This window comes from Corella eumyota, chromosome 1 (assembly GCF_963082875.1).
Source record: "Corella eumyota chromosome 1, kaCorEumy4.1, whole genome shotgun sequence".
In the NCBI taxonomy this organism is placed as follows: Eukaryota; Metazoa; Chordata; class Ascidiacea; order Phlebobranchia; family Corellidae; genus Corella; species Corella eumyota.
In genome coordinates, this window is record NC_137490.1 from 22508065 (window position 1) to 22580153 (window position 72089).

Consider the following 72089-nt stretch of genomic DNA (forward strand, 5'->3'; position numbering starts at 1 on the left):
TTGAGGTAAATGTCCAGTTCTTAAGATCACTCGGTTGGCATCAAATTCCTCCAACCAGGCCTTTGCTGAAAGTCTTCGCTGGACGTTACGAGGATACCGCCCGAACAACTCCAACTTCTGCATGCTCCTCATTATCTGGAACAATCAAAATTGTGACGTCACTAATATGTTAATACTAACACAACATAAAAAAATTGTTTGGTTATAATTTAGTTTTTTTACTAATAGAAAATAAAATACCAAAAATATCATCTAACAACATAGAATTTAAAGGATTTAAAAGTGACGTCATTAAGATAATAAGATTGTTTTTACAATTTTTTTAAAATGCTGTATATACCTACAACTTATACATTTTAGTTTTTAATTATTACCAAACTAGATTAAAATTTAGACAATTTTATTTTTATAATATTTGTCAAAAATTTTAAAAACGAAAACTCTCGTAAAATTAAAATTTGTCGATTGTTAAGTAGAAGTGACGTAGGCTAACCAAAATCCTGTTTTACTCTTTACCGCTCTCAGCAGGCGAAAATAATAACAAATTGTCGACACTAAGGCAACAAAACCCTTTTTTCGTTTTTGCTACAATAAAAGTAAATCAGTCCGGTATAGTGTGGTGAACTGGTGATCGCGTCGAACAACGAGACGGAAGGTTCTAGGTTCAAGCCAAACCAACGCCACACTATTAGGTATTAAGCCCGTCGTTTACAAATAACTTAAACACATCTCAAACCACACACCCCTTAAGGCGCGTTCACACGACAAGGTAACGTTGCGCTCCGTGGCGTTATGTAACTTTACGAGTTCTAGGGATTTCTTTTTAAAATTTTAGTACCTTTATAGTTGCATTTAAACTCCCAGTCGTCTTGAGGCAACAGCTTTTCAGTTAAATTTTTAGTTAATTTTTTATATATTTATTCCAATTTACTATACAACTAAATTAACTAATATTATTTTTATTAAATTGATAAATTACATTTTAAAACATAAGACTTCAGTTTAATTACGAACTAAACTTAAAACTGTTATTACACTAATTATACTGAAACACAAAATTTAAGTTTTAAAGCAAAAAACAGAAAACGCGTCTTTTGAAACCTTGCGCATTCCATATGACGTCACAATCAAAACGCATAGTTAAGAATTCTAGTTTTTAACTTTATTTGTAAAAGGTAGAATTTTCTATTTAAGATTAATTTGATAGACACAAGAAATTATTTAAAAAAAATAAAACATAAACACAGAGTTCTTGTTAGAATGAGTACAAAATATCCTAATAATCAAATATGCATATTAAGTGCAATAAATGTAGGTATATAAAATCAAATATTGACGTCATGGCTTTACTAGAGGGCGATAGAGATGATGTAGAGCGTCATCGATCGTTTTCTTTTTGTAATCTTCCCACTTGAAAGATTGTTTGAGGTTGTTGAGGATGTCATGACGTTTGGGGAAGGGCGGGAACTAAAATTAATTTAAAAAAGTAAAGAAAAGTATAAAAATAAATAAGAAAGGACTTTTATTGGGTAGGGGTGTACTATTGTGACGTGTTTAAGCTATATGTGAACGTCTGTCTTAGCGTGGCATTGGGGCGGCTTAAACCCGAAACCCTTTGGGTTGTAGTACTATGCCATTACTTACAACTACAATATATGGGAAATCGTTGATCCGTGTTAAATTCAAATTAAACTTTTCTGCCTACCTACGTTTATGATTTAAAATTTAAACCATTGAGGGTTTAAACTGTCATTGGGTTCAGTTGACCGACCTTAAGTCTATGTTATGTAAAAATACAATAAAAATATTTGGCCCTTTAACACAATAAGCAAATCACAGCAGAATTTTAATAAAGTTAATAAATAATTGGGTCACCTGAAAATGGGGGAACGAAAATTAAAAGAAAGCGTAAAACAGAGAGGCGGAATCTTAAATTATAACACGCGGAAAACGCGGAAATTTCGTTTGCGGTTTATTTAAGAATGCTGTCATTTAATTAAAAACCAAATAACGACGATATAACATGTTTTATAAACCCTAGCTTACCTTAACCCTCTTTTGGGTAATGCAATATAATTTTTAAAATAATTTTAACCTGAATACAAATAAACATTCAACGCATTTTCCGCGTTTTATTTTTTAAAGATTCCGCCTCTCCTTTTTTTCATTTTTCATTACCTTAAATTCCGCGTCCCCTAATAAATTACCTTCATATTGATGAGACTGTAAACAGTTTCGTCTGCGAATCTTTGGAAGAATTTCTTGTTAATTTGAATGACCTCCGCTCCACAACTAACCAGACTTACACTTGAACCTCTTTGTTCTTTCGGTAACACAGCAAGGAACCCCTGTCCCAAGTATTTAAATATTAAGGTTAAAATTTATTGAAAATTAGACCGAACTAAAGGTTTAGGGTCGAAGCAGAAAGTTGAGTTAAATTAATTCTGGGTTAACGTTAACTCAAGTCGCATTTTCTGGGTAACGTTAACTCAAGTTTTCTTGCTTAACTTATTTATTTGTTTGTCACTCATTAATGAAAGGAACCGAAAAACATACAGTTGGAGTGGCTAGCACACTTGGCTTCACAATATGGCGTCATTGGTACTAGGTTTAATTCCCAATGTTTCCATGCTGTAGTGCAATTTGTAGCTATAACAGTTATAAACTTTATCTGTGCCAAACACTAATCAGCAACTTAAATATCGGGCAATTAAAATCTATAATATCCGAAACTGCCAAAGTCAACTTAAGACTGGGTCAGGGTAACTAATGTTACTCTATGTTTAGGTTTTAAAGTCGGGCTTTTTTATTAAGGGTATTTAATACAAAAAAATATTTAATTTTTAAAAACTTACGAAGCTGTCTCCTTCTGACAAAACCTCTAGAGCAACGTATGCAATTTTATCCAAATTTGTCCCATATAATGAGGATAAGAAGGGAAAGTTTCCCGTTGTAGGAATCACTTGACGTTTAGCAGCCTCCTAAAAAATAACTTCTTTAATAAATTAATTTTACAAACATACAGAAACGATGACTGATTTACACAAAATTTATATCCAAATTTTTTTTAAATATTATAAAAATTAACAAAAAAACAAAAATTTAAAAATAAACCAACTTACTCTTATTGCTGCTTGGACGACTGGGTCTGGGTTGTCAAACGTTTGAGGGCGAGAGAGAGGCGTGGTGAAGAAAGTTGAAGAAGGGGCAAGACCAGACCTGTCTACGTCATCATCTATTCCTGTGACGTAACAATAAAATACTGTACAAGCAAAAAATTAAAAATAACGAATAAATTTATTTATTTGTAATTAAAAGTTTTATTAATTAATTAAGTATCATTAATTATTAATTACCGTTAATTTTAGCTGCTGATTGAACGTTGTTTGTTTCAATTTCTTTAATTAATTTATCCCGGGCATGTTTCGCTAAAATTCTTTTGATTTTTGCCGGGTCGTCTTCCGGTTCCCTCGGTCTCAAACATTTCACGATTTTACATTGTCCAGACCTGATGACGTAAACCCACTCGCACCGGGAACTATCCTCAACGATCAAAGTGCCTGAAAATAATTTAGTGATAAGTCGTTGCTGAGATTTAAACCCCAAACCACTTGGCTCCAAACTGGCAGCGTTGTGTAGTGGTAACAACACTTGCTACACCACCATGAGGTCGTGAGTTCGATCCCCACTGCTCTCATGCTGTAGCGCCCTTGAGTAAGGCGCTATTAACAGTATAAACTCCTACTGAGCCAATATTTAATTTGCAGCATAATTATTGAACAATTAACTAAAATATCCTAAACTGTCAAAAGCGACTCGGTATTTTATGTTTGGGTCGTAAAGTTGACCTTTCCACGTCGAGGATAAAGATATAAATAAAGAAACACAATGTTATATTAAACAATAACTGACGTTTTACCGAACACCACATGCCCTAAATCACATTTTACCGACAATGAGACAATTTTTATGAACCCCTCTCTACCTTAAAACCCCTTCTTAACATGCCCTTTAATCTACAGTAAAACTACTAAGAACAAATACCAACTGTAAGCCATATTGTTAATTAAAATTTATCCTCACCAGCTTTGTAATTCTGCATGGTCCACGATCCAGGGTTGTCAATTAATTTTTGAATCGGCCAATGATTGAAGACCGGGTTCTTTTTACAAATATCCAAGTTCCTGATGTCCTTGTCTCCTTTGGCCAGACAAATATCCTTGTATTCCTGCGTAAAAAAAGTTTTATGATGACGTCATGCATTACGTCATGAGAATGACATCACAAAATTCATAATCACTAAGTTACAATTAACAAAACGTTTTGTTACATTTTAATGACGTCACACTTACTACGTGGTAGTAGGATGACGTCACACTATTATTTTAAAAGGACGTCACTCTTACAACACCATATGACGTCATACTCACGTCAGCATGGACGACGAATAGTTCAACATTATCTTGACTCATGACCGTAGCTGACCTTTTGACCCCGGTTGCGAGTTCATCTTCACCGAACTTGTCGCCACGCTTGAGTAAAGTTGTGACCATGTGACCAACATCTTCCTCCTCATTGGCTACCACTGAAGCGTAAAAATATTTGTTGGATTATTTATTAAACTTTAATTTTTTAAAGTTAAAAAGCGCATTAAAAGTACTAGATTTTGGGTACCCGTCTATTCATTTAAAAATTGTTAGTTACAATAAGTTGTAAGCTTTATACCCAAAAAACAAATTTTTAACGTTTTCTAATTTATTTAACTTTTTGTGTTTTTTAGTTTAAATTTTTTTTATCTAATCAATAAATCAAAAGTATTTAATATTAACTTCTAATTTTTTGCTTTACTTTTATACAAACAACAATATTGTTAACGCTTAGTTTTAATTTATTCATAAACAAATATTAAGATATGTACAATAAACTATTTAACGAGGCACAAATTAAATATTAACAATTATTAATCAAACACATTTTTCATGTTTTAAAACTGTGATTGTCAATAAACATTTCTTCCTTTTGTAGCCTCCCTTCTCATTGTTTCTAAATTTTTAATCTTTTTTTCCTTTTTTTCCAAACCATTTCGTTTCCTTTCCTCCATATTTATACCAAACTTCACGGTAAGATCCTCCGCATACCTATCTATTTTTTGTTCCCAAATATTTTTTAAATTTTTAAGATCCTCGATATGGGTTAAACATGGATATGTTTCAGGGTGTTCAAGATTTTCCTTGTGGAAAGGAAAGTTATTAACCCCGCCACATACTGGTGGATCACAATTACACCCAGGAACCCGACCAGGACGTTGAGGGTGGCCAGTATGAAGAGTTATGTTTAACTCCTTATTTCGGATTTTTTGAAAAAGCCAGTCATAATGTTTAGCTTTTTGTGCTTCTGAAATGTCTGGCCCAAATGTAAGTTCTTCCTTACTAAGTTGTTTAGCCATAATAAATTACGAAATTAGTAAAACCTCTAACTTGAATCTAAAATTTCCGACGTTAAATATAAATTTAAAAGCAACAAGGTAATCTCTGAATTTTCACTTATTTATTGGCCAATCATAATGTTTAGCTTTCTGGTAATCAGATAACACCATAGTAATAGTAATTTTTAAAATTTTCCTTTTAAGTGCCTATAATGCATGAGTTTGTGCTAGTATATTTGAACACTGTTACATAAATTTTATTTTCAACTACACAAAAGAACTGTACCATTAGCGCACGCTATATATAGTTGTGCATTAAAAAAAACCATTGTTTAATAAAATTTAATTTTGCTTACAACAAAGAGATTTAGGACAAAGTATTTTTATTGAATTCATGAAAAACATTTTTGTGCTTTTAGGTCCGCGTTGTTTTATTATTCATCGACTTTGCTTTTTAATTTGATAGGCCTAACAGCAAAATAATAGCATTAACTGATGTAAAATATTTCAATTTTATTACCTTAGCACAAACAACAATGACGTTAAAGCGGAATTATAATGCATTGAAATAATTGACGAGCGATGTAGAATATGTACACGAGATTAAACAAATTTTTAAAAGCCTTGCTTTTAATAGTGTGTACTATATAGCAAAGACAAGTAAAAAATAATTATAAAATACAACAAAAAATCTTGATTAGTAATTATATTATTAAGAAAAAATTTAACAAATAGTACAAAAAATAATATAACATTTTTAAAAATAAAAAATAAAAAACTGAAAAAAGAGTATCAATTGTTAACTTGGTTTAAATTTTCATTTTTTATTACTTTTATACGAACAACAAAGCTGTTAAAACTGGATTGTAATTTATTTTAATTTCATTAGAATTGAATTTGTAAATGAGACAACATGTAACGAAATCTGTTGTACAAAAAAGACTTTTAAACACGCTTAATAATGAAAACAATTAGTAAACATAAATAGTAAATCAGATTTCTTGATCAACTAGTTATTATCTTTTGTGTTATATGTTTGGGTAACTGATCAGGCGTCTTTGATTAGAATTAATTTGATTTCTGATTTTATTCGTTAATTCAGTAATAGTTTTATATGCATTTCTCCATTTAACTACTGTTGTACTTTAACACTATAACGCTTTCTATGTTGTTTGAGATCATCTTTTTATCTATTAGTTGCCAACCCAAGGTCAGCGATAGGAGTTCGACAAGGATTTCCATAAAAAAGTATTTTATTAAGAATCTCACAGCAAGGAATTTTCTATTTTCTGAGTCTTGTCATGGTGATACCATCTTCCAGGGTGTAAAACAATGTTTTTTTGTTTTTTTTTAGTTGTATTAGCTTTATTTTGTTACCAACAGAACCAATTTAAAATTTGTTTTCAACATTTCTATGCAACCATCCACGAATTAAAATCAATTCTAATAAGATTTTTTTGTAAAATTTATTCACAAAAGGTTTTAAGTTTGGAAATTTTAAATTCTAAGGTTGAATGAAAACAAGACTATTTGAAATTTTGCGCGAAAGAAGATTACGATACGTTTAGACTAATAAATTACATTTATATAGTACGGTTTACGGTTGGAACATAAGTCGGGAAATCAAGGTTTAAAATTGAAGGTTGAACAACAACTTGTAGCATAGGAGAAATTCCGGGTTGATAAACGGAATATGGAGGTATTGTACGTTTTTGAAAAACTTTTTTTTGCTTCTCCCGCAAGTCATGGGTGTTTTTATAACATTCAAGGTCACTGATTTCACTCCATTTACTTTTCCAACCGTCGTCTATTCGCTTATTTATATTGATACCAAATCCATTCCATAAGTATATTTTGCATTCTTCTAGATTTTTTCGCCAACCATAAGCAGCCAACTGAAGATCAGCGATAAGGGTGAGACAAGGATTTTTGCCATGATTTTTTTCATCGTAGATACCACCACAGGGAATTAAACAATTACATTTCCCGTGAGTCCTGTTGGGAGAATGATATCTGTTCCCTGAGTGCAAGGTGATGTTAAGTTCTTTTTTGGAAAGCTGGTCTCGCAACCAATTGTAATACAAAATAGATAGATGTTCTGGTGAGTTATAGTTAATGTAGTAACCATTTTCTGACCAGACGTTCGTAACTAGCTTATGAGACATTATTTTCAGCAAAAGTCAGGCTTTTTAAAAAATAAACTTATTTAATTTATATTTTTTGCTCCTGTGACTGAATACAAAAAAACAACATTAAATAGATGATATTAATAACTTATGTTGCTGTAAATATAATATAACGGTCCATATAGTTTTTTTAACTGTACTGCCAAGTTAAAACTAGCTCTCTGAAAGAAATGTTAAAGCTATTGCGTACTATATTTTCACTTTACCGTGATGTAACATCCTTAAATTCAATGTAATAATACATGTATCCATAGCGATGTCATTATCTTTATTGTAACCTTTGTTTTTTAAAACAGTTTCGGAATCAAGTTACACCGAACGTCTCGAGTTTGCGTCGTTAATTACTAACAACTTTCCTTACCCATTGGTCTCATACAAGACCTATTCTTATCCTTAAACGTATATCATATCAACCTAGTGTTTACCACACTATCAAGGTTACCACCTCATCACATGCACAACACATTAGCTTAAACATGAAACCTTTACTTACATCTCCCAGAAATGACGAAATAGAAAGATTGAGGTAAATGTCCTGTTCTTAAGATCACTCGGTTGGCATCAAACTCCTCCAACCAGGCCTTTGCTGAAAGTCTTCGCTGGACGTTGAGAGGATACCGCGCGAACAACTCCAGCTTTTGCATGCTCCTCATTATCTGGAACAATCGAGATTGTGACGTCACTAATATGTTAATACTTACAAAACAAAGATATATTGTTACGTTATAATTTAATATTTTTAAAGATTATTTTTTTTAATAGACCCGGTATGACGTCGTTGGCTATTAAGGATTGTAATTGTGACGTCATTAACAAAATGTTATCAACAACTTGATTTAAAGCTTAATGAAAAGATTAATAAAAAAATGTTTATCTTTTATTTACAATAATTTCAATGTTGTTTAATCATTTAATTTTAATAAAATTTAGTTTAATTAAATTAATTAGTTTTTAATTAACTTAATTTTAAATTCTCACGTTTGCGTTTTCTTCCGGTGTTCTTTTGTTCGGGTTTTTTCTCAACAATTCTTTGATCTTTATCGGCATGACGTCATGGTCTTTCGACGCTCTTCTAAACTTACTGAGGTCAAAGGTCAATTCAGGGTCATCGGTGTTAAGACCTGAGAATTATAACATTGTAAAAAAATGTAAAAAAAAATAAAATAAATAAAATAAAAAATTTAAAAAAAATTATTTTAAAATAGATTTTGTTAAAACCTTTTGATTTTTCTTTGTCTTGTTCTTTGCTGACGTCACTCTCACGTAACAAAGCTTCTTTTAGCGCCACCCAGCTGTTTTGGGATACAGAAAACGACATGCTTCTAAAAATTAAAATTTAATTTTTAATTATTAACAAATTTCATTAACATAAAGTTAAAAAGGTTAAAAAATTATATAATAATGACCGGTTAACCACACTACCTGACTAAAAGCAACGTAGTTCATTGTAAACCTATACTATCTTTACCCTCTACTGCCCTCGGCAGGAGACAAATAACAAAAAAACTTAACACTAAGCGAGGCAAAAAAACACAATATTACTTGTAAGTGAAGTCAGCGTTTAAACCAAAATACATTTTATTTAAACTTACTTTCTACAAGCGATGCAAACCATGCACAACATCTTAATTATCCGACCAGCCCGTCTGAACCTGATGATCGGCTAAAACAAAATTTTAAAATTAATACAAAAAAAAACGAAGTTAAGGGTGTTCAATCTTGACGCATATATAATTTGGTGCCATAGCAAAAATGCAAGACAAAAATATACTCCTAGGTTCGATCCCTACTACTTTCATGCTAGATTGACCTTAAGTAAGGTGCTATAAACGACACAATCTCCTGCTAAGCCAAAACCATTCAGCAGCTTAATTATATATAACAATTAATATTTATAATATCCCAAACTGCTACAGGCAACTCGAGACTGGGTCGGAGTAACTGATGTTACTCTATGTTTAGGCCGCGCATATTCGACTTTCCCACATCGAAGATAAAGATATATACAAAAAGATTATAGTAGTTTACTTACGCAACCCGATTTATAAGTTAAATAATCAGAATAACAAAATATAAACATCTTTTAAAAATGTTTTTTATCTCTAGAATACCTAAATAAAATATTCTTAAATAAAAATGTACCGGAATACAAGTGATGACCGTTTTGTGACCAAGCAAAGCGGGGTTGAAATTACGAGCGAACATGGACTGCCTTCTGCCACCATGGTGAGCGTTAGCCACCACGCGAGGGGGACCAAGAGTTGATCCACTGTGAAGATTCGGAAACGACTTCCTGGGTTCGGTTCCAACTAAAAAAATTATATTTTATAAAATTTGATAATTTTTGTATTTAGTAATCCTCAAGGTTAAAAGGTAACGACCAAAACATAAAGTAACATTTAGTTACTCCGACTCAGTCTCGAGTTGCCTGTGACAGTTTGAGATATTATAGATTATAATTGCCGGATATCTATGCTGCTGATTAAGTGTTGACTCAACAGGAGTTTATACCGTTCATAGCGCCTTACTTAAGGGGGCTACAGCATGAAAGCAGTGGGGATCGAACCCAGAATCTAATGTGGTAAATTGATTTTTTATGGTTACATTATTTTTTAATGTTTAAGTAAATTATAAGTAAATTTTATAAAACCAGCAAGTTAACCAAATATAATTATATTATAATCTAAATTATGTTAGAATATTTTGTGATATAAACCTAAAATACCTAAAAGAAAAAAAAAGAAAAAAAATCATTGTTTTAATATATAGGAATTAAAATATTATTCCATTGTTGTAAGACAATGAAATGACAATCGAAGGTGTTTTAATCCCATGTTACTTCATTGTTGTTTGTTATTTGACAATCAAATCAATTGTTTAACAAAATAATAAACAACTCCTCTATGATGTCATATAAGGACAATGTTTTGAAAGGAAATTTGTTGAGAAAGGTTTTAAAAATCATTTTAAACAATATTTTTATACAAAAAAATTAAATAATTTTGCTTAATTATCAAAAAAATAATTAACATTTGTTTTTGGAATTTAAATATGAAATTCGATAAATTATTTAAAATAAAGCCCATTTATCATTATTACGTCACAATGCGACTAAATAAACGTCAATTAAAACAAAAACTTTCAATTTTGGCGGAATTTCAAAATTCAAACAAAGTTAAACAACAGCGACAGTTGAAGTAAAGGGTCCTGTACACAATAATAAGTAGATATAAGTTGGTAGTTAAGGTATACTGAGGACTCTCAGTAATGAAAGTCGGCGTTGTTGGCTTATTTCAATTGCTTTAAAGCACTTTGCTTAGCTGAATTAATCCTACAATTTTAATTTTAAAATATTATATACACTGGTTGATAACCTGCTTTATAGCATTTCGCATTTTGATTTTTATAATATGGTCGCAACTTTTAACTAATATTTGGTCGTGATAATTTACCTGCGCACCACAAATGGCAGTTTTATTTATTTTGTAGGCCTATAAATTGGACATACTTATACCTTTAGTATACCTTACACGCGGAATACAAACAGCAGTTTTATTTTTGTTAAAGGTTTTTAAATTCATATCCCATAAACGTACGATTTTATTTTGTATTAGAATAGTGCAAAGGGTAGAGGTTATAGCAGCAGACTACGAGTCGAAAGGCTTCGGGTTCAAGTCGCACCAATGCCACACTATTACCCTTGTGCCAAGCGTTTACAGATAGCTTTAACACGTCACAACAGCACACCCATACCCAATTTAATCACAAAAAAACATTACATTAAGGTTTTACAGAAAAAAGAAAAAACATAGGTTATACATCAAAAAATAAAACTTTCAAAAACTAAACATGACAAGCGTTCACTGACACTTAAGCTCTGTGTTTACTAATAGCTTAAAAACACGTCACAAAATTACACCCTTTTTCCAATAAAACATAAAACACCTATCACTTTAAAATGATTCGGAACGAAAAGAATATTCGTCTTTTATCTAAAAAATTAAACTTAAAAAACCGTAAACCACACATGACTTAATTTACCTTTTTCAATAATTTCATTTTCCTCGACTTTAAGTAAATCATTTGAGGATAAAGCGGTTGCAAAACGCACGTGGCGGGGATTTTGGGCGTTTTCGGGGCTAGTCACTTTGACCCTGGGTAGATTGGGGGACGGGGACGAATCCCGCGGGGTTGAGTGTTTGTAATTTCCCGCCAACGAAGCCATTTAACCCCGATGTAATATTTAACTCAAAACGCGATTTAAAAAAAACTGTAAAAATGTGGTTTTATTATTTTAAAGGACAGCAATTTTAATCGATATTTGGTCATATTACCGAAAAAACGTTTTACCGAACCAACATATTCCCGAAAAATTAACTTTAAAAATAATATTTTTACCAATTTTTAAATCAAAATATTGCCAGAAATTAAAAATTATTTTTTTAAGAGGGTTTCCCAAAAGAGTAAGAATAAAAGGGAGTTATTAAGAAATGTTACATTTTCGGTAAAATGGTGATTTAGGGCAAAATATTTTCGGGTAAATGTCTGTTCGGTAATACAACAGTAATCACTTTTAAAATTACTCAAAAAAAACAAAAAAAAATATTCTTTTTTTTGTAATTTTTTTGAATTAAATTTTGTAGCACAAAAGTGTTACAATTTCTCTGTCTATTATATCAATGTTTATTCTACCAAGGTGTTGTATAAATAAACTGAACAAATATTTAATTTGTCGAATTTAAACGATATTAATATGGAAGGTGGTGAATGATGTTCTTAATAATTCCAGGAATAAAACACCTGCGTTTTGCTATCATAATGTTTAGTTTTTTTAATATCACGAAAACCGTGTTTTTACTTCTAAATTTTAAAAAATGAATTTAAAATTGTATCTAATTAAACGTAATAATTAAACATTATGACGTAAGCACCAAAATACTCTGATTTCAGGTTTAAATTTTACCTTAAAAGCTTTAAATTTTAAAATTAAAAGTTTTTATTTAACGTTCCCATGGTTTTAAACTTGACTTGGTTTATGCGAAGATTTATTACCAACAATAGGACTTAACCTTATACTTGTGACGTCATAATAGACGTATTATTAAAACATAGACCGGTTAAAGACACAAATGTCTCGAATAAGACACTGAAAGTCGAAATGTTTATTTGATGAATGTGAGTTAAAATAACTTTAATTTTTATAATCAGTTGTTTAAATAAACATAATTGTTGGAAAACAATTCGGTTTAAGTTTATTTTAACAAAGATTTAATAAAGAAATTATAATTGTTTTCCCGCGTTTGTTTCCCGCATTTGTAGATATGACGTCAACCTTTTTTGTAATTATGACGTCACGCCTTTCCTACGTATGACATAGGTTTTTTTTAAATATGACGTCAATATTTTTGTACTTATTACGTCACGCCTTTTTTACGTATGACATAGGTTTTTTTTAAATATGACGTCAATATTTTTGTACTTATTACGTCAATATTTTTGCAATTATGACGTCACGCCTTTTCTACAAATGACGTAAGTCTATTTAATTATGACGTAATTAAAAAAATATTTTTGTTACCTTTTGACAGAAGGGAATGCCTCCTCGGATCGTTTCTTTTCATCGATTTCATTTTATTTATGACGTACCAACCGTATCTATGAGGTCATGTATTACATGTTTGTTATCTACTAACAAGACTAAAACATCAAAAACCGATTTAACTTTAACTTGTAGATACTTAATAATAAAACTTTCTGAAATATTTAACAGTTCAACTTTACACTAAAAGCTGCTGGAAACTGACGTTAATATCTTTCTTTAATTAAACAAAAAACTATTTAAAACTACTTCTTAATGGCGACCAATATTTAAATACAAATATGTAAATTTTCTTATTTTACTACTGAATGTAGCAGTATAACTATATAATGTTCTGTTTTACTTATTTTACCGTTATCTCCCTAAGGTTTAAGTTAAAACCTATTATAGTATAACCTTTATGTAACTGTTATTGTTCTTTACATTCATTCACTACCTTAACTATAGTAAAAACTCACTTTGCCGGCGTTTTCTCTTACTAGTTTTCTCTATTTGTGACGTCACAAATAAGGTTCTGTTAAATCATAACTAAAGACGTCGCCACTTTAGGCTAAAAACTCAAGCTTCAGCTGTTCTCAAACTAAAGTGGTATAGCAAATAGAGAACTTATGACGATTAAGTATGAAGAGTTATGTTAAATAGGCTTTGAAGGGTGTAAGTATAAGCTAGGAGGGGTTGAAAAAAAAAATTATAAAAAAAAAATGTTTTTGAGGTCATTTTTAGTTTACGGTCCTCTTTAAGAAGAAGGACCGTGAAGGTAAAGGTATGCGAAAACCGTTAAGGTAACAAGAACAATACTCAATAATATTTGCATTTACAAAATAATAATAACCCATCATTATATAAGCACATAGTATTTATAAGTTAAAGGTATATGGGATATATATATATATATATATATATGTATATTGAAAAAAACGTAAAAGTAATAAGAAATTTAGCAAAACCCATAAAGTTAAAGAGATCGAACCCTTGATTCTAAATCTTTATTTTATTTCAGTAACTATCTTTTCAATTGTTTAAAATTTACTCTATCTTCCTTTAAAATAAAAAAATTGCAATAGTAAAAACAAACTCTATTTAAATAAATCTTTGTAGTTAAACTTGACCAGTAAACTAACAAAAAACTAAACCATTTTTGTGGCAAGTTTTTTAAAAAAAAATTCACTGTCATAAAATCTTCACTGTTATATGTTTGTAGTATAAATTAAATACTTTAAATCAATAACAACTCTATGTTAGCACTTTAACTAAGCCTTTACTTTCTCTTATTCTAGGGTAGTTGTGCTACTATACACATCTCTGAATAAAATAGCAAAGCTGGCTAATTAACGAAGTTATTTGGTCTTGTGTCTTTTCATTTAAATCGAAGCGTATCGTTTGTTATTATTTGGCGCGGAAACTCGATCTGCCAAAATATTTTGGATCGGTTTTAATTCTATAGACATCTGGTAAATACAGTTGTGTTATCTTAAATTAAAATAACAAAATAAATAAAATTTTGTGAAGTTATGCTGGCCGTTTTTTTATCGGGTCGCAAAAAACATTTTTTTTTAATTAGTAGTTAAAAATGTCGCAATTTTATTAGAGATAATAATTAATTTACGCACTGTTTTTTGTTCTTATATTTTTACATAGTTTTTGTTAAGTTTTTAGGTAAAAAAATAATTAATGCATATTTAATTCGTTTAATTGCATATTTAACAATATTTTTGTTACTCAATGCTGCCCACTTGCGGTTTAAGATATTTAGGATTTATTATTCTTTCACCACCTTCATATTAATATCGTAATTCAAACGAATTCAAAATATAACAATATAAGATTGCAAAACACAGTCTTGCTAACCAATGTACAGTAGGTTTACATCAAACAAAAAAAAAAAAAAAAAAAAAAATTAAATAAAATTTAAATTATTAAATATAATAAATAAACCTTACATATATATATTTGATTCCCAGGTGAAAAGGTTATAACTAACGTTAAGTAGTGCTAAAACAGAATCGTATGTCAAGTTGCCCTTGCAAGTTTTATATATTATTTATTTAATATATTGCCTGATTATTAACCCGGTAATGGATTATTAGGGATTACAAGATTATATTATGCATCTAGTATATTGCCATTAAGCCACTAATGATAATTATCCATTACAAGATCAAGAACTGATAACATCTTATTTATGGAAAAAAACGGAAGCAGTGGGAATCGAACCAAGAACCTAATGTTGTCCAATAATACATTTACGTCTTGGGCTATCTTTTTAACTTTTTAACTCAATCATAATTTTTGAGCAAAATTAAAATCTTTTTACTTTTAACTGCTCATCTTGCTAAGAATATTATTACTCAATCAATTACTTAATATCTTTATACCAAATATTTTTATATATCTACGTACAAACCAAACTAAATTTAAAAAATCTATTTTATTATAACGTGTTTTTAAAACTTTATATAACAAAGTAATTGTTTCATTTTTTATCACTTAATCTCTAAAACTTGTTCTTCTTGTCCATATCTGCCCTCATCCCATGAACCTTAACGTTAGTTTATTAAATTTACACTTACTCAAAATGTGATCAATGTTATAAACATTTAAAATGTTTCAGTACGAGTGAAAATAGGTCCTAAATTCGTTAAATTTATGTTCTACTCAATGTGATTGGTTTAAAATTACAAATTGAGTATTTTTAAAAGGATAATGTTACGTAACAATGCTTGTTTATTACGCTGGCTTTAACAAAACTACTTTAGTTGATGTTCTAGATTATTAAACAAGAAAAAAACAAAAGAATTTAAGTTATGTAAACACTTAAAAAAAAAACAATAAAAAAGTTATTTTTAAGTTTGTAAATTTAAAAAAAAAATTAAGTTGTAAATTTTTAATTATGTAATATAAAAAAATATTAAAACAATGGTTTAATAAAAATATAGTGATTGTTATTTCGATTGTTAAAAACAAACTTATTGTTTATTTGATTGTCTACTTATTTTTTAATATTTTTAAAATATATTTTTTTAAACCTTAGATACTGCAGAAAATAAGGTCTATTTTTAACCATATACAACCTCTTGGTATTAACAATATAATTTAGTTTAAAAAAATGACATGAATTTGTAATAAAAAAAAAAACTTTTTATTTAAAATAAATTACTGCAAATTTTTTATTGCAACTATAAGCAAACTAGGCAAAACTACAAAAATTAAATTATTATAACAAAAATGGTTAAAAGCTACTGCATCCAATATAATTAAGCAATAAAAAAAAATTAAACAATTTGGCAGGTAATAAGTATCACAGTTTTAATTGCAAAATGTTGGCACAAACATTAAAAATTTAAAAATTTAAAGTACGTCCAATATAAAAGTACTAAAGTATAAAAATTGGATCTTAGTATGACATCACAATGATTAATTGTATGACGTTTTGTGCAAATATTTTCCTATCCCCTATGTAAATAGACTTTCTAAGCATATAATAAGAGAACTTTTAACACTTTGTAAATACATATTTTATATAACTTAAGGCAAATTGCTTGTTTGAGGACTTTTTTTGATGTAAAAAAGCCTTATGTAAAGTTTTTACCACTCTTAAATGTATATGCAAGCTGGTTTAACATATATGTGCAAATTCTTATACAAATACACATGACAATTTAAAGTAGAATATATATTCAATTTTCTACACTTTGGTTTAAATTTTTAGGGTTTTTAATACAAAAAATTACTTAAAATTGCTAGAAATGCAAAAATTATATACCTAAAGCTTAATTGTAGAGATTTCTGATAAATTTTCATAAATGTTTGATGTTGTATTTTGTTTTAAAGTCAAGTCTTGGCAATCCAGCAATTTCAAGAAGTTGGTTAATTGGTGTGTGGTCTAATGGGTTTGAATCACGGTGAAAATAAAGAATTTTGTTATCTGTAATATAACAGTTAGTACTTAAAATACATTGACACTTATGGCATGTTTCAAATTATTATTAAGTTAATTTTGTAATTTTTCTAACGTTTTCATGCACTATTCGTATATACCTAATTATTTTAATAAATACAGGACAAATCTAATCAAAAAAATGTAAGGGATTTATAAGAAAGGTTGTAAAATACAATTAAATCTGTAAAACTAAAAAAAAATAAGTTTAAATAGGGTATTATATGTCTTATCCAATTTAAAAAAAAACAGCCTATAGCATTTAAAAAAAATTGGTTTATTGTAAACAAATAAAAAATTGCATTTCTAAGGCATTTTATTACTCAGACTTTAAAAAATAATAAAAATTGAATATCGCTATAGAAAGCTTCCATATAAAAAGGTGATACCAAACTTAAAGTAAATTAATCATCATTCTCACCTTTGTCTATCACAAGTTGTCCACCCTGTTGAAATGGATCACCCTGTTGGTTGACTTTCATTACTCTCCATACTGTTTGTAGGAAACCAAGAAACGCATTTGTTTTAACATGGGGGCTCCCTGTGTCTGTGGAAAAACATACAAGATGTAATACCATAATATGTGTTAGATATATGTTACTCTATGTTTAAGTCGTGCATTCAACTTTCCTACATCGAGGATAAAGATATACAAAAAAAAATGTGTTATTTAAATGTTGTTGGTTTATCTTACTTTTATCAATAAGCAAAAACCTATAAAAAAAAACTTTTGATATGATCACAACTCTTTATAAATTAATAAGTGGAAGAGTTCCCTACTTCCATAATCATCTGGTAAGGTCAACAATCCCAAAACTCTGTGAATATTACGTTGTGAGTCACAATAGATGGAATGAGGATAATTTGTTTCTTCGCAGAATTGATCGATGTAGCGAGACGGGCCACATCCAATAATTATTATCTTGATATTGTTGTTCTAAAATTTAAAAAAATACAATCACGCACATGGTTTTTAAGTAAAAATTCAAGTTATAAAACTATATAGTATATACTTTATTAAAGGTTTCTAAACAAAAGTTGTAGCCAAATTGTGTAAATTTAAAACCGATCGTAAATTGATTCAAAATAAATTAAAAATCATGACCCAATCTTAAATAAATATTGCCATCTGTCAGTTACAACTTCTGTATAAACTTAAACATACTCACAATAAAATTAAATATTTGAGTGGCTTACCTCTAAATATCTTGGAAAAATTTTTGAGAAATCTTCCACATATTCTCGAGTTACATAATCCAAAAAATGCTAAAAAATTGATAATACTTTAACAGATTACAAATTAAATAAACATAGAGGAACATCAGTTACCCCAACCCAGTCTCGAGTTGCCTTAGGCTGTTGGGGATATTATAAATTATAATTGCCCGATATTTAAACTGCTGATTAAATGCTGGCTCAGCAGGAGTTTATACCGTTTATAGCGCCTTACTCAAGGGCGCTACAGCATGAGATCAGTGTGGTGTAGCAAGTGTTCTTACAACTACACCACCGGCCTAGTTACAACCTTATTTTGATATTTTTAATGCTTATACAATTTTTTTATAAATTTACATTAAATTTGTCGTTTTTATTAAACCAAACTATATACATACCCTTATAAAAACGATGATACAAATGCTGTTCTTTCTAATGTCTTTAAATAGTATCGGTTTGCCCAAACGATCTCTAACCAAACATTGATCCAGCTCGGCCAAGTTAAACAACGTTTCAGGCAATCTTTGTATTTCTAAGTCGGCAGGAACGCTCATAATCGAGATATAAACAAACTAAAAGACGACGAAGTCGGAAAATAAAAATGTGTCATATTTCGTCATAGCGATTAAGCAGTTCACAAAAATCATATAAAAAATAAATTGTTAAAAACATAATTTTTTTATTAGATATTCTAATAAATTTAAATCTTTTTTAAAATAATTTAAATGACATAGAAAATTAAAAAAATTAATTTAAAAATATATTTATATTGAAAAACTTCATATGCTTAATATGCCCGTATTCTCAATATGACCGATAGGGTCAATATGCGCGTTATATTACATATTCCTGCAGTTGGGTAGGGGTACCTCTGAGCATCTATAAAACCTAGCGTAACCGAATCACATAAATTAAATAATCTATCTTTTAAATTGCTTACTAATACACTATGGATTATTAAAGTTACTCAACAGAAATTACGTTCAAAAAAAAAAAATTTTAAATTTTATTTTAAAATAAATTTTTGTTAGGCTATGTAAACTCATAAGCTAAAGCTTTAACCTAACTCAGACTTTTACCAAGGACCACAAATAGCATTATTTTAGGCTTAACCTAGGCTCGGAATTTTGACGTTTAACTTACAGTTAGGGAAGTTTAAATGGGAGGCCTCCCACAGACAAATGGGAGGCCAAGCACTTCTCCGTACGTGGATATTCATTGGTTTTAAAAGCGCGTCTGATCGCTTGTAGTGCCTTTAGGCCGATGGCTTTGATCGACTGTTCGCTTTTTTGAATATCGGATCACCTACGCTATGGCAGGAACTGTTTTCCCCTGAATTTTGACAAAGTTTTATAAAGTCCCTCGCTAGGTTTTTTGGTAGATGTGTTGCGCTTCAGTCTTAGTAGTTAAGTTCCTCGCTAGGTTTTTTGGTAGATGTGTTGCGCTTCAGTCTTAGTAGTTAAGTCGCTTGCTAGGTTTTTATGGTAGATGTGTTGCGCGGCAGTCTAAGTAGTTAGGTTGCTTGCTAGGTTTTTTGGTAGATGTCTTGCGCTTTAGTCGTAGTAGTTAGGTTGCTTGCTAGGTTTCTTGATAGATGTGTTGCACTTCAGCCTTGGTAGTTATGCTGCTTGCTAAGTTTTTTAGTAGATGTGTTACGCTTCAGTTTTAGTAGTTGGGTTGCTTGCTAGGTTTTTTGGTAGATGTCTTGCGTTTCAATCTTAGTAGTTAAGTCGCTTGCTAGGTTTATGGTAGATGTGTTGCGCTTTAGTCCAAGTAGTTAGGTTGCTTGCTAGGTTTTTTTGGTAGATGTCTTGCAATAGTTGTGGGTAAAGTAAGTCCCTAAGTTTTTTGGTAAATGTCTTGCACTAAAGTCTTAGTAGTTTGGTCGCTTGCTAGGTTTTTTGGTAGATGTCTTGCGTCAGTTGTGTAAAGATGGTCGGTCACTAAGTTTTTTGGTAGATGTCTAATTGGTTAGTTGTGTGTAAAGTTTGTTATAGACCATGTAGAGCTGGTTGGTTATAGAGCTTGTCTTGTTGTAGCTTGAATCAGTTAGTATTTTTGTAAGGTTTGCTTATTTTTTTGAATCTTAAAGTTTGTATAATTCTAGATTTTGTATAATTTGTAGATTTTTATTTTTAAACCTAAATGTTGTTAAGTATTAAAATTATAACGTTTGATTTGTATAACAATATGGATATTACTAATAAGACAAGTGTATCAAGTAGCTATTTCTATAATTAACAATTATTAAGATAAGTTTTTAAATATATGTGCAGTTGGGCAATCTAACGTATTTGCCAATAGTATAAATATTGAGCGATTATATTATATAAGTATGTTTTTTAAGTTGTTGTGCAATAGCACAGTTACATCTTTAAAGTATTGGTAGCGGTCAAATGTTTTTTTAATTACTTTACTTTAAATCTAATGAACTATTTTAAATACACAGAATATATATATTTAAAGATCAATTAAGTTGGTATAGAATTTATACGCTAGAATAAAAAATTTATCGACTGCCTGAAAATATATATGCACATGTCGTGCATGGTATTTCGGTCATATATCGGGCATATTACACATAGCGGGCATATAGCGCTTACCGGGCATATACATATTCCATATACAGAATAACGTGTAAAATAATCAACAACTAAAGCAAAGTTCTGGCATTAATTATTGTTAAAAATCAATAGAGTTAACAATTAAATATATTAATAATTTAAAGGCTTATTAATAGTTTTGTAATTAAGAATAAATATCTTTATTTTAATATTTATAATTTTAGCAATAAATGTCAGTTTGGTGTAGTAATAATATTTAATAATTTAGAATGGGGTCAACACTTACAGGATTTTTCACGAATGATGTTTCAAGAATTGCGTTTTTTGTAAGTTAACTTAATTGTGGATTTAATAAATTAAAAAAGTTAATTAATGCATATAAAAACTACTAAAAACAAAGTTGATTTAAAGTTTAAAAATGACGGCAGCGTGGTGTAGTAGTCGGGCTGTCAAAACACTTACTACTACATAAGGTCAAGAGTACGATCCCCACAGCTTTCATGCTGTAACGCTCTTGAATAAGGCACGACGAATAGAATAAAATCTGATTAAGCCAGCACTTAATTAGCAGCTTAATTATCGGGCAATTATAATCTATAATATCCCAAACTGGCAAAGGCAACTCGAGACTGGGTCAGGGTAACAAATGTTATATGTTTTGGAAGTTGACCTTTCCACATCGAGGATAAAGAAATTACTTTTCTTTTGCCTTATATAATTTAACTGAGTTAAATTTATTTTAAAGCTTATTTGGATGGGGTTAAATGGATTCCTGTTTGGATATTTTTACAACTTTTATGCCACGGAGCAAAAGTTTTACTACACCAGAGTTTTGATCGGACCAGCGCTTGCTCTGGCACGTGCCCCTGCTGCTGTTCTTAATTTCAACTGTTTGTTGGTTTTGTTGCCAGTTTGCAGAAATCTTTTATCACTGTTTAGGAAAGCTTGTATGGTAAGACATTTAGTTAATTTGTTAAAAAAAGATTTTCTTAATTGCTTAAAAATATTAAAAAAAAAAAGTTATTGGTTTCAATTTGAAATTTTTGTTTTGTTTTATCCTCGATTGAACCTACAACCTAATCTAGTGAAGCCAAGTGTTTCACCCACTTTATAATGCAATGCAATGTTTGGTATATTGTTTATTTATTTTACATATTCTACTTTTAGTGTTGCCCACTCAGAATTAGACAACTTTTAGATAAAAACATTAAATTTCATCGGATGTGTGCTTACATGATTGTACTAATGACAAGTAAGTTTGATCATCTCTTATTAATTTACATGATAAAAATCAGTTACTATGTGGTTAAAGACTACATTTTAAAAATTTTTAAATGATTTGTTTTGTTATTTTTCAATGAATTTATTTAAAATATAACTGTAAAAGGTGTGTAAAAGTAAATAAAAGAAACAGAAAATAATTTTTTAAAATACCTCTTTCAATATTTTCGTATTTAAAAAAATGTGTATTTTCATTTATGATGAAATTAACTTTTAATTTAAATAAATTTTTATCTTTTATTATGTTTTTTAGTACTTCACTATGCAGCCCATTGCTTTAATGTCGATTTTTTCACTTCAAGTCACAAAATCACTTTACCAGCCGATGCAAGTGCAGAGGAACGACGAGTTATTTTACTAAAGCAATATTTAACTAATTTAGGAGACAGTCCTGGACAAACTTATTTAAATCCAATTAGATCGAACGTTGTAAGTATTCTTACTGTTAAAATTATTTTTTTTTTATTTTGATTTAATTTTTAAAATAATATTTATTAAAAATTTTCTACCAGTGGTCTGTCGGAGCAGTGTTTTTACTGACTGGTGGCTGGACTGGTGTTATCATAACCCTTGCTCTGTTTATGATGGTTACATCTTCTGTTGAGTTCATTCGTCGATCTTATTTTGAGGTGTTTTGGTTTACTCATCATTTGTTTATTGTATTTTATGGATTTCTTGTCGTACATGGAGTATCGTGAGTTCAAAACTTTTGTAATCATATTTTAGTTTAATCTCTTTTACTTTTATTTTTTATTGCTTTTATTTACCATTGTCCTCCCTAATTTGTTAAAAAAGCAATTAATTATCATCAAATTTTTTGCTAGATTTGTTTCATTTTGAAATATTTAATTAAACATGAAACGGTATTAACTAATGTAATATAAAATTAATCAATAAAGATAATAAAAATAACTAGTTTCAAAAAGGTTTAGTAAACAAATTGAAGTTTTAATTTTTTTTTATTTCAAAGGTCCCAGGTTCGAGGCCAGACAACTGCAAGTTTAAATGAGCACAATCCAGAAGTTTGCTCACAGATGCCAATCAATGAATGGACAGCTGAGAATGGATGTCCAACCCCACAGTTTGAGGGAAGTCCCCCCGGGGTGGGTACAAAAAATAAAATTATGTAACAAAAAAAGTAAAGATGTGTCAATAATATTATTACTAGTCGATTGCCTGTTGTAAGAGTTGCATTTTTACTGTTATAATATGGTCGCAACTTTTAACTAATATTTGCTCATGATAATTTACCTGCACACCATAAACTGCAGTTTTATTTATTTTAGGTATATAAATTAATCATATATATCAACCACTAAACTCCATTTAAATATATTTATATACTAGTACGGTTAAAATAGTGGCTAGTTTTTTGTAAGTATTTTTTAAGTATATTTTGTTACTGTTATAGACTTGGAAATGGGTGATTGGGCCGATGATCATCTACTTTTTTGAGCGGGTGATTCGGGCAGTTCGAGCAACCCAGGAAGTTGAAATCGTAAAGGTTTGTGTTTGTTAGAATATAACTCAATTACCTGAGAAATATTTTTTATTAACCCCTTCCATAACCTCTATCTGAGAAAAAATTTCATAAAAAATATGGAAATCTGTTCTTAGTAAAATGTCTTTTTTGGTACTACTGGCTGTTACTATAAAACAGTTATGGTCCTATTGTATCTTAATATATCTTAACAGACATTGAAATTCATATTTTTAAATTTTTTTTACAAATCTTAGGTAATAAAACATCCATCACGAGTTATAGAAATTCAGATGAAAAAAAAAGGATTTTTTGCAGAAGTTGGACAATATGTTTTCGTCAAATGTTCAACGTTGTCTCATCTTGAGTGGCATCCTTTCACTCTCACTTCTGTGAGTTTTAAATAAAGTTTTCTGTTTAACATTTTTTTGTTTTGTCGATATCTTAAAATTTTTAAATATGAAAATCTCTTGAATTTTCACTTGAATTGTTTCAGGAAACAATCAAGGAATAATTTAAATATAAATTTAATATTTTACTATTAAGTAGGGGGCTTTTATTGGTTTTATTAGTTTTAAAACAAACTTAGTGATTTTTAAAAAGTTTTATACAAAACTTAGTCGACTTGTCTAATGCATAACAAGTTGTGTTTTAGCTGTCTTATTGTGGTTGCGATTAAAATTGTTTGCGATTTTTAACTCCCTTACCACAAGTGGCAGATTTTTTATTTTTAAGACCTGTAAATTGAACAATTAAATTCTGTAAAGTCTGTAGTTAACTTTAAGATTATTTTTCCTTCCAGGCTCCAGAGGAAAATTACTTCAGTGTCCATGTTAGAACAGTTGGTGATTGGACGAATGGATTGTGCAAGGCTCTTGGCGCAGACGAGTCAGGAGGAGAGGTAGTGATGTTTTCTAATTTTAATTTTTTTAAGATATTTATGTTTGTAATAGTTTTAAATACAAAATAATTTTTGCATAAAAATTTAAGATCAAATTTTTTTGTAAATTAAATTTATATTATAATTTAAAAATAATTCAATTATCTGTTTAAACTTTGGTATATAAATAATTTAAATAAAAAAAAAACTGGATAAAAAGTTATTATTTAAATAGACTTATCATAAAAAGGAAATTTAAATTTAGCAAAATTTTGCTTCCCCCAATTCTATAGAATATAATTTCCTGTAGGCTTTATTGTATTACTCATAATTACCTGTGTATATTATGATTTATTAACTAGGGTAAAATAAATAACGTTACGTATAAATGTAACTTGTTTAATATAAAAAATATTTGTAATGTCATTGTTACATGGTAAAAACTGAATTTATGTTTTCAAATATGCTAAAATGAATAATAAAATTAGATTTTCATGTTGTATAGACTTAGTTGATATTAAATACTATTTAAATACAGTTTTATTTAACTTGTTTATTACTAAAACCAGAATTTGTTGTTTTCTTTAAAATGACCATATTTTGAACTTTTATTTCCTTAAGGTTTTACCATCTTGGAAAATGCCCTCATTGGGCATAGATGGCCCATTTGGGACAGCAAGTGAGGACGTATTTGAGTACCCAGTAGCTATTTGTGTGGGCTCGGGAATTGGGGTAACCCCCTTTGCTTCATTGCTTAAATCTGTTTGGTTAGTTGAAATAAATAATTATTTTAATCTTAGTTGTAGTAAACAATTTGGTATATTGTATAAAAGCAATGATAATTACCTCTTGAGGTCCTGGGTTTGATTCTCACTGCTTAAATTACCTAATATGTAGTTTATATGCTACATACTTTAACTAAGCTTCACAATCAATAGGTGGTTTATACTAGCTACTTTAATAATAAATCAAACTACCAAAGGGAACTTGAAGGTCAGGGTAACAATGTTTGTCTCTTATTAAGTTTAATAATGTATCTTAAAAATAAATAATGTTATGTAATATATTTTGTTCCTAATACTTTTTTAAAATTTTGAATGTAAGCATTTCATTAAATTTGTGTTTTAACAAAAAGGTACAAAAACCAATCAGGTGAAAACAACCTTACACTCAAGAAAGTTTATTTCTTTTGGATATGTCCCGAAGTTCATGCGTTTGAGTGGTTTGGAGATATGTTAAAACATTTGGAACGACAACTTACAGAGATAGGAAGGACGGATCTGATTGATTATCATATTTATTTAACAAGAGGATGGGATGTAAAACAGGTAACTTAACTTGATGATTAATATTGAATAAATTTTGTTGTTTATGTCATGGTATACTAAAGACAACAGAAAAATTAAAAATAGCTTATGAATTTCACAGAAGTTACAAAATTTTTTCATTACTTTTAAGAGTCTTTAAAAACTGTGTCATGTTTTAAACATGAATATTGTTTTATTGTGTGATAAGTTATTTAAATTGTAACTTACTTGTGTATGGAAATAATGAACTCAAGTACCCATTCAAAGTTAACTTTTAAAACCCCTTTATTTTTATAAATAGCTCATTGTTTATCAGGCATAAAGAAAACTTAAAAATTTACAATAATTTAAAAATAAAAAAATATTTAGAAAAAATAAAACATTTATTCTAAACAATTAGAAAGCAAATTTAGTCCTAATATTTGGTGACAAAAATTTTCCTAAACATTAAAACTTCTTACAGGCACGAGCCATAGCTGTACATGAAGAAGATCAACATGACCTAATCACTGGTTTGGAACAGAAAACCAACTACGGACGTCCAAACTGGGACGAGATATTCACCCAAGTAGCTCGATCACACCCTGATACACATGTTGGGGTTTTCTTCTGTGGGGTAGCTGCTTTATCACATATTGTAAGTTGAAGTTTTTTTTATCATGTTAATATTAAGACCAATTAACCAGCCTTAAAATTGATGCATTGTGTAGTGGTTAGAACACTTGGCTTTTTTGCATAGGTTGTTGGTTAAATATTCACTTCTTTCATACAGTAGCACCCTTGAGGTTAATGGTTTAATCCCTACTGCTTCCATGTTGTTGTGACCTCAAGAAAGGCACTATAACAGTTTATACTCTTACTTAGCTGATTAACTCACACCTTTAAAGTAAAACTGGATAAATTTCAAAATCGAAATATATTTAACCAAGTTACAATTACTTTTTAGTTACATAAGATGAGCAACAAACATTCAGGAAATGGAGTTTATTTTCATTACAACAAAGAAAATTTCTAAACACCAAAAAAAAAATTAAATCAGGTTAAAAATTAACCTAATTTGTTATTATCAAGTTGAACAATGTTAAATTTTTATTATTAGAGTAAGGTTTAAGTCCATTTATCTGGTTTGTAAAATATTCGTTTCCTACCTTTAAAAGCACAAAATATAATCATTTTTAAAGTTGTGCAATAACTTCTTTTTTGTGCCTTTATTAATATATGCCTCTGATTATGTAAACAGCATTTCTCATAGTTTACTGTTACTGATATACCCCATTCATTCAATTTGTATATTACTTGATGCAGCATTTAAGTGTTAGTTTAGAAAAGTGGTTTTTATTTTCCACTATCAAAATTTGTTTATTATTAAATCAAAGTTAATCTTGTATATAAGGTACGAAAAATACAAATCATATTTTAAATAAAAGTGGTACTGTAGCCTTAACTTCATTTTTTTCAAATTTTTAAATGATTACTGTAACTTTTGTACACAGTTTTATAAACATTTTACTATCTGACACACTTTTTTATGTACTTATTATTAGCCATTAAATTAGTTTGATTTTTTACGTACTTAATTTTTATATGCAGTCACCTATTGTGCATTACGTTTTAATTTTTGCTTTAATCAAACAGCCCCTTTCTGTTGGTAATATTTAGTTTTAGTTTTACTGTATCTGTTAGTTTTTGTGGCATATTTCAGTTATAACTTATTTATTTTATTTGTATAAAAAGAATCAAAATTACACTTTTTTGTTAGTAATCAGTTTTGTAAAGTATCTGAGATTACGATTTTTATTTTTTTGTTTTATTAATCTTGCCACTTGTATTATATTTATTTAACTGTATATTATTAATTGTTATTTCTTAAAAAAAGGTATTATATAATTTTTTTATTTTTATTCGGTATTTATAATCCATATGAGAATTAATTTAATTAAAAATAACTTTTTTTTACGAAAAATTATTTGTTACACAATGGTATGTTAATAAAATATATTATTGCACAGATTTTAAAACAACATTTAAATCATTAACTTAAGTTTTTAAGTGTATATTTATTTAATTTCTAATTTACCCCCAGCATTTTTTGCAATGATTTTGATTGTTGCAAAAGATTAAATATTGTAGATTGTCTGTCTAATAGTTTAAACTTATGACTTTTGAGACTTATTAAGTCACTTAAACTTGTTTGTAATTTTAATCACATACTACTCTCTAAATATAAACTTAACAATAATGATGTCATACCAATGTTTTTGTCTTTAAAAGTTCAAGAAATCATAACAGTTTACTAAACTTTTAAACCCATTGTCTTGCTTTTAACTTTCATAGATTTTTTTATATTTAGAAATAAAAATATTTTATTTTGCAAACTTTTAAACCTAATAAATCATATATAACACAATGAACATAAATACATTTATATTTTTCTTTAGCAGTTCAAGAAATCATGACAGTTCACTAAACTTTTAAACTTATTGTTCTGCGTTTAATTAAAGGGATTGTTTTTATATTTAGAAATAAAAAAACTATTATTTTGCAAACTTATAAATCATATAACACAATGAACATAAATACATTTATATTTTTCTTTAACAGTTCAAGAAATCATGACAGTTTACTAAACTTTTAAACTTATTGTTCTGCTTTTGATTGAGGGGGTTGTTTTTATATTTGGAAATAAAAAAATTATTATTTTGTTAATTTCTAAACCCATGTGTTATATAAAAAAATATTAAACACATGCGTAATAAGAAATATAAATACATTTATATTTTTGTTTAACAGTTCAAGAAGTTATAACATTTTTTTATTTTTTTATTTATAATTTTAGGAAAAAGTTTATACGTTTAATATTTTAAAGTTAAAAGCTTTTACTAAGCTTATGTTGTCTTCATTTATTATTTTTATATTACTTTATTTAAGCAACAAAGCGATTAGTTACAAAATGAACAAGTTAGTTTTAAGTTTGATAATTTTAAGTTTTAATGTTGTAAATGGGCAACAATGGTATGCACATGACAATGTAGAATATCATTTCAGTTTACCTAAGGTTAACTACACAGCAGCGGTGGCAAGATGTGCAGAAATGAATGCCAGGTTGGCAATTCTCAAGACATCGGGAATCCGTTATTTTCTTAATCAAACATTAAAATCACTAAAAAGTAAGATTAAAATTTAAAAACGGTAATAAATTAAAATTTAAAAACGGTAATAAATTTATTAAGACTATGTAAAAAGCAGTTTTGTTTTAAAACATTTTCAAGGCGATAAGATTTTGTTTTTGTTAACTATCTTTATTCAATTTGCTGTTATAAAAAATTATTATAACTTTTAGATAGAAGTAACTCAATCTGGATTGGCCTTACAAGAACAAACCCAGCTAATGACAATTCCTCTTTTAAGTGGAACGATGGAACAACTTTGCAGAGCAGTCAAGCTAATTGGGATGCTGGCGAACGTGATGACTGGGAAGGAAATGAGAATTGTGTTGTGTTATATGTTCGCAATTTAAAGTGGAAGGACCGCCAATGTCAACATAACTTTAGTTATATTTGCCAACGAGATTTACCATCATGTAAGTAACTTTTAGTCTTGATCAATTGTTTTTACTTTTAATCTATTTATTTTCACACTGAGCGTTGCTTAATTGTATTTGTTAATTTAATAAAATGTAAAAAGAATTCAACTCTGTTAGATAATAATTTGTTTTTGTTGTACAGCTACAATTACTTCAGTTATGGCAACAACTACCATGGCAACAAATGCCATGACAACAACTACCATGACATCAACTACCATGACTACAAAAATATCTTTAAACAAAACAACAAAATTACACACAGTCCAACAACAATTTAAGGTTACTTTAAATATTATTTTTGTAGTTGACAATTTGTCTAGATTGAGATCAATCATATGTCAAAGGTTGAGTCTGAATCTGTTGATGTTTTAAATTGTTGGCTTACATATTTACTACCATTTGTAATAACTTTTTGTTTAGAACTTTCCGTTGATATTAGGATGTGCAATTGCTGGACCATTCATGCTTATTGCTGTTATTGTCGTTTGCTATCTATATTGTAAAAACGGAGCTACAAGTAAGTATAACGTAAAACATTTTACATGGGTTTGTGTGAAGGTGATACTTACAAATTATCATTAAATAATTTTCGCAATATTTGGACATATGTGAGATGTTAACGTCACAAGAGCGAATAGTATATCATTGTTGAGACTCAAAGACGAAAAAGGTTGACATTAACTCTGTGTTAAAATCAATATAACACGACTAGTGACAATCTGCTAATTTAAGGTTAAGCCAGTGCTTTGTCATCATTTTAACCAATAAGTCATGCCTAATTATTTTGTATACATACAATTTTATATTATTTATTTAAGTCTTAGTTTATTTAATGTTATTTTGCAGCCGAACCAGAGCCTAATCATGTAGAAGTTGTTGCATGTAAGTTTATTTTAAATTTTGCGTTATATTTGTGTTAGCCTTTTTAATACCACTTTAACTTTTAAAGATTCTGGGTTTAAGTTAAGTTCAGTCATTTTTTTGCATCACGACTTTTTTAAGCCCTCTTGACATTTATCTTACCTATTATTTTATTCATACCATACACACACAGAATAGTTCAGCGTTTTCTATAGATTTTGTAATACACTTATTATGACTCTTTTGCATGCTTTTTAAAAATAGATTTAAATAAAATTGTTGACTGTTTAAATTTTTTACAGACAATCGACAAGGAATTAATTAAAAACAATGTAGCTGGAAACAAGTTAAAAAGAAATAAACATTTTAATGATTTCATTAGGAATGCCCAAAAATTGTGTAAAACTTTGATCACTTTGTAAAACGATACTAAATTATTCCTTGATTGACACAATATAAGACGGGCTAATTTCTGTAAATATTTTACATTTTCCATGTTATGTTACCATTTTAAATTCACAGCCTTGTTAAAAGTAATATGTATTACGCTTGAACCTTCAATTGTTTTTGTTACATTTGGTTGACAAACTTTTTAACTAAATTAAGGTAAAAATGGATTTAATATATATCATATGTAATAGCTTTACGTGCGTTAAAAGATATTTTTCTTTTAAATACTTTATTGTTTTAAACGAGTTAATTCAATAGTTTATGCTTATCTTAAAACAAAACAAATAAATATGTAGTTAACTACTTTTTTAACTATGGAATTATTTAAATTTTACAACGCCTTTTAATAACTGATAACCAAATAACACATTTGTTAGCACTAAAAACATGTATATATGTAATGTTATAAAATGTTCTTTTACTTATTTTGTTTTTTTGTTTGTTATTTTTTAAACTTTTAACTTTGGTGTTTTATCGTCTTTAGAGAGAGGTCTCTTTTTAAACCTTCTTTTAACACTCATCATGGGCGCACATTCATGGGCGCACTTCAAAAAAATAGTTTTAACAAAAATTGTATTTTTACAGAGAATCAACAAGAAATTTACATGCTTCCTTTTAACTGAAAACAAGTTATACAAAAATGATTTTTTTAGTAACTTTATTAAGAATCCACATTCAAACTTAAACTGTTAACATTGTTTTACTTTTTCATGATTTTATTATTGTTTTTTCGATATATTTAGTTGTTACCTTTTTTAACTAGATTAGATTAAAATATGGCTTTATTATATCATGTAATAACTTTACATGTGTTAAAATGTATAATTTCTTTTACATACTAAACACACAAATATAAACAAATAGATGGCCAGTATACTACTTTTCAAACTTGAAATCATTTAAATTTTTACCAAGTCTTTTAACAGTGAACAAATGATATATTTGTTATCTCCAAATAAAACATTTATATTTAATGTTTTAAATGTACTTCTACTCTTGTTGTTTCTTAGTTTGTTATTTTGTTAAACGTTAAACAACCGATAACTAGCCAACTTAATCAAAGTAGTTGGGTAATCAATCAGATCGACTTACTCACAGTACTTAAAGTAATGGTCGGAAACGTGGTTTGGTTGTAATATAAAGGTTTACAATATAAGATTATGGTTTAATTTCGACCACTGTGTTAAAAATATAGGGCAACTTGTGACTGGGTTGTGGTAAAAAAAGTTTGCTATTCAATCTGTACTGAGGTCTATATTCGTCCAAGTGTATTCGTACTAAAAATCACTGAAAGTTTAAAACGCAACATAGGTAATTTTGTGTCTCATAGGCAGGTATTTCTTATAACTTATTGGCTATATGTGGTTGACTTTTTAATTACAACAACATGTTAAACTTGCTAATTCATAAATAATTAAATATGTTTAACGTTTATTTCGTGAAAAATTTATTTTTTATTTTATTATAATTTAAATAAAAATAGTTTAATTTAAAATAAGTTTAATTTATTTGTAATAAACAAAAATGCTTTAAATGGTATTTGTTATAAATATAGTTATGTTATTGGAATATAATGTTCAACTCAGGCTTTCAAGTAACCATAAAGTATTTTGTTATTTGTCCTTATTATTATTTTTGCCACAATCACAAAAGATTGCATATTGTAGATTGCAAATGCAGACTGTTCGTTCAATATTTTAAACTTATGACATTTGCGACCTTTTAAATTCCTTAAATTTGTTTGTAATTTTAATGACATACCACTCTCTAAATATAAACATAACAATAATGATGTCATATTAATGTTTTTGTCTTTAACAGTTCAAGAAATAATGACAGTTTAATAAACTTTTAAACTGATTGTCTTGCTTTTAAACAAAATAATTTTTTTTTATTTAGAGTTAAAGAAACCATTTTTTGTAAACTTTCAAACCAAGCATTATATAAAAACAGTGATGATGTCATAACAATGTTTTTGTCTTTAACTGTTTAAGAAATCATGACAGTTTACTAAACTTTTAAACTTATTGTTTTGCCTTTAATTAAAAGAATTGTTTTTATATTTAGAAATAAGAAAATTATTACTTTGTCACTTTTGAAACATGTGCATTATATAACACAAAAAACATAAATACTTTTTGTGCTCAACAGTTCAAGAAACTATGCTTTTTAACCAAGCCTTTTATTAACTTATCAACAAATAACATAGTTGTTATCGCTAAATAAAACATGTATATATGTAATGTTGTAAAAGTATTAACAATACAAACCACTTAATTTAATAACTTAACATTTTGTGGGAATTATTCAATATCGTTTTATGGTTTCGTTAAAACTTGATACTAATCCAATATTGGTATGAATATTCAATGTTTTTTTAAATGCCAAAGGCTGGTATTTTAGTGGACAAACCGTACTTACTTAAGACTTATTTGCTATATACATGGTTGACCTTTCTTTTACAATACCTTGTTAAACTTGCCAATCGTGTTTTTTTTATGTAATTAAATATGTTTAAAAGTTTTTTTTAAATATAATTTATATTTTTTTAAATCAGTATATTTAATTTAAAAAAAATATTTAAAGAAATTTTTTTTTCTTTAAATAAATTATTTGTCTTACAAGTGTTAGTTTTTATATACAAAGTTATTTTATTGAAATATTAGTTTACAAATTTGTAAACATTATCAAAATATTCAACTTAGGTCTTTAAGTTATTATTTATTTAATTTTTAATTGATCCTAAATCATAATTTGGCATCAAATGCATTTTGTAAATTGCAAATAAATATTTGTTCGTCTAATATTTTAAACTTATGACTTTGGCGACCTTTTAAATCCCTTAAATTTGTTTGTAATTTTAATCACGTACCATTCTCTAAATATAAACATAACAATATAGTTGTCATACCAATGTTTTTGTCTTTAACAGTTCAAGAAATCATGACAGTTTACTATACTTTTAAACTCATGTTTTATTAAGAAAATGTTATATATTTTGAAATAAATAAACAAACATTTTTTTAGTTTAAACTCATGCATCATAAAAAACAATGGTTTGTTTTTAAATATGTTTTTGTGTTTAACAGTTCAAGAAATTATGTCAGTTTACTAAACTTTTAAACTTATTGTCTTGCTTTTAATTTTTTTAAATATTTTCATATTTAGAATATAAATAAATAAACATTTTCTCAACTTTTAAACCCATGCATCATATAACACAATGATGATGTCATAACAATGTTTTTTGTCTTTATAACTGTTCAAAAAATCATGACAGTTTACTGAACTTTTAAACTTATTGTTTCGCTTTTAAACAAAATAATTTTTTTATATTTAGAGTTAAAGAAACTATTTTTTGTAAACTTTCAAACCAAGCATCATATAAAAACAATGATGATGTTATAACAATGTTTTTTGTCTTTAACAATTCAAGAAATCAGGATAGTTTACTAAACTTTTAAACTTATTGTTTTGCCTTTAATTAAAGGAATTGTTTTTATATTTAAAAATAAAAAAACTAATATTTTTTTAAATTTTAAACTGATGCATCATATAAAACAATGGTGAAGTCTTAAATCTGTTTTGTAAATTTTATTACATAGCACTCTCTAAATATAAACATAACAATAATGATGTCATACCAATGTTTTTGTTTTTAACAGTTCAAGAAATCATGACAGTTTACCAAACTTTTAAACTTATTGTCTTGCTTTTAACTTTCATAGATTTTTTTATATTTAGAAATAAAAAAAATTATTATTTTGCAAACTTATAAACCCAATAAATTATATAACACAATGAACATAAATACATTTATATTTTTCTTTAACAGTTTAAGAAATCATGACAACTTACTAAACTTTTAAACTTATTGTTTCGCTTTTAAACAAAAGAATTGTTTTTATATTTAAAAAGAAAGAAATTATTATTTTGTTAATTTCTAAACCCATGCGTCATTTAAAAAATTTTTAAACACATGCGTCACAACAAACATAAATACATTTATATTTTGTTTACCAGTTTAAGAAGTTATAACACTTTTTTATTTTTTCATTAAAAATTTTAAGAAAAAGTCTAAAACATTTATTATTTTAAAGTTAAAAGCATTTACTAAGCTTATGTTGTCTTCATTTAGTATTTTTATATTACTTTATTTAAGCAACAAAGCGATTAGATACAAAATGAACAAGTTAGTTTTAAGTTTGATGATTTTAAGTTTAAATGATGTGAATGGGCTACAATATACAGTAAAATTTGAAAATGGGGGTCTATGGTTTGCGTATGAGAATGTAGAATATTATATTGGTTTAACTCGGGTTAACTACGCAACAGCAGCGACAAGATGTGCAGAAATAAACTCAATGTTAGCAACTCTCAAGACATCGGAAATCCGTGATTTAATTAATCAAACAATATATTCAATCGGAGGTATTGATTTGATTTCAAATTTAAATTTTATTGTTAATAGTAGAAAGCTTTATGCTTTATAAAAGGTTTTATGTTATAGGACAAGTAGATTTATACTGGATCGGTCTAACAAGAACAAACTCAGCTAATAAGAATTCCTCTTTTAAGTGGAGCGATAACACAACTTTGCTGAGTAGTCAATCTAACTGGGATCGTTGTGAACCAAATAATGCGCGAGGTGATGAGAACTGTGTTTGGTTATATGGTGATGATACAAAGTGGTGGGATCATCCATGTCATTATTCTAGGCGATATATTTGCCAACGAGAATTACCAGCATGTAAGTGACTTTTATTCCGCACATTTTATTTTTAATTTCTTTTAATTAATACTTTTATATTTTTAGGTGTTTTTCTTAGTATTTTTTTAAATAACATTTAGAATTTAAATAATTGCGTGTTGTTAATACAGCTACAATTACTACTATTTTTAAAACAGCTTTTAGCATAACAACCAAAAGTCTTTCACCCCAACGACTATTCAAGGTTGGTATATAGACATTTTATCCAAATCGTAAATTAATTATTTATTAAAGGTTTAATCTAAATCTGTTAGTGTTGTAAAAATGTTGGCTTACATATTTAATAACATATATAATATTGTTTTTTTTAGAAACTTTCGTTGATAATAGGATGTGCAACTGCTGGAAGTGCACTTCTTCTGATTTCTGTTATTGTCAATCTATACCTCCTACATAAACGAAACAACCGGGAAAGTAAGTGTATTGTGATTTATGGATTCAATGTAAGGTAATATTGATAGGTCATCATAAAATATAATCTCGCATTATTGGGACGTGTGTGGGCTACCTGTTTACGTCACAAGAGCAAATAATATGACATTGCTGAAACCAGTAAGCTACGCCACTGGAAAATCTATCTATAAATGTGTATGCCAGGCCGAGATACTTTAAAGCCGAACTTAACCATTGCAAATAGCCAAGATTTAATATTGTTTATTTACGCCTTAATTTATAAAATGTATGTTAATAAAATTGTTATTTTGCAGTTCAACAAGAACCTCATTACGTAGAAGCTGTTGAACGTAAGTTTATTTCAAATTCTTTTATATTTTCTTTTCCATACAGATTTATTTTTATTTATTTTAAATTATTTAAACTTATTGCATTAAAAGGATTTTGGTTTTAAGTTTAGTATGTTTTTTGCCATTACGACTCTTTGGCGCCTTTTTGACATTTTTTTAACTTCTTTTTTTGATCGAACCACAGTCTCATGAATAGAATTAAACGATTGTTGATTGTTATCTTTAATTATTACATTGTGAGTAATAAAGAGTGACAACATATAAAATTGTGTAAATATCTGTAAGCGATAGTGCGAATTGTAAGGCTGGGAATTAAACTTTTATCCCACTGCCTAACTGATCCACACTAACTTATTATCTATATACAACATTTTTTATTGTTTTTTTAGGACTTGGTTAATGAAAGATTTTTTTATTAAATTAATAATTTATATTACAGACAAACCAAATGCTGTGAATGTAGAATTTAATGCACGTGAGTTACCTTTGGTATCTTGTATTACATTATTAGATTTTTGTGTTTTTAAGTCGGTTTACATGTTTTTTCTTTTACTATATTACTCATTTAATTGTTATTTATTTGCAGTCAGACAAGATTCTGAAAATGTTGCAGCTGTTGCACGTGGGTTTATTTTAAACTTCTTAATTATATTTTATTAAACCGTGACCTGGCATAGCCTAAAATTGTATATAAAATGTAATATTTATTTTTATCTTTTTTAAAATACCCCAAACGAAGCTGATTTTAAGACTATTTTGTTATTGTTAAATCTTTTTGGCCTATTAATCAATTGCAGAAGATTTAAGGTGGCTAACTGTTAATACTTATTACGTTATATGTTTTTTTTGTTTTCTTATTTTGTTTAGTTACAAGTTTTTAACAAATTTACAATTTGATAAATAGTTTCTTGAATTTACAGACAAACCAGATGGAGTATATATCGAATTTGTGGCAGGTAAGTTTATTTAAGTATTTTTTAGCGGAAATTAATGCATTTAAGGCTGCTAATTGTTAATATTTATTAAACGCATTGATATTTTTATATTAATTTTTTTCCCTGTTTAGTTTGACTACAAAATGTTGTAGGTGTTATGCGATTACTACACGTAAATAAAACAATAAAAACTACAATATGGTAACCTGTCATTAAACTTGCTTGACAATAATGTAATTTAATTTGCAGTCAAGCAAGATAGTGGATATGTTGAGTCAGACTATTTTATTGTCTATAACAAAATCTTTATGTTTTTATTTTGGCAAAACAAAAAGTTTATGTTTTTATTGAGGTTTAAAATATAAAAGTGTTAATTATTTTTCAGCCGAACCAAATTCTGAACTTGAAGATTTTGATGAAGGTGAGTTTATTTTAATATTTTTTTATACTATTTTTCTAAACTATGACATGCCAGACCTTTACATTGTATATTTAAACTGTTGTAATGTATTCCTAATTTATATTTTTTGCTTAAAAATTTTGTGTTTTAATAATTAAAGATTTTAAATTTTTTTTTTTGTAAAATATTTTGCCTGTTAATTAAATGTGGTTTAGTAAAAACTAAGGCCAGTTCGTTATTTACATTTACTACATTATCTTAACACATTATTTTACAGCCAGGCAAAATGGTGAATATGTGGAATTTATTGCACGTGAGTTTCTTGTGTTGTGGTATATTTTATCCAACATGGTAGCCTGGTATTATAAACTTGTTTATTCAGTGTTAGAGTATACGTTTTATTACTAATTTTTTTTCTAAAATATATTTTTTTTTGCAGCCAAACCAGATGAGGAAAATTTAGAAGCGGTTCCGCGTAAGTTTATTTTAATATTTTGCCTTATTTATTTTACCTGCGGACGATTAAATATATATATGTTTGCACCGATATGTTCAATTTTAAATATTACCAAATATTATCTTGAATGGGGGCTGGTTTTAGGCTTGGTTCAAACTTGTAAAAGATTTTATCTTCAAATTAGTTTTTTTTTTACAAATTTGTTAATATTTAATAAATTGTAATTTGTTTAGCAGTCGAAGCAAGTGATAAACGTGAGGAAGCTGACGCAAGTAAGCTTATTTTAATATTTTGTGTTATATTTCAACATTGTAACTTGCACTAAAACTAACTTAACCGAGGTTTCAGTGCCAGGTAGTGGGTTTGATGACCATGTCATTACATACTGAAAATATTTATGTAAATATTAATATTTATGGCATGTTTTAAATCATTAAACTGCTTTTGTTATTTTTGTGTCGCTTAAATGTAATATTTAATATATCTTTTTTATCTACTTTTATTAATGCGCGAAAAACCTTAAACTTATTTAACTAATACTACAATATATAGTGTTAAATAATTCTTATTTTGCAGCAACACCAGATAACAAACCTGTAGAAGCTGTTGAATGTGAGTTTATTTTAATATTTTGTGTTATATTTCAGCACTGTAACCGGAATTTAAACTTGTTTAACTAGTACTAGAGTATCTGGTAGTATAACAAATTTTTATTTTGCAGCCAAACTAGATAATGAACTAGTGGAAGAAGTTAAACGTGAGTTTCTTTTAGTTTTCATAAACTTAACTGTCTTGCAAAGGCTTATTTGTATATGTAATTTGTTTTAATTTGTTTGCTATTTTAAAATACTTTAAAATATATTCACTAGATAAAGCTTTTTTTGTTTGCTACCTTTTAACCTTAGTTAACATTTATTTAATCCTCTTTTTATTAGTTTTTGTAGTAAACTGGTTATGATTCTTTGGCGCACATTTTAAAAATAATTTTAAACAAAGATTGCTGATTTTTTGAATTTATTTTTATAGAAAATAAAGAAGGAATTTACATGCTCCCTTTTAACTAAAAGCAATCTAAACAAAAATTATTTTGTGATTTTATTGAGAATAAGCATTTAAACTTGCGTAAAATATTGATCGTTGAAGAAATGCTAAATAATTTCTTAAATAACATAATATAAAACATATATTTTATTTTAAAATATTTTTCCTTTTTCATGTTTTTATGTTTGTAATAATTTTAATTCACAACCTCTTTAAAATTTTTTAAAAATAATTAAATTAAAAATAGTTTTAATATAAATCGTACGTAATTATTTTTACGTGTGTTAAATTGTATCTTTTCTTTAAATACTGGGTTAATTTTTTTTTAAGTTCATGAAATTGTTTTTGTTTATTAGCACACAACCATTAAATAGTTAGTATCGTTGTAAAACCTGAAATTTTTTAAAATTTTTACCGCGCTTTTATTGACTGATGAACTTATATATTATTTCTAAATAAAACATGTATATATGTGTTAAACGTTAAACAGACAGGACAACTAAACAGATTAACCGAAACAGTTGGGCAATCCTTCGGACCGTATAACTTACAGACAGCACTTAATGTAAATGATCGGAAACGTCGTTGGGTTATAATATAAAGGTTTACAATATAAGATTATGGTTTAATTTTGCCCTCTGTGTTGAAAAAATAGGGCAAGTCGTGACTGGGTTGCGGTAAAAAAAAGTTTGCTATTCAATCTGTACTGAGGTCTATATTTGTCCAAGTGTATTCGTACTAAAAATCACTGAAATAAAACGCAACAACGGTAATTTTGTATATCATTGGCAGATATTTGAGTGAACAATTCGTACTTACTTATAACTTATTGGCTATATGTGGCCGACCTTTGAATTACAACAACCTTGTAAACTTGCTAATTCATATGCAATTAAATATGTTTAATGTTTATTTCGTGAAAAATTTATTTTTTATTTTATTATAATTTAAATAAAAATAGTTTAATTTAAAATAAGTTTAATTTATTTGTAATAAATAAAAAGGCTTTAAATGGTATTTGTTATAAATATAGTTATGTTATTAGAATACTATTTCCCAATTTTTAAAAAATAATATTATAATGTCAACTCAGGCTTTCAAGTAACCATAAAGTATTTTGTTATTTGTCTTTATTATTATTTTTGCTACAATCACAAAAGATTGCATATTGTAGATTGCAAATGCAGACTGTTCGTCCAATATTTTAAACTTATGACATTTGCGACCTTTTAAATTCCTTAAATTTGTTTGTAATTTTAATCACGTACCACTCTCTAAATATAAACATAACAATAATGATGTTATACCAATGTTTTTGTCTTTAACAGTTCAAAAAATCATGAAAGTTTACTAAACTTTTAAACTCATTGTCTTGCTTTTAAACAAAAGAATTTTTTTATATTTAGAGTTAAAGAAACCATTTTTTGTAAACTTTCAAACCAAGCATCATATAAAAACAATAATGATGTCATAACAATGTTTTTTGTCTTTACCTGTTCAAAAAATCATGACAGTTTAATAAACTTTTAAACTGATTGTCTTGCTTTTAAACAAAAGAATTTTTTTATATTTAGAGTTAAAAAAACCATTTTTTGTAAACTTTCAAACCATGCATCATATAAAAACAATGATGATGTTATAACAATGTTTTTGTCTTTAACAGTTCAAAAAATTATGACATTTCATTAAACTTTTAAACTCATTACTTTTAATTTTTATAAATGTTTTTATATTTAGAATATAAAAAAATAAACATTTTGTCAACTTTTAAACCCATACATTATTTAACACAATGATGATTTCTCAAATATATTTTTTGTCTTTAACATTTGAGAAAATTTTGACAGTTTACTTAACTTTTAATCTTCAAAAAGAAATTATTTTTGTGAATTTTCAAACCATGCATCCTATAAAAACAATGATGTCATAACAGTGTTTTTGTCTTTAACAGTTCAAGAAATCATGACAGTTTACTAAACTTTTAAACTTTTTGTCTTGCTTTTTAATTTTTATAAATGTTTTTATTTTTAGAAATATAGAAATTATTATTTGGTCAATTTTTTAACTTATGCATCATATAATACAATAGTAAAATCTTAAATATATTTTTTGTCTTAAACAGTCCAAGAAATCATGACAGTTTACTAAACTTTTAATCTTATTGTCTTGCTTTTAACTTTTATATTAAGAAATAAAAAAATTTTTATTTTGTCAACTTTTAAACCTTTTTGTTATTATTTTGTTAACTTTAAAATTTTAAACAACATTAAATCATTCAAGTACTTTATTTCTAATTTACATTTTTTGCAACGATTTCAGATACAAAAGAATAAATTTTGTAAAATTTTCCTCCTATAGTTATTACTTACAACTTTAATAACCTTTTAAATTCCTTAAATTTTTTTGTAATTTTAATCACGTAGCATTCTCTAAATATAAACACAACAATAATGATGTCATACCAATGTTTTGGTCTTTAACAGTTCAAGAAATCATGACAGTTTACTAAACTTTTAAACCTATTGTCTGGCCATTAATTAAAGAAATTGTTTTTATATTTAGAGTTAAAAAAAAAATTTGTGAACTTTTAAACCATACATTCTATAAAAACAATAATAATGTTATAACAGTGTTTTTGTCTTTAACAGTTCAAGAAATCATGACAGTTTACCAAACTGTTAAACTTATTGTCTTGCCTTTAATTAAAGAAATTGTTTTTATATTTAAAAATAAAGAAACTAGTATTTTTTTAAATTTTAAACTGATGCATCATATAAAACAATGGTGAAGTCCTAAATCTGTTTTGTAAATTCAAGCACGTACCACTCTCTAAATATAAACACAACAATGATGATGTCACACCAATGTTTTTGTCTTTAGCAGTTCAAGAAATCATGACACTCTTTTAAACTTTTAAACTCATTGTCTTATTTTTAGATAAAGAGATTGTTTTTATATTAAGAAATAAGAAAACTATTATTTTGTCAATTTTTAAACATATGCCTTATATGACACAAAAAACATAAATAATTTTTGTGCTCAACAGTTCAACAAACTATGCTTTTTAACCAAGCCTTTTATAACTTATCAACAAATAACATAGTTGTTAACGCTAAATAAAACATGTATATATGTAATGTTGTAAAAGTATTAACAATACAAACCACTAAATTTAATAATTTAACATTTGGTGGGAATTATTCAATACCATTTCATGGTTTTGTTAAAACTTGATACTAATCCAATATTGGTATGTATATTCAATGTTTTTTTTAAATGCCACAAGTTGGTATTTTAGTGGACGAACCGTACTTACTTAAGACTTATTTGCTATATACATGGTTGACCTTCCTTTTACAATACCTTGTTAAACTTGCCCATCGTGTTTTTTTATGTAATTAAATATGTTTAAAAGTTTTTTTTAAATATAATTTATATTTTTTTAAATCAGTATATTTAATTTAAAAAAAATATTTAAAGAAATTTTATTTTCTTTAAATAAATTATTTGTCTTACAAATGTTAGTTTTTATACACAAAGTTATTTTATTGAAATATTAGTTTATAAATTTGTAAACATTATCAAAATATTCAACTTAGGTCTTTAAGGTATTATTTATTTGATTTTTAATTGATCCTAAATCATAATTTGGCATCGAATGCATTTTGTAAATTGCAAATAGATATTTGTTCGTCTAATATTTTAAACTTATGACTTTGGCGACCTTTTAAATATCTTTAATTTGTTTGTAATTTTAATCACGTACCACTTTTTTATTATAAACATAACAATAATGATGTCATACCAATGTTTTTGTCTTTAACAGTTTAAGAAATCATGACAGTTTACTAAACTTTTAAACTCATGTTTTATTAAGAAAATGTTATATATTTTGAAATAAATAAACAAACATTTTTTTAGATTAAACTCATGCATCATAAAAAACAATGATTTGTTTTTAAATATGTTATTTGTGTTTAACAGTTCAAGAAATTATAACTGTTTACTAAACTTTTAAACTTATTGTCTTGTTTTTTATTAAATAGATTGTTTTTATATTTAGAATATAAATAAAAAAACATTTTGTCAACTTTTAAACCCATGCGTCATAGAACACAATGATAATTCCTTAAATATATGTTTTTGTCTTTAACAGTTCAAGAAATCATGACAATTTACTAAACTTTTAAACTGATTGTCCTGCTTTTTAATTTTTATAAATGTTTTTATTTTTAGAAATATAATAATTATTATTTGGTCAACTTTTTAACGTATGTATCATATAATACAATAGTAAAATCTTAAATATGTTTTTGTCTTTAACAGTTCAAGAAATCATGACAGTTTACTGCACTTTTAATGTTATTGTTTTGCTTTTAATTTTTATATTTAGAAATAAAAAAAAATTATTTTGTCAACTTTTAAACCTTTTCGTTATTCTTTTGTTAACTTTAAAATTTTTAAAAACATTAAATTATTAAAGTATTTATTTTATTTTCAATTTACATTTTTTGCAACGATTTCAGATACAAAAGATTAAATTTTGTAAAAAGTTTCTCATGTAGTTGTTACTTACAACTTTAATAACCTTTTAAATCTCTTAAATTGTTTGTAATTTTAATCACGTATCTCTAAAATAAACTTAACAATAATTATGTCATACCAATGCTTTTGTTTTTAACAGTTCAAGAAATCATGAAAGTTTACTGCACTATTAAACTTATTGTCTTGCTTTTAAACAAAATAATTTTTTTATATTTAGAGTTAAAGATACCATTTTTTGTAAACTTTTAAACCATGCATCATAAAAAACAATGGTTCTGTCTTAAAAATATTTTTTGTCTTTAAGAGTTGAAGAAATTAAGACAGTTTATTAAACTTTTAAACTTATTGTTTTGATTTTTATTAAGAAAATGTTATATATTTTAAAATAAATAAACAAACATTTTTTTTTTAAATTTTAAATTCATGCACCATAAGAAAACAATGATTCCGTCTTAAATATGTTTTTTTGTCTTTAAAAGTCCAATAAATTATGACAGTTTACTAAATTTTTAATCTTATTGTCTTGCTTTTAATTTTTGTGGATGTTTTATATTTAGAATATAAAAAAATTAATATTTTGTCAACTTTTAAACCTTATGCATTGTATTACACAATAAACATAAATATGTTTTTTTTGTGCTTAAAAGTTCAAGAAATATTCACATTTTTTCTATTTTTTTCTATTACGCTATTAAGAAAAAGTGTATATAGCCTATATATTAAACCTATATTGTCTTCATTTCTCATTTTTTATATTTTATTTAAACAACAAACCAATTAGTTACAAAATGAACAAGTTGGTTTTGAGTTTGATGATTTTAAGTTTAAATGTTGTAAATGGGCGAACATGTTATGTATACAAGAATATAGAATACCACATTAACTTAACTAAGGTCAACTACGCAACAGCAGTGACAAGATGTGCAGAAAGGAACTCAACGTTAGCAACTCTTAGGACTTCAGGAATTCGTGGTTTTATCAACCAAACAGTATATTCAATCGGAGGTATTGATTTTTAATTTTTTTTAATTTCAATTTTATTGTTAGTAGCACAAAACGTTTAGTTTTGTTGTCCTGATCCGATTTTATTTTCAAAACTTTGCAATCTTCAATAAGAAAATGTATTCTAAAATTTTATTATTAGCGAAAAAAGATGTATTTAAATTTATTTTAGTTATTTATTACCTAGTTATTAAACGTTTAAACTTTTAGAACAAAAGCACTTGTTCTGGCTCGGCCTAACAAGAATAAATTCCTCTAATGACAATTCCTCTTTTAAGTGGAGCGATAACACAACTTTGCAGAGTAACCAAGCTAACTGGGATGATGGTGAACCTAATAACGTAGAAGAGGGTGAAAATTGTGTTTACATGCAGGGAAATAATACTAAGTGGCAGGAGTGGGCATGTGGATATGTATTAAATTACATTTGCCAACGAGATATACAAACATGTAAGTAACTTTTAGTTGTAATTATTATGTTTTTCTTGGTAATAGATATTTTTTGTTTTTTGTACTCTATATTTAACTATACATTAATAGCATTTAGATAATGTCGTGTTGTTAATTACTTAATTTTATTCAATGTATATAAACGTTACAGCTCCAATTTTCGTAACATACAAAAATGTAGAATATCATTTGAGCTTAGATAAAGTTGACTACAAAACAGCAAAAGCAAAGTGTGCAGAAATGAACTCAATGTTGGCAACACCCAAGACGTCGGAAATTCGGGGTTTTCTTAATCAAACAATATATGCTAATGAAGGTAATGATTTTAAAATTTAAATTGTATATTATTTGTTTTATTTTATAAATTCAATTGGGACCTGTTATAGTTGGGGCAGTCTGTTTTTTTGCGTTTTTTTTCAATAAACAAACGGTGTTTTCGAGCACATTTTTCAAAAAAATGTTTTTTGGTGATTTAACAGAAATCCTATTTCACCCACCCAAATATTGTTGATCGACAAATAATCAATTAATATTACATCACAATAGTTGAATTTTTGTCTTGCATCTTCAATGATGCAATCTGTTTTTTTTTAATCTGCATACTTTAGCAAAAAAACTTAGTTCAAATATATATTTTATTATTAGTAAAACAAAAACATTTTATACCCTTATTTTAAACATAAATTATTTAATACCGATAAGTTTTATTTTTTATATTTTAGGAGAATCTACTTTAAGGTTTCATATTGGCCTTAAAAGAAAAAAACCATTCAATTTCGATTCCTCTTTTAAGTGGAGCGATAACACAACTTTGCAGAGTAACCAATCTAACTGGGTTGGTGGTGAACCTGATAATGTCAGATGGGGTGAGAATTGTGTTTACATGCAGGCTAATAATACAAAGTGGGGTGATGGATTATGTGAAACAAATTTAAAGTATATTTGCCAACGAGATTTACCTTTAAGTAAGTAATTTTATGTTAGTTATAAATTATTTACTTTGTTTTATTTTTTTACTTTGTTTTAATTAATTTTTTAACAATTAAATCTAAAACAAGTTAAGTATAAATCTTTTTTGCTTTGTAGTCGAAATTTTTAGTTTTTGAACTTATAGTTTTTAAGATGGTAAAAAAAATAATTTACAGTAATTTTACAAAACAGCTTAAGCCCATATTGTTGGGGTTAAAAATTTTGCTGATTTTAATTAACACTAGGCGTCGGTTAACTAAGCTTGTTGATTTAATTAAACGCAAAAAAAATACAAACCCAACTTTTTTTTTAACGTAAAAAATTTTAATTATTGTACAGGAACAATTACTCACATTATGACAACAACTATTATGACTACAAAATCTATAAGAACGAACACTTTTACCACCAAATCCGTAACAACAAAACCCATGACAACAATACTTATGACAATGACTAAGCAACAATGGCCAACATATGAGAACATAGATTATTATATCTGTTCGAATGAGGTAACGTACGCCACAGCAGTGAGAAGATGTGCAGAAATGAACTCAATGTTAGCAACTCCAAAGACATCGAGAATCCGTGATTTTATTAATCAAACAGTATATTCACTTGGAGGTAACGATTTATTTTTTTTAAATGCCTAATAGCAATTTTGTTGTTAGTTGTCTAAATCCTATTTATTATAAGAAAAAAAAAATTACAGACGTCATATTTTAACCAAAGCTTTTTGTTTTTGAAAGGCGACGAATTGACCGGACACAAAATGTTGTTTTTTTGCCTTTAGTAAATGTTTTTATCCACCCTGTCACTGCATAATTTTATCACATTAAATCTTGCTTTAATTCGCATAAAAACAAGCATCGTAATTAGACCAATTGTTAATTAGTGATATTAATTCACAGTACATAAATTCGTTTTGATAATATTTATTAATTGCGCAGCAAAAACTAATTAATTAGCTATTTTACATCTTCAGTAATGCGCTTTGTTTTCTACATTTAAATTCCGCGATTTTTAGTAAAAACTTTTTAATATTTATTTTATTATTAATAAATAAAATAAAAAGTTAAGTATAAATTATTTTATCATAAAAAGTTTTAAACTTTATATTTTAGAACAAAACCAATTATTTTGGCTCGGTCTAACAAGAACAAACCCAGATAATAATGATTTTTCTTTTAAATGGAACGGTGGAACAACTTTGCAGAGCAGCCAAGCTAACTGGGATGATGGTGAGCCTAATAATGCGGGAGGGAATGAGAATTGTGTTTACATGCAGAGTGATAATACAAAGTGGTTGGAGGGAACATGTGACTATGAACTAAATTATATTTGCCAACGAGAATTATTAGCATGTAAGTAACCTTTTATTTCTTAATTAATTTTGTAATCGATATTTTAGTTTTTGCATTTTTTTTTATAAATACATAACAATACCCATTTATTTAAGTAGTTTTTATTTGAGATATTAATTTTAAACTTAATTATATAAAGTTTTTATAAACTTGTGTTGTTGATTGTTTAATTTTTAAACGTTACAGCTCCAATTAAGGTGACTTATGAGAGTGTAGAATATTATGTTAGTGTAACTAAGGTTAACTACGCAACAGCAGTGACACGGTGTGCAGAAATAAACTCAATGTTGGCAATTCTCAAAACATCGGGAATCCGGGATTTCATTTACCAAACATTATATTCAATTAAAGGTATTTGATAATTGTTTTATTTTATAAAAAAAACTTATTTTCGGTAAATAATGTTTTTGGGAATATGTCTTTTGGTCCAATGTCTATTTAGAGAAATGTTTTTGGTAGTGTGACAGAAAGCCTATATTTTATTTTTCCTGTAACTGCGTAGTTTTTTACAGGCCGGCATTTAATTTGCATAAAAACAAATGTCGTTATTCGACCAAAAGGTAATTCGTGTTATTACTTTTTTCATCTTAAACATTAATTAAGTAATTACGAAAAGTTTTATATTTTAGGAGATAACGTATACTGGATTGGCCTAACAAGAAAAAAACCAGTCAATCTTGATTCCTCTTTTAAGTGGAACGATGGAACAACTTTGCAAAGCAGCGAAGCTAACTGGGATCATGGTGAACCTGATAATAATAAAGGGGGTGAAAATTGTGTCGTGTTATTAAAAAATAATACAAAATGGAGAGATGGGCTTTGTGATTCCAATTTAAATTATATTTGCCAGCGAGATATACCAAAACGTAATTAACTTTTATGTTGAGTATCAACTATTTTTACTTTGTTTTACTTAATTATGGTTCGAAATCTTAGATTTCGAAACATATTGTTATTGTCATTATACTTATTATTATTATTTTTATTATTATTTTTATTCTTTCTAGTCCCAATTTTGAAAGAAGATATCATTAGTTTCTTAGAATTTAAAAATCTGAAATTTTAGTATGTTGTTTATTATCAGATTATGTTTTTATTCTCCTATTTACAACATTTAATTATCACTAATTACTAATTAATAAGTGTTTATTTATTATAATTTAAAGGTTGTTATTAACTTTTTAAATCTTGGTCAATTGTATATCATGATATTAGTAACTTAAAAACGAATTAAAATTTTAATTTTTATCACTAATTACTAATTAATAGGTGTTTGTTTATAAAAATTTAAGGGTTGTTATTAATTTTTTAAATCTTGGTCAATTGTATATCATGATATTACTAACTCAAAAATGAATTAAAATTAAAATTTTCATCACTAATTACTAATTAATGGGTGTTTGTTTATTCAAATTTAAAGATTGATATTAGGTTTTTAAATTCTGGTCGGTTATATCTTATTATATTTAAAATTTGAAGATAATTAAAAAATAATTTTTGTTTGTTTGTTATATTAAATGCTGGTTTGTTAATTAAAAATCAAAGGTATGTAATATTCTTAGTTAATGTTTACGCACATATTTTTTATTTATAAAATTTTATGTTAAAAATAATCAAATAATTTCGAACCATATTTTATTTATCAAATAAATCTAGTTATTATTATTATTATGGTTCGAAATCTTAGATTTCGAAACATATTGTTATTGTCAGTGTATTTATTATGGTTCGAAATCTTAGATTTCGAAACATATTGTTATTGTCAGTGTATTTATTGTTTTTATTCTTTCTAGTCAGAATTTTGAAAGACGATAACTAATGTTCTTTAAAAGTAAAAGTTCTAAATTTTTAGTATGTTTGTTATTATCCCAACGAATCGCAAACCTCCTATTTACGGCATTTAAATGTCACTAATTACTAATTAATATATTTTATTATTAAAATTTAAAGATTAAATTTTCTGAAATTTTAATATGTTGTTGGTATTATTATTTTGTATGTTGCTATTTAAAATGAAGATTTAACTCTAGCTAAATATCGTTTAATCATTATTTTAAGTTTTTTTTATAAAATAACGAATCAGTGTGAGTTTAACGCTTGAATAATTTAATAGCGTTCTGGTCGCCTTCAAAAATCGTCTTTTTCGCTGTCCATTAAAGTAAAAAATATTGGTTAAAAATTTAAGTAAAATGTTAAAGTATAAGTCAAAAATGTGTAAATTTTTTTTTTTTAATTGTTTTTTTATTATTATATATTAATACTCGTTTGATTACCAAAAATTAAGATCGGTATTGTGCTTTTAAATTTAGTTTACTTTTCTATTACAATATCAAATATAAAATTTTATAATTTAATTAATAAACCTACTAAATAAATTATATTTAAAAAAAAGAATCAAACGATTTCGAACCATATTTTATTTATCAAATAAATCTAGTTTTTATTGATTTAAGCTAAAACAATTTTGGAAAAAATAATTTTCGTTTTATAGTCAATATTATTGGTTTTTAAATTTATATTTTTTAAATTAATAAAAAAAAAAAAACTATGACCACAACACCCATGACGACAAAAATAACAACAAAACATCTTTCAGTCCAACAACCACTATTTAAGGTTGGCATATATATTTGAGGAGTGTTTTATTAATAAATGTAAATAAGTTAATGTACTTTACATGTAAGCTTTAATATTTATTCATTTATAATACCGCAACCTTTTTTAGAACATCCCATTCATAACAACATTGTCAACTATTGGAACTTTTCTATGTATATTCATTCTTTTCTATTTATATCTATTTTATAAACGAAAAATGAGTGCACGTAAGTATAATGAAATATGTGAAGTCATATTATTAGTTTTTTAAATACTAAATTATCAGTGCTTATCATAAAATATAACAAGAAGGATAGGAAAAATAATTTTATATTTTATTTTAATATTTTAGCAAAACCAGACCATGTTTACGAAGAAGTTGTTGCACGTAAGTTATTCTCATGTTTGTGTTATATTAACCTATTTAAATGAACTGTGATTTGTTAACGCTTAAAATTGTGTAGTTGTGGCTTAACAACACAATTTATTTTTATTTATTGCAGTTAAGTTCTATTTTAAATTTTTTTTTTAACAAAGAATCTTGCTTGTGACGTAACGAACTTACTCAATATTAAATCATTATATTGTAAGTTATGTAAAATGTCAACATATAAAAACTGTGTAAGCTACTTGTATACGTCGGGCTTAAGAGCGAATAGTATGACATTGTTGCAGTTTAAACACGAAGTCTTGCCGACAGTTACCACGTAACAAGAGCAGTGTTAAACTGCTTTAAAACTGACCAAAATCATCTTACTTTATATAAACAAAATATGCATATTGTTTTTTCAACCCGCAGTTTGTATTTTTTTTTAAAGTAATTTATTTTACAGTCGAACCACGCAATGGAAATGTGGAATTGGTTGCGCGTAAGTTTATTTTATTGTCATGCATTTTTAAATAATCATAACAATACTGACTACGGTATTGTAGCTTGCTAAAACTTGCTTATCTAGCGTTAGGGTACAGGGTGTTATTACTAATTCTATATTTTGTTTTGCAGTCAAATTACATGATGGATATGCTGCAGGTTAGTTTATTTGAATATTTGTTTTATAACATTACACCAAACTGTGACATGCAATAGCTTAAATTGTGTTTATAAGCCGTTTCATATAACCTAGATTTTTACTTTTTTAACCTACTTAAAAGATAAAAGGAACTAGTTTTAAGAGAAGTGTTTTTGTACAAAATTTTGACTGTTAGAAATTGTACCTTAGCGAAAAACAGTTAATTTAAAGCAGTCAAATGTTTAGATTTTTTAAAACACTTCGGTATTTTCATATATGTTATGTATTATAAATATTTCAAATAATGATTACAACATGGTAATCTGCAATTTAACTTACCTAGCGTTAGGGTACAGGTTGTTGTTACCTAGTAATAATATAAAAATATTTTGTTTTACAGCCAGCCCAAATCATGAAAACGCTGATTTTCCACGTAAGTTTATTTTAATACTTTACTTATTAATAGGCTTAGTAACATTGTCTATAATACCTTGTTATAAAATTTATTTTAAATATTTTTTTTATTATACTACACACGTAACAATTAAATTCTATTTTCTATAGATTTGTAACTACACCCATTATAACTCTTTTGCGAGCATTATTGTTTTTTTTTAAAACCGTGTAAGCTAACCTAGGCTCATTTTTAACGTTAGTGCCTTAATTACTGCGCAATGCCTAATCATTATGTAAAATCCTGTATTGTAAAAGCAGGCTGTTGTTTATAAATATTAAATTGTAATTTATTTTGCAGCCGAACCCGATGATGGATATGTAGAAGCTTTAGCACGTAAGTTTATCTTAGTTTTTATTATCTTGTGATATTATTAAACTAAAATGTAAGTTGCAAAGTTTTAAAATTGTGTGATTTTATTATATTAAGAATTTTTTTTAAATATACATAAGTTAAGGTTTTTTTTGTTACTACTTGACTTATTAACTATTTGGCCCATTAATTTATTGCGCTTTAACGAAAAACTGTGCTTTTATGGCAAGCAATTGTAAGATATTTATTATTTCATTTTAACATATGTTTTCGACATTAAAGTTTCCTTTCCTATATTATTTAAAATAAGTTTGTTTAACATGTCGAAAAAAACGGTGTTGTTACAAATTCTATATTTAAAAGGTAATTTATTTTGCAGACAGACCAGATGATGGATATGTAGAAGCTTTTGCACGTAAGTTAATTTTAAAATTTTGTGTTTTGTTAATAAACTAAGCTGTGCCATAAAAAGGTTCGAATTTTTGTTTGTAAACCGTTTTAAATACATTTTGGATTTTTAATATTTTAAAATATTGTCACTAAATAGTTTTGGTTTTACTTTCAGTTTGTTTTTAAATATAACATTTTGGCCTATTAAGTTATTATGTTTCAGAAGGAAGTAGTGCATTTAAGGTGGTCGATAGTTTATATTTGTTATCCTATCCTAACGCGTTGTTATTTCTATAGAGTTTTTTTTTTATTATTAAGATAAGTTTCCTTCCTTATTATTAAGATAAGTTTACTCCTATATTGGTCATTTTTTTAACACATAAATTAATTATTTGGGGTCACTGAACACAAAAATGGTTTTAACTTTAAATAAATTTACTTACTTTAGAAGTTATACAACTTTTAAAAAAGAAGCAAGTTTTGTTTGTGATGGCGTAGAAAATACTGGCTTGTATTCGCTCACTACGCTAACTTAGTACTTTCTACGTTACACAAAAAAAAATATGGTAACCTGGTTTTTGGTTTTCATTATTTCTAATATTTTTTGAAAATTAAATTGTAAGTACCACAGATATTTTTAAAGGTTTTAAAGGCATTTTATGATTCAGTTCCAACCATACTAACATGCTGTATACATCACTTACAAAATTGTATCATTATAATCGTACCACACACATGTAATAGTTAAATTCTACTTTCTATAATTTTTTTACACTAATTATAACTCTTATACGCGCTTTTTAAAAATAATTTTAAACTAAAGATCGTTGATAGTGAATTAATAAACTCACACAATCTTTAATTACTACATTGTAAGTCATGTAAAACAAATATATTTAAAAATTGTGTGAGCTACTTAATAACCTTGGGCTCAAGAGCAAATAGAAATTAGCAGTGCTAGATTTAAACACGGATCCATTTGTCTATTAACGCTCTGTGGACCCTTATTAATGTTACAACCGCAGTTGGTATCGTTATCACGTGACAATGTCAGTGCCTTAATTACTCAGTTATGCTTGACTATTTTGTGAAATCATATTTGTTCTTACAGAACGTTGTTTATAAATATTGTTATATTAAACTGTAATTTTATTTTAAGTTTAGTGTTAATTTTTTTATTTGGCCTGGTTGTTTAATTGTGTGTTTGCAATAAATGCGATTTACTAAATGGTTAGTTGCAAATACATTCATATATTGTTAAAATAAAAAATTAGGCAACTTAATAAAACATATTTTCATATTTTATTTTATTTTGCAGCCGAACCAGATGATGGATATGTAGAAGCTGTCGTGCGTAAGTTTATTTCATAATCTTAATATAAAATTAAACTAAAATTGTTAATTGCAAAGGTTTAAATTTGTGTATGTTAGGTGTCTATATGTATGTATAACATATCATGGATTTTTACTTTTTTTAAAAAACTTAAGTTTAGTTTGGTTTCGTTAAAACTTTTTAGATTGATAATTAATAGTGCCTTAGAGGGTAGTGCATTTAAGAATGTTAACAGTGAACTAGTTATTTCCCTATTTAAATACATGTCATTGCTATTACAGTTTCTTTTCCTATTATTAAGATAAATTTGTTTAACATGTAGTAGTATTTTTAAAGGTAATGTGATTACTATGAAATAACAATAAAGACTACAACATCGTAACGTCCCATATTACTTGCTTAAAGTACAGAGTGTTATCACTAATTTTTATTTAAAAAGTAATTTATTTTGCAGACAAACAAGATGATGATTATGTAGAAGCTATTGCACGTAAGTTAGTTTTAATATTTTGTGTTTTGTTAACAAACTAAGCTGTCGCACACAAAGGTTTATTTTGTATGTAGACTATTTTAAATACATCTTAAATTTTTAATATTTTAAAATATTGTCACTTAATAGTTTGGGTTTTAAGTTAAGTTTGTTTTGAAATGAAACATTTTGGCCTAGTAGGTTATTATGTTTCAGCAGGAAGCAGTGCATTTAAAGTATTGTTTATATAGTTAATTGTTTATATTCATTATTCCATTCTAACGCATTGTATTTTTAAAACGTTTTTTTCTCTTATTATTAATAAAAGGTTGTTTAACATGTGCAAAAATGTCTAGGTGTCATGACTACAACCTCGTAACCTTTTCATTGAACTTGCTTATTTATTGTTAGGTTAGAGGTGTTATTACAAATTGTTAATTTAGAATATAAATTATTTTGCAGCTATACCAGATAATGGAGGCTACGACGACATTGCTCGTAAGTTAATTTTAATATTCTTTTCGTTAATAGACTTGGTAACATCGTCTCTTGTCCCCTTTTTAAACTTTTTCCATTCATTCTTTTAATCATACTATGCATTGCTATATTTAAATTTCATTTTCTATAGATTTTTTAACACACTTATATAACTCTTTTGAGCGGCGTTTAAAAATAGATTTAAACAAAGATTGTTGATTGTTATGTAACCAACATTTACAATCTTTACTTATTACATTGTGAGTAATGTAAAGTGACTTAAAGCTGTTGTTTATAAATATTTCTTTATTAAATAGTCAGACAAGATTCCGAAAATGTTGCAGCTGTTGCACGTGGGTTTATTTTAAACTTCTTAATTATATTTTATTAAACCGTGACCTGGCATAGCCTAAAGTTGTATATAAAATGTAATATTTATTTTTATCTTTTTTAAAATACCCCAAACGAAGCTGATTTTAAGACTATTTTGTTATTGTTAAATCTTTTTGGCCTATTAATCAATTGCAGAAGATTTAAGGTGGCTAACTGTTAATACTTATTACGTTATATTATTTTTTTGTTTTCTTATTTTGTTTAGTTACAAGTTTTTAACAAATTTACAATTTGATAAATAGTTTCTTGAATTTACAGACAAACCAGATGGAGTATATATCGAATTTGTGGCAGGTAAGTTTATTTAAGTATTTTTTAGCGGAAATTAATGCATTTAAGGCTGCTAATTGTTAATATTTATTAAACGCATTGATATTTTTATATTAATTTTTTTTCCTGTTTAGTTTGACTACAAAATGTTGTAGGTGTTATGCGATTACTACACGTAAATAAAACAATAAAAACTACAATATGGTAACCTGTCATTAAACTTGCTTGACAATAATGTAATTTAATTTGCAGTCAAGCAAGATAGTGGATATGTTGAGTCAGATTATTTTATTGTCTATAACATAATCTTTATGTTTTTATTTTGGCAAAACAAAACATTTATGTTTTTATTGAGGTTTAAAATATAAAAGTGTTAATTATTTTTCAGCCGAACCAAATTCTGAACTTGAAGATTTTGATGAAGGTGAGTTTATTTTAATATTTTTTTATACTATTTTTCTAAACTATGACATGCCAGACCTTTACATTGTATATTTAAACTGTTGTAATGTATTCCTAATTTATATTTTTTGCTTAAAAATTTTGTGTTTTAATAATTAAAGATTTTAAATTTTTTTTTTGTAAAATATTTTGCCTGTTAATTAAATGTGGTTTAGCAAAAACTAAGGCCAGTTCGTTATTTACATTTACTACATTATCTTAACACATTATTTTGCAGCCAGGCAAAATGGTGAATATGTGGAATTTATTGCACGTGAGTTTCTTGTGTTGTGGTATATTTTATCCAACATGGTAGCCTGGTATTATAAACTTGTTTATTTAGTGTTAGCGTATCGGTTTTATTACTAATTTTTTTTCTAAAATATTTTTTATTTTGCAGCCAGGCAAAATGGTGAATATGTGGAATTTATTGCACGTGAGTTTATTTTAATATTTTGCCTTATTTATTTTACCTGCGGACAATTAAATATATATATGTTTGCACCGATATGTTCAATTTTAAATATTACCAAATATTATCTTGAATGGGGTCTGGTTTTAAGCTTGGTTCAAACTTGTAAAAGATTTTATCTTCAAATTAGTTTTTTTTTACAAATTTGTTAATATTTATTAAATTGTAATTTGTTTAGCAGTCGAAGCAAGTGATAAATGTGAGGAAGCTGACGCAAGTAAGCTTATTTTAATATTTTGTGTTATATTTCAACATTGTAACTTGCAATAAAACTAACTTAACCGAGGTTTCAGTGTCAGGTACTGGGTTTGATGACCATGTCATTACATACTGAAAATATTTATGTAAATATTAATATTTATGGCATGTTTTAAATTATTAAATTGCTTTTGTTTTTTCTGTGTCGCTTAAATGTAATATTTATTATATACTTTTTATCTACTTTTATTAATGCGCGAAAAACCTAAATAAAAAAATGGCGTCATGATCAATTTTTATATTGCAGCCATACAAGATAATGAACCTGCAGAAGCTGTTAAATGTGAGTTTATTTTAATATTTTGTGTTATATTTCAGCATTGTAACCACAATTTAAACTTGTTTAACTAGTATTAGGGTGTCTGGTGTTAAATAATTCTTATTTTGCAGCCAAACTAGATAATGAACTAGTGGAAGAAGTTAAACGTGAGTTTTTTTTAGTTTTCAGAAACTTAACTGTCTTGCAAAGGCTTATTTGTATATATAATTTGTTTTAATTTGTTTGCTATTTTAAAATACTTTAAAATATCTTCACTAGATAAAGCTTTTTTTGTTTGCTACCTTTTAACCTTAGTTAACATTTATCTAATCCTCTTTTTATTAGTTTTTGTAGTAAACTGGTTATGATTCTTTGGCGCACATTTAAAAAATAATTTTAAACAAAGATTGCTGATTTTTTGAATTTATTTTTATAGAAAATGAAGAAGGAATTTACATGCTCCCTTTTAACTAAAAGCAACTTAAACAAAAATTATTTTGTGATTTTATTGAGAATAAGCATTTAAACTTGCGTAAAATATTGATCGTTGAAGAAATGCTAAATAATTTCTTAAATAACATAATATAAAACATATATTATATTTTAAAATATTTTTCCTTTTTCATGTTTTTATGTTTGTAATAATTTTAATTCACAACCTCTTTAAAATTTTTTAAAAATAATTAAATTAAAAATAGTTTTAATATAAATCGTACGTAATCACTTTTACGTGTGTTGAATTGTATCTTTTCTTTAAATACTGGGTTAATTTCTTTTTTAAGTTCATGAAATTGTTTTTGTTTATAAGCACACAACCATTAGATAGTTAGTATCGTTGTAAAACCTGAAATTTTTAAAAATTTTTACCGCGCTTTTATTGACTGATGAACTTATATATTATTTCTAAATAAAACATGTATATATGTGTTAAACGTTAAACAGACAGGACAACTAAACAGATTAACCGAAACAGTTGGGCAATCCTTTGGACCGTATAACTTACAGACAGCACTTAATGTAAATGATCGGAAACGTCGTTTGGTTATAATATAAAGGTTTACAATATAAGATTATGGTTTAATTTTGCCCTCTGTGTTGGAAAAATAGGGCAAGTCGTGACTGGGTTGCGGTAAAAAAAAGTTTGCTATTCAATCTGTACTGAGGTCTATATTCGTCCAAGTGTATTCGTACTAAAAATCACTGAAATAAAACGCAACAACGGTAATTTTGTATATCATTGGCAGATATTTGAGTGAACAATTCGTACTTATTTATAACTTATTGGCTATATGTGGCCGACCTTTGAATTACAACAACCTTGTAAACTTGCTAATTCATATGCAATTAAATATGTTTAATGTTTATTTCATGAAAAAAAAAATTTATTTTTTTTTTATTTTATTATAATTTAAATAAAAATAGTTTAATTTAAAATAAGTTTAATTTATTTGTAATAAATAAAAAGGCTTTAAATGGTATTTGTTATAAATATAGTTATGTTATTAGAATACTATTTCCCAATTTTTTTTAAATAATATTATAATGTTCAACTCAGGCTTTCAAGTAACCATAAAGTATTTTGTTATTTGTCCTCATTATTATTTTTGCCACAATCACAAAAGATTGCATAATGACACAAAAGATTGCATATTGTAGATTGCAAATGCAGACTGTTCGTCTAATATTTTAAACTTATGGCATTTGCGACCTTTTAATTTCCTTAAATTTGTTTGTAATTTTAATCACGTACCAATCTCTAAATATAAACATAACAATAATGATGTCATACCAATGTTTTTGTCTTTAACGGTTCAAGAAATCATGAAAGTTTACTAAACTTTTAAACTCATTGTCTTGCTTTTAAACAAAAGAATTTTTTTATATTTAGAGTTTAAGAAACCATTTTTTGTGAACTTTCAAACCAAGCATCATATAAAAACAATAATGATGTCATAACAATGTTTTTTGTCTTTAACTGTTCAAAAAATCATGACAGTTTAATAAATTTTAAACTGATTGTCTTGCTTTTAAACAAAAGAATTTTTTTATATTTAGAGTGAAAGAAATCATTTTTTGTGAACTTTCAAACTATGCATCATATAAAAACAATAATGTTGTCATAACAATGTTTTTGTCTTTAACAGTTCAAAAAATTATGACATTTCATTAAACTTTTAAACTTATTACTTTTAATTTTTATAAATGGTTTTATATTTAGAATATAAAAAAATAAACATTTTGTCAACTTTTAAACCCATACATTATTTAACACAATGATTATTTCTCAAATACATTTTTTGTCTTTAACATTTGAGAAAATTTTGACAGTTTACTAAACTTTTAATCTTATTGTCTTGCTTTTTAATTTTTATAAATTTTTTTATTTTTAGAGTTAAAGAAATTATTTTTGTGAATTTTCAAACCATGCATCCTATAAAAACAATGATGATGTCATAACAGTGTTTTTGTCTTTAACAGTTCAAGAAATCATGAAAGTTTACTAAACTTTTAAACTTATTGTCTTGCTTTTTAATTTTTATAAATGTTTTTTTTTTAGAAATATAGAAATTATTATTTGGTCAATTTTTTAACTTATGCATCATATAATACAATAGTAAAATCTTAAATATATTTTTTGTCTTAAACAGTTCAAGAAATCATGACAGTTTACTAAACTTTTAATCTTATTGTCTTGCTTTTAATTTTTATATTTAGAAATGAAAAAAAATTTTATTTTGTCAACTTTTAAACCTTTTCGTTATTATTTTGTTAACTTTAAAATTTTAAACAACATTAAATCATTCAAGTACTTTATTTCTAATTTACATTTTTTGCAACGATTTCAGATACAAAAGAATAAATATTGTAGAATTTTCCTCCTATAGTTATTACTTACAACTTTAATAACCTTTTAAATTCCTTAAATTTTTTTGTAATTTTAATCACGTACCACTCTCTAAATATAAACATAACAATAATGATGTCATACCAATGTTTTTGTCTTTAACAGTTTAAGAAATTATGACAGTTTACTAAACTTTTAAACTAATTGTCTTGCCTTTAATTAAAGAAATTGTTTTTATATTTAGAGTTAAAAAAAAAATTTGTGAACTTTCAAACTATACATTCTATAAAAACAATGATCATGTTATAACAATGTTTTTGTCTTTAGCAGTTCAAGAAATCATGACAGTTTACTAAACTTTTAAACTTATTGTTTTGCCTTTAATTAAAGCGATTGTTTTTATATTTAAAAATAAAGAAACTAATATTTTTTAAATTTTAAACTGATGCATCATATAAAACAATGGTGAAGTCTTAAATCTGTTTTGTAAATTCAAGCACGTACCACTCTCTAAATATAAACATAACAATGATGATGTCACACAAATGTTTTTGTCTTTAACAGTTCAAGAAATCATGACACTCCTTTAAACTTTTAAACTCATTGTCTTATTTTTAGATAAAGAGATTGTTTTTATATTAAGAAATAAGAAAACTATTATTTTGTCAATTTTTAAACATATGCCTTATATAACACAAAAAACATAAATATTTTTTGTGCTCAACAGTTCAAGAAACTATGCTTTTTAACCAAGCCTTTTATTAACTTATCAACAAATAACATAGTTGTTATCGCTAAATAAAACATGTATATATGTAATGTTGTAAAAGTATTAACAATACAAACCACTTAATTTAATAACTTAACATTTGGTGGGAATTATTCAATACCGTTTTATGGTTTCGTTAAAACTTGATACTAATCCAATATTGGTATGAATATTCAATGTTTTTTTTAAATGCCACAAGCTGGTATTTTAGTGGACGAACCGTACTTACTTAAGACTTATTTGCTATATACATGGTTGACCTTTCTTTTACAATACCTTGTTAAACTTGCCAATCGTGTTTTTTTATGTAATTAAATATGTTTAAAAGTTTTTTTTAAATATAATTTATATTTTTTAAAATCAGTATATTTAATTTAAAAAATATATTTAAAGAAATTATTCGTCTTACAAATGTTAGTTTTTATACACAAAGTTATTTTATTGAAATATTTGTTTACAAATTTGTAAACATTATCAAAATATTCAACTCAGGTCTTTAAGTTATTATTTATTTAATTTTTAATTAATCCTAAATCATAATTTGGCATCGAATGCATATTGTAAATTGCAAATAAATATTTGTTCGTCTAATATTTTAAACTTATGACTTTGGCGACCTTTTAAATCCCTTAAATTTGTTTGTAATTTTAATCACGTACCACTCTCTAAATATAAACATAACAATAGTGATGTCATAACAATGTTTTTGTCTTTAACAGTTCAAGAAATCAGTTTACTAAACTTTTAAACTCATGTTTTATTAAGAAAATGTTATATATTTTGAAATAAATAAACAAACATTTTTTAGATTAAACTCATGCATCATAAAAAACAATGGTTTGTTTTTAAATATGTTTTTGTGTTTAACAGTTCAAGAAATTATGTCAGTTTACTGACTTTTAAACTTATTGTCTTGTTTTTTATTAAAAAGATTGTTTTCATATTTAGAATATAAATAAATAAACATTTTGTCAATTTTTAAACCCATGCATCATATAACACAATGATGATTCCTTTAATATATTTTTTGTCTTAAACAGTTCAAAAAATCATGACAGTTTACTAAACTTTTAATCTTATTGTCTTGCTTTTAATTTTTATATTTAGAAATAAAAAAAAAATTTATTTTGTCAACTTTTAAACCTTTTCGTTATTATTTTGTTAACTTTAAAATTTTAAAAAACATTAAATTATTAAAGTATTTATTTTATTTTCAATTTACATTTTTTGCAACGATTTCAGATACAAAAAATTAAATATTGTAAAATGTTCCTCCTATAGTTGTTACTTACAACTTTAATAAACTTTTATATCTCTTAAATTGTTTGTAACTTTAATCACGTATCTCTAAATATAAACATAACATTAATGATGTCATACCAATGTTTTTGTCTTTAACAGTTCAAGAAATCATGAAAGTTTACTAAACTTTTAAACTCATTGTCTTGCTTTTAAACAAAAGATTTTTTTAAATATAAACATAACATAAATGATGTCACACCAATGTTTTTGTCTTTAACAGTTCAAGAAATCATGACAGTTTACTAAACTTTTAAACTTATTGTTTCGCTTTTAAACAAAAGATTTTTTATATTTCGAGTTAAAGAAACCATTTTTTGTAAACTTTTAAACCATGCATCATAAAAAACAATGGTTCTGTCTTAAAAATATTTTTGTCTTTAAGAGTTAAAGAAATTAAGACAGTTTATTAAACTTTTAAACTTATTGTTTTGCTTTTTATTAAGAAAATGTTATATATTTTAAAATAAATAAACAAACATTTTTTTTTAAATTTTAAACTCATGCATCATAAGAAACAATGATTCCGTCTTAAATATGCTTTTTTGTCTTTAAAAGTCCAATAAATCATGACAGTTTACTAAACTTTTAATCTTATTGTCTTGCTTTAAATTTTTGTGGATGTTTTTATATTTAGAATATAAAAAAATTAATATTTTGTTAACTTTTAAACCTTATGCATTATATTACACAATGAACATAAATATGTTTTTTTTGTGCTTAAAAGTTCAAGAAATATTCACATCTTTTCTATTTTTTTCTATTACGCTATTAAGAAAAAGTGTATATAGCCTATATATTAAACCTATATTGTCTTAATTTCTCATTTTTTATATTTTATCTAAACAACAAACCGATTAGTTACAAAATGAACAAGTTGGTTTTAAGTTTGATAATTTTTAATTTTAATGTTGTAAATGGGCAACAATGGTATACATATGACAATGTAGGATATCATTTAAGTTTAACTAAGGTTAACTACACAACAGCAGTGGCAAAATGTTCAGACATGAATTCAACGTTAGCAACTCTTAGGACTTCAGGAATTCGTGGTTTTATCAACCAAACAGTATATTCAATCGGAGGTATTGATTTTTAATTTTTTTAAATTTCAATTTTATTGTTAGTAGCACAAAACGTTTAGTTTTGTTGTCCTGATCCGATTTTATTTTCAAAACTTTGCAATCTTCAATAAAAAAAATGTATTCTAAAAATTTTATTATTAGCGAAAAAAGATGTATTTAAATTTATTTTAGTTATTTATTACCTAGTTATTAAACGTTTAAACTTTTAGAACAAAATCAATTGTTTTGGCTTGGTCTAACAAGAACAAACTCCTCTAATGACAATTCCTCTTTTAAGTGGAGCGATAACACAACTTTGCAGAGTAACCAAGCCAACTGGGATGATGGTGAACCTAATAACGTAGAAGAGGGTGAAATATGTGTTTACATGCAGAAAAATAATACTAAGTGGCAGGATTGGGCATGTAGAAATGTATTAAATTACATTTGCCAACGAGATATACAACCATGTGAGTAACTTTTAGTTGTAAATATTTTGTTTTTCTTGGTAGTAGATATTTTCTGTTTTTTGTACTTTATATTTAACTACACATTAATAGCATTTACGTAAGGCCGTGTTGTTAATTACATAATTTTATTTAATTTATATAAACGTTACAGCTCCAACTTTCGTAACTTACGAAAATGTGGAATATCATATAAGCTTGAGTAAAGTTAACTACACCACAGCACAAGCAAAGTGTGCAGAAATGAACTCAACGTTGGCAACACCCAAGACGTCGGAAATTCGGGGTTTTATTAATCAAACAATATATGCTAATGAAGGTAATGATTTTAAAATTTAAATTGTATATTATTTGTTTTATTTTATAAATTCAATTGGGACTTATAAAACACCTGTAATAGTTGGGGTAGTCTGTTTTTTTGTGTTTTTTTTTCAATAAACAAACGGTGTTTTCGAGCACATTTTTTAAAAAAATGTTTTTTGGTGATTTAACAGAAATCCTATTTCACCCACCCAAATATTGTTGATCGACAAATAATCAATTAATATTACATCACAATAGTTGAATTTTTGTCTTGCATCTTCAATGATGCAATCTGTTTTTTTTTAATCTGCATACTTTAGCAAAAAAATTAGTTTAAATATGTATTTTATTATTAGTAAAACAAAAGCATTTTATACTTTTATTTAAACATAAATTATTTAATACCGATAAGTTTTATTTTTTATATTTTAGGAGAATCTACTTTAAGGTTTCGTATCGGCCTTAAAAAAAAAAAACCATCAAATTCCGATTCCTCTTTTAAATGGAGCGATCAAATAACTTTGCTGAGTAACCAATCTAACTGGGATGATGGTGAACCTAACGGGGGAAGATTTGAGAATTGTGTTTACATGCAGGCTAATAATACAAAGTGGGGTGATGGATTATGTAAAACAAATTTAAACTATATTTGCCAACGAGATTTACCTTTAAGTAAGTAATTTTATGTTAGTTATAAATTATTTACTTTGTTTTATTTTTTTACTTTGTTTTAATTAATTTTTTAACAATTAAAGCTAAAACAAGTTAAGTTTAAATCTTTTTTGCTTTGTAGTCGAAATTTTTAGTTTTTGAACTTATAGTTTTTAAGATGGTAAAAAAAATAATTTACACTAACTTTTATTTAAGTTGCTTCATCTTACATATTATTTATTTAAGTTAAACTTTTTAATCAATTACGTACCCTTAATTACTTAATTTTTAATTTACCCCAACATTAAATAAGACTGATCTTAAATTAATGTTACAACGGCCATGCTTAAAAGTATTAAAGAAACTTTTTTAGTTTTATTTAACGCTGATCGTTGTAAAGATGTGTTTGTTAACTCGATAGAATGTAAAATAAACATACAACCCTCACTACTTAATTCATTAACAGCATAATTTGTAAAACGTTTGTTATTGTACAGTTACAACTATGATCATTATGACTACAACACCCATGAAAACAACTACTATGACAACAAAACCCATGACAACGACTAACATGACGACAACCCAGAATAAAACAAGCAGCATGAACAAAGACTTAGTTATGACAACACAATCTGATTTAAAAATAACAACCAAAGATTCTTCGGTCCAACAATCATTATTTAAGGTTTACATATATATTTGAGAAGTTGTTTATCAATGAATGTAGAAAAGTTTATGTGGGTACATGTTAGCTTTAAATATTAACATTATTGTTAATGCTGCAACCTTTTAGAACATTCTTTTCATAACAACGTTGACAACTATTGGAAATTTTCTATTTCTTTTTATTCTTGTCAATTTTTATCTATTTTATAAACGGAAACAGAGTGCACGTAAGTATGATAAATATCTTGATTTATGTTATTAGTTATAAGAATATTTAGTTATCTTCCACGCTCTTTAAAAATATTTTTATTAAGTGGGATGAAAAAAAAATATAAAATTTTATTCTTTTTTTAGCTAGACTAGAACATGAATACGAAGAAGTTCTTGCACGTAAGTTATTTCAATTTTTTTATCTTATTTTATTTAACTGAACTGTGACTTGCAAACGCTCTAAATTGTGTAGAAGTGGCTTTACGACATCATTTCTTTTTATTTAATATATTAATTTTAACACATTTGTAACAGTTTTATTTTCTGTGGATTTTGCAATACTATCTAACTGACCAACACAATCTTATTTTAAACAAAATCTTCATCTTGTTTTTTTATACCGCAGTTTATCATTTTTTTAATGTAATTTATTTCACAGTCGAACCACACAATGAAAATGTGGAATTAGTTGCACGTAAGTTTACTTTATTACATTATATTTTATGTTTTAAAACTTAACTGTAGCATGCAAAGGTTTAAAGTTTTGTATGTAACCCGTTCTTCACACATTTTGAATTTTTGTTATTGCAAAATATTGTTACTAAAGGCTTATATTATTCTTTTTTTTTAACTTTTAAGATCGTTAATCAATTGTGCTTTAGCAAAAATCAGTTATTTTAAATTGGCAATTTTTTATATTATTACCTTAAAACATTCTTATCTACATAATATTTTTACAGCATTATTACAAATTTTTCTTTGTTTAACCACAAAACTTTTAAGGGCCATAAAATTCTAATTAGTAAAAAGTATATTAACGACAACATGGTTATTGAACTTTTCTAACTATTGTTAAGGTACAAGGTTAATACTTATTTTTTTTTTTAATATTTAATTCAATTTTTAGTCCCGCCGCGTGATAGAAATGTAGAAGCTGTTGCAGGTAAGTTTATTTAAATATGTTATAATGCTACACTTAGCTGGAGCTTGTCATAGCTAAACATGTGTATGTGTGCTGTTCTAATATATTTCGGAGTTTTACTTATATAAACTACTTAAAATATTTCAAAGAAACTGGTTTTAAGTTAAGTTTGTTTTTGTAAATATTCTGTTTTGCAACCTATGTGCTTTGCACGAAAAGCAATGCATTTAAGGTAGTGGTTTGTTTATATTTATTAACTAATCGCAGTTCTATTTTCATGTAAATTTTGGTGCCTAATTACAAAAAAATATTTTGTTTAACATATGACAAAAATTTAAAGTGTTATGTTACCTTTTAATAAATTAGGTTAGCTAATGTTAAGGTACAAGGTGTTGTTACGAATTTTTGTTCTAAACATTTTTTATTTTGCAGACAGACCAGATGATGGAAACGACGACGTTGCGCGTAAGTTCATTTAATATCTTACCTGGTAATAGACTTGGCAACATTGTTTGTGGTGCCTCCCTTTAAACTTTATTTAGTATTTTAATCATCTTACACACATTTGTAACAGTTCTATTCTTTACAAATTTTTTATTTACACCTATTTTACCTCTTTAGCCCGCTTTTTATAATTAATTTAAAACTAATTTTAATCGAGTAGTAATAAACACATAACATTTTTTTATTTACATTTTGTGACTAATATAAACTTAAAGCGACTATTGAGTTGCTCCATTAACCACTTTAAGCGTTAATGCAATAACCCAGCAGACAGTAGCCCATCTTCCAACATGCTTAAATGCAGTTAATGGCTCCATCTTTTTTCGCTTTGAAGCGATTAATCACTAAATAATCGGGTGGTTGTTTATGAATATTCTTATATTCGTATATTCATTTTATTTTGCAGCCGAACGAGATGATGGATATGCAGAAATTGTCGCACGTGAGTTTATTTTATAATATTTATTAAAAGGAATCCTGTGCTTAACACATAAAAATTACTTGAGTGTCATGCAATTAAAACAATATTAACTACAAAGGTGTTAATGTGCCTGTCAGATAACTTGCCTATTTATTGTTAGATACAGGCTGTTGTTAATTATTCCTTTTTTAATATAAATGTATTTCATATTACAGATAGATCAAATGATGGAACTCCTGATTTTCCACGTAAGTTAATTTTAATATCTCTATCGTTGATAGAGAGAGGATTGTTTACAAATTCCTTTCTTTCTTTTATTTATTATTTAAATCGTACCACACACACACAAAAAAAATTGTTGATCATAATGTTACGAACTTATATAATGTTAAATAATTACATTGTAAGCGATGTTAAGTGATTACTTATAAAAACTATGTTATCTACCTGTTGTAACCAAAATTTAGACTTGTTTAACTAATACAAAAGTATTTGGTGTTTTTACTAATTTTTAATTTGCAGCTACACCAGATTATAAACCTGTAGATGCTGTTGCATGTAAGTTTATTTTAATATTTTGTGTTATATTTTAACATGGTAACCTGCAATTAACTTGCTTAACTAGTACAAGAGTAACTGGTGTTTTGACTAATTTTTAATTTGCAGCTACACCAGATTATGAACCTGTAGATGCTGTTGCATGTAAGTTTATTTTAATATTTTGTGTTATATTTTAACATGGTAACTGAATTTAAACTTGTTTATTTAATCTTACAATAAATGGTGTTAAATAATTCTTATTTTATAGCTGAACCAGTTTATCAACGTGTAAAATTTAAAGCAGGTAAGTATATTTGAGTATTTTTGTAATATTATTTAACTAAAAAGTTACCTGCCTAACATTTATATTTACAAGCAGTTATGTACTTAATTGTTTCTGTATTTATATTAAATTGTTGTTTATTTTGCAGCTAAACCAGATTATAAACATGTGAAAGCTGTTGAATGTAAGTTTATTTTAAAAAATTGTGTTATATTTTATCATGGTAATCTGCAATTAAATTTGCTTAACTAGTACTAGAGTATCTGGTGTTTTTACTAATTTTTATTTTGCAGCAACATCACCAAATGATAAACCTGTAGAACCTGTTGCACGTAAGTTTATTCTAATATTTATGTTACAGCATAATATCCTGCATTTAAACTTGCTTAACTAGTACTAGAATAACTGGTGTTTTTACTCATTTTTATTTTGCAGTAACACCAGATGATAAATATTTAAAAGCTGTTGAATGTAAGTTTATTATGATATTTTGGGTTAAATTTTAACACTATACCCAAAATTTAAAATTGTTTAATTAGTCCTTCAATATAAGGTGTTTACTTATTTTTATTTTACAGCTGAACCAGTCTATCAACGTGTAAAATTTAAAGCACGTAAGTTTATTCGAGTATTTTTGTAATATTATTTAACTAAACAGTTACCTGCTTTAACATTTATATTTACAAGCAGTTATGTACTCAATTGTTTCTGTATTATTTATTAAATTGTTGTTTATTTTGCAGCTAAACCAGATTATAAACATGTAAAAGCTGTTGAATGTAAGTTTATTTTTATAAATTGTGTTAAATTTTAACATGGTAACCTGCAATTAAACTTGCTTAACTAGTACTTGAGTATTTGGTGTTTTTACTAATTTTTATTTTGCAGCAACATCACCAAATGATAAACCTGTAGAACCTGTTGCACGTAAGTTTATTCTAATATTTATGTTACAGCATAATAGCCTGCATTTAAACTTGCTTAACTAGTACTAGAGTAACTAGTGTTTCTACTCATTTTTATTTTGCAGTAACATCAGATGATAAACATTTAAAAGCTGTTGAATGTAAGTTTATTATGATATTTTGGGTTAAATTTTAACACTATACCCAGAATTTAAACCTGTTCAATTAGTCCTCCAATACAAGGTGTTTACTTATTCTTATTTTACAGCTGAACCAGTCTATCGACGTGTTAAATTTAAAGCAGGTAAGTTTATTTGAGTATTTTTGTAATATTATTTAACTAAACAGTTACCTGCTTTAACATTTATATTTACAAGCAGTTATGTACTCGATTGTTTCTGTATTATTTATTAAATTGTTGTTTATTTTGCAGCTAAACCAGATTATAAACATGTAAAAGCTGTTGCATGTAAGTTTATTTAAAAGAAATGTGTTATATTTTAACATGGTAACCTGCAATTAAATTTGCTTAACTAGTACTTGAGTATTTGGTGTTTTTACTAATTTTTATTTTGCAGCAACATCACCAAATAATAAACCTGTAGAACCTGTTGCACGTAAGTTTATTCTAATATTTATGTTACAGCATAATATCCTGCATTTAAACTTGCTTAACTAGTACTAGAGTAACTAGTGTTTTTACTTATTTTTATTTTGCAGCAACACCAGATGATAAACATTTAAAAGCTGTTGAATGTAAGTTTATTATGATATTTTGTGTTAAATTTTAACATTATACCCAGAATTTAAACTTGTTTAATTAGTCTTTCAATATAGGGTGTTTACTTATTTTTATTTTACAGCTGAACCAGTCTATCGACGTGTGAAACTTAAAGCAGGTAAGTTTATTTGAGTATTTTTGTAATATTATTTAACTAAACAGTTACCTGTCTTATAAATTGTATTTTCAAGCAGTTCTTACATGCTTTTAGTTGTTTCTGTATTATTTATTAAATTGTTGTTTATTTTGCAGCTAAACCAGATGATAAACCCGTAGAAGCTGATAAATGTAAGTTTATTTTAATTTTTATTCAACTAAACCGTCACTTGCAAAGATTAAATTGTTTTGATAAGCCGTTTTAATAAATTCTTCTGTTTTATTATTGTTAAATATTTTAACTCCGCGACTTTTCAGCTTCATTTAATACTTATCTTACTTCTGTTTCTATAGATTTTGTCTTGATATAACTATTTGGCGCACTTTACAAATGGTTTCAAAATAAAATTAATAAATGTTTTATTTATTTTTACAGAAACTTTACATGCTTTTTTTAACTGAAAACAACTTTCAAAAAATAATTTTGTTGGTGATTTTGTTAAGAATGCACATTTAAACTTGCGTAAAACTCTAATCATTTTGTAAAAAAGATCAACACAATATAAAACTGGATACTTTTAAAAAATATTTTGAATTTTTTTTGTTTTAATTCAAAGCTTTGTAAAAAGTGGCAATTAATAAAAATAAGACATTAAAATTGTTTTTTATTACATTTTGTTCGTTGATAAATTAGAGTACAAATGGCTTTGATATATATCGTATGTAATATTCCTACAAGTTAAAATTTTTTCTTTTCAAATACTAGCTTAATTTAAATATGTTATTGTTTTAAACAAGTTAATTTAATTGTTTATCTCCAAACAACTATTAACAAAAAAAAAATTAGTTCTTTAAACCTGAAATTCCTATGTATAAAATGTACATTTAATTATTTTGTTTATTGTATTTTTTTGTTAAACGGTAATCAACTGATAACTAAACAGATTAACCGATGATGCAGTTGGGCAATCTTTCGGACCGACTAACTCCAGGCAACTCTCGATGTAGTGGTCGGGAACGTGGTTTGGTTAGAACATTATGGTTTACTTTATGAAATTTCGGTTATTTTACAACTGTTGTGTTGGTAAAAAAACTTGTGACTGGGTTAAAGTAATAAAAGATCAGTCGATTTAAACTCTAATTTTACTGGTTTAAGTGTTTTTTGTAAAAAAAATCACGGGGATTTTGAAACCTTCTTTGGTTAATTTTGTGTTTCATAAGCAGCAGGTATTTTAGTGCACAATTTGTTTACCTACTAATGACTTATTTACATTAAATATGTTTAATTAAATATAAATTTTCATTCTATCAACTTTTAAACCCATGCATTATATACAATGATTATAAATGTTTCCATATTAAACTTATAACAAGTTAGTTTTAAGTTTAATAGTTTTAAGTTTAAATTTGGTAAATGGGCAACAATGGTATGCATATGAGAATGTAGAATATTATATTAGTTTAACCAAGGTTAACTATACAACAGCAGTGACAAGATGTGCAGGAATGAACTTAAAGTTGATAACTCCCAAGACATTAAAAAAAAAAAACGAATACTATATTTAATTAAATGTATTGATTTAAAAACTACTTATTAAAAACCTTAAAGGAGAAGTGACATCACTTCCGTTAAACATACCGTTACAATAGTACAAACGTTGTTTTAAACTAAGCTTTAGCATTGTTTTCTTTCGCTTTTGAATTTTTGTAATGTTTTATGTTTGTTTATTTTTTTATAAAGTTTTAATTAAGTATATCTTGTTATCGTAATTTGCTAAAACAAACCTAAGCATAACTTAAAAAATATTTTTAAACTCAGTAAAGTTTAAACAAATATTTTAGCTAGCTTAATTATTTCGTATAGCTTAATTATTTCTGTATAATTAAAAAAAAATTATTATGGTATTTTCATTAACCTATACTGGCTTATTTTAATCGCACATTTATTGAGTTTTATAACGATTTTTGTGTTTTTAAAAAAATATTGTCATTTAAATACAGTATAATTAAATTAATCTCAAAGGTTGCTTTGTTAAAAGTAATGTTAAGCGTAAATATATTTGACAACAAAATTTACCAGCTTGAAAGTTTGTGTTGGTGTTTATTTAATTCTTTTTAACTTTTTTAGTTAAAACACGTTTAGTATTAATTAACTGAAAATAACTATGTTGTTTTTATCCAATACAGAATATTAATATAGCGGTAAGCCAGCTTTAAAAAATTACGTCTTGTACAAATATTTACTGTGAGCCATTAGGGCGGAAGCAAAATATCTTTGTATTTCAATATATCAGTTTACTGACTTTTAAAAGTTGTTGAGTTGGCGGTTGTTGAGAATGATTGACGAGGTTTCCTATATTATTATGTTGTGTCAATGTCGAAGATATGACATTAAACCTAACCACGGCCATAAATTTAAATAACTAAAATTGATTATTTATGTTTTGTTGGTTTTAGATCCGTAGACTATTTATAAGTTTAATTAGTATTAATTGAATTTAATTTTTAATCATAATTGCTACTGTATTTTTATCTAGAATCTATGTGAGTTAATTTTAGTATCTTTTGTTATGTTATAAAATATTTTGTTATATCTGCAGAGTGGCTTTAGCAAGCCAAGTCAAAATTCAATCAGCAGATTAATTATATAGGAAATTATCACCTAACTAGCACAGTTATTCTGATAATGGGTCGAGGGGACGGTTGTTACTTTGGGTTTAGGTTATAAAATCGATCACTTTACATCAAAGATAAAGACAAAAAGGTTTTACCTAAT

At 26.6% G+C, this 72089-nt stretch overlaps 3 protein-coding genes across 4 annotated transcripts; 1 reads left to right on the forward strand and 2 right to left on the reverse strand.

The window, feature by feature from the left end:
- Positions 1 to 953: 953 nt before the first annotated feature.
- On the reverse strand, positions 954 to 13844 carry LOC145743173 (cyclic nucleotide-binding domain-containing protein 2-like). Of its 2 annotated transcripts, none has more exons than XM_082561094.1 (13): positions 13190 to 13844; positions 9754 to 9920; positions 9204 to 9274; positions 8830 to 8933; positions 8590 to 8732; positions 8105 to 8267; positions 4431 to 4585; positions 4084 to 4228; positions 3357 to 3560; positions 3123 to 3241; positions 2856 to 2981; positions 2208 to 2348; positions 954 to 1467 (listed from the first exon to the last, which is right to left on the reverse strand). In XM_082561094.1, the coding sequence occupies exons 1-13, from the start codon at positions 13239 to 13241 to the stop codon at positions 1339 to 1341; spliced, it is 1719 nt and encodes a 572-aa protein (XP_082417220.1). In that variant the 5' UTR covers positions 13242 to 13844; the 3' UTR covers positions 954 to 1338. The 2 variants fall into 2 exon arrangements, with proteins under 2 accessions (XP_082417220.1, XP_082417212.1); XM_082561086.1 differs by lacking the exon at positions 13190 to 13844 and adding an exon at positions 11653 to 12159.
- Positions 13845 to 16457: 2613 nt separating this feature from the next.
- On the reverse strand, positions 16458 to 18916 carry LOC145762997 (peroxiredoxin-like 2C). Its single transcript, XM_082574725.1, has 5 exons — positions 18761 to 18916; positions 18345 to 18413; positions 17928 to 18084; positions 17569 to 17694; positions 16458 to 17135 (listed from the first exon to the last, which is right to left on the reverse strand). The coding sequence occupies exons 1-5, from the start codon at positions 18914 to 18916 to the stop codon at positions 17008 to 17010; spliced, it is 636 nt and encodes a 211-aa protein (XP_082430851.1). The 3' UTR covers positions 16458 to 17007.
- A 2129-nt stretch (positions 18917 to 21045) lies between these two features.
- Positions 21046 to 27507, forward strand: LOC145740778 (NADPH oxidase 2-like). The gene is made up of 13 exons (XM_082558622.1): positions 21046 to 21252; positions 21672 to 21878; positions 22094 to 22178; positions 22461 to 22636; positions 22720 to 22901; positions 23178 to 23310; positions 23619 to 23711; positions 23945 to 24079; positions 24490 to 24588; positions 25189 to 25334; positions 25703 to 25895; positions 26338 to 26511; positions 26821 to 27507. The coding sequence occupies exons 1-13, from the start codon at positions 21196 to 21198 to the stop codon at positions 26887 to 26889; spliced, it is 1749 nt and encodes a 582-aa protein (XP_082414748.1). The 5' UTR covers positions 21046 to 21195; the 3' UTR covers positions 26890 to 27507.
- The last annotated feature ends 44582 nt before the right edge of the window (positions 27508 to 72089 follow it).

Excerpts from the sequence above, each read along its gene's own strand:
- LOC145743173 (XM_082561086.1), bottom strand. The coding sequence starts at position 11,836 with ATGGCTTCGTTGGCGGGAAATTACAAACACTCAACCCCGCGGGATTCG. Across the intron at positions 8,733-8,829 it reads AGACAAAGAAAAATCAAAAG|GTCTTAACACCGATGACCCT; the intron begins GTTTTAACAAAA and ends TATAATTCTCAG. Across the intron at positions 4,586-8,104 it reads TTTCGTCATTTCTGGGAGAT|TGGTAGCCAATGAGGAGGAA; the intron begins GTAAGTAAAGGT and ends TTTACGCTTCAG.
- LOC145762997 (XM_082574725.1), bottom strand. The coding sequence starts at position 18,916 with ATGAGCGTTCCTGCCGACTTAGAAATACAAAGATTGCCTGAAACGTTG. Across the intron at positions 18,414-18,760 it reads GTATCATCGTTTTTATAAGG|CATTTTTTGGATTATGTAAC; the intron begins GTATGTATATAG and ends TCAATTTTTTAG. Across the intron at positions 17,695-17,927 it reads CTTACCAGATGATTATGGAA|ACACAGGGAGCCCCCATGTT; the intron begins GTAGGGAACTCT and ends GTTTTTCCACAG.
- LOC145740778 (XM_082558622.1), top strand. The coding sequence starts at position 21,196 with ATGGGGTCAACACTTACAGGATTTTTCACGAATGATGTTTCAAGAATT. Across the intron at positions 23,712-23,944 it reads AGGAAGTTGAAATCGTAAAG|GTAATAAAACATCCATCACG; the intron begins GTTTGTGTTTGT and ends TACAAATCTTAG. Across the intron at positions 25,335-25,702 it reads TCATTGCTTAAATCTGTTTG|GTACAAAAACCAATCAGGTG; the intron begins GTTAGTTGAAAT and ends TTTAACAAAAAG.